Raw genomic sequence first — 52,803 nt, forward strand, 5'->3', positions numbered from 1 at the left:
TGGTACTCTCTATTTGACAGCTGGAGCGTGTTATTCGATTGCAGTTGCAACAGAGAATGAAAATTCCAAGTTATGGCACCAAAGACTTGGTCACATGAGTGAGAAAGGAATGAAGATCATGCATTCAATTGGAAAACTCCCTAGTCTAAAATCTGTGAATTTAGACATGTGTGAAGAATGCATACTTGGAAAGCAGAAGAGGGTAAGCTTTCAGACATATGGAAGAACTCCAATGAAAGAAAAATTGGAGCTTGTTCATTCTGATGTGTGGGGACCAACAACCACCCAGTCTATAGGTGGAAAACAGTACTTTGTGACTTTTATTGATGATCACTCTAGGAAAGTATGGGTTTACTTTCTAAAATACAAGTCCGAAGTGTTTGAAGTTTTCAGGATATGGAAAGCTAGGGTTGAAAATGAAACAGGTCTGAAGATCAAAAGATTCAGGTCCGACAATGGCGGAGAATATGAGGACACCAAATTCAAGAAGTTTTGCTACGAGCATGGTATTAAGATGGAAAGAACTGTGCCAGGTACGCCTTAGCATAATGGCATAGCTGAGCGGATGAACCGAACATTGACAGAAAGAGCCAGAAGCATTCGTATACAGTCAGGTCTACCAAAACAATTCTGGGCAGAAGCAGTCAATACAGCAGCTTACTTGATCAATCGAGGACCATCAACCCAGTGGCGGATCCAGGATTTTCAAGATAGTGTGTCACCATCAATTATTGATCATTTGTGAAAGTACAATTTGTCACATCCCATCATCGTCCACCGACCGCATAAAATATCAAAATATAGTCAAAGCTTGAATAATGAACAAAAAAATACATAAAAAGTTCATTTCATAAAGTAATTCAAATTCATATTACAACTAAAAAAGTACTAATTTTATTACAATTGCTCTCGACGAGTTTTCATATTTTGATAACGATGTACAATATCATCCATGCTAACATTGTAAAACAAATCTCTTTCTAGATAAGTAATCAAACAATCATTCAACATTTGATCTCCCATGCTATTACGCAATTTATCTTTTACTTGCGTCATTCCAGAAAATACTCTTTCTACACTTGCCGTTGCAACGGGAAGAATCAACACTAACTTCAAAAGTAAGTAGACTCGATCATGAGTTTCAAACTTTCCCGTCTCAACAAGTTTCGTAGAAAGTTCACTTAGACTTTTCAAATTCCAAAATCTCTCATCATTTCGAACATCAACAATGAAATTTTCAAGTGAATGTTCAAAAAATAATAACTCAGAGCTTGAAAATTCATCGGGATAAAATTTGGCAAGTTGAACTAACTTTCTTTTGTCAAAAGAATGAAACCGATTTGCAGGATTAAAGCAAGACATACACACAAGTAATTCATTACTTACCTCGGGAAATCGATTTTCAAGTTCTTGTAATTGAAGATCAATGACACTTAGGAAGACTTCAACTCTAAAATGATGAAGATTAGTCACTTGTGGACCTTTACCTCTATACATTCTTCTCCCAGGAACAATATACTGCCCCTCCATGTTTGGAACCTCAATGTCATATTTAGCCATAAAAGAAGTGACTTTTTCCATATGTGAATCCCATCCTTCATCTCTTAACTTTTGCAAATTAGTCTTGGTTACATCAACCATGACCATTGCATTGACAATATCTTGATCATGTTTTTGCAATGCCACATTCAACGCATTTGTAATTCCAAATATATCAACCATCAAGTGTGCCACAAACACAAAATCAAATGACATCAACAAGTGTGTAATAGATTGTGCTTTATTCGAATCAAGTGTATCAGATACTTCTGCAATGGAATCAAGTGACAAAAGTATTGAAGGATATAAATCAAGCACATTCAAAATGGTTTTAAAATGAGATCCCCAACGAGTATCACAAGGTCTACATAAGCCACATTCTTGATTTAAACCAGTTCCCAATTCAATTTCACCCAAGGACAATGCTTCTACAACCCCTTGACGTTGTTTTTCTCGAAGAAATTGTCTCCTCTTAGGTGAACCTCCCACAAAGTTCAAGAGAGGTGCAAGTACATCAATAAAAAGCCAACCACAATCTGAGTTTTTCTTAGCAAGAGCAACTTGTGTCAATTGAAGTTGGTGAGCAAAGCAATGAACAAAGTATGCTTGAGAACATTCATTCAAAATTAGAGTTTTAAGGCCATTGATTGAACCTTGCATATTACTTGCCCCATCATAACCCTGACCTCGAACTTGAGAGAAAGTTAAAGAGTGTTCCATGAGTAATGACTCAATAGCAGCTTTTAGAGTCAAAGAACTAGTATTAGGAACATGCACAATACCAAGAAAACGCTCACACACTTCCCCCTTTTTATTAACAAATCTCAAGCAAAGTGCCATTTGTTCCTTATCGGAAACATCGGCAGATTCATCAGCAAGAATAGCAAAAAATCCACCATCAAGTTCTTCCAATATTGCTTTAGTTGTTTCTTTTGCACAAGCATTGATTATATCTTTTTGGATACTTGGAGAAGTAAGTTGACAATTACCGGGGGCCATTTTAAAAACAACTTTGGAATACTCAAAATCATGGTTTGAAAGAAGAGTTAATAATGAAAGAAAGTTACCTCTAGACAATGAACTTTCCTTTTCATCATGACCACGAAAAGGAAACCCTTGGAACAATAGCCATCTGATGGTTTCAATTGAAGCTTCCAATCTCTTACGATAGGCACTCATGGTTTCCGCCGTTTGTTTTGATAAAGCGGTGGCAATGCTACTCATTTGATTCACGAATAAATTCATAGCAATCACAGCATTATTGTGAGCACTCTTGTGTCCACCAACATGCTTTACAATTGTGTTTCTTCTATTCCAATATCTGAAACCTCCATTAACAAAAGCATCGACTCCTGCTGTGTTACTATCCTTAAATAGATAGCAAATGAAACAAAAGGCAGCATCTTTCTCAACACTATACTCAAGCCATGTTGGCCAAGTATCAAACCATTTAACACAAAATCGACGTTTTTTCGGCCCAAAATTTGTTTGAGGAAACGCATGATCTTTAGGTTGACATGGCTTTCTTTGAATGTATGTTCTCCGCACTAAATCCCTATCATCGGGATGAAAATCACACATCCTTCTTCTTTTTCCGGGGTCTTGTGGAAGATTAATAATATCAAGTGCACTTAATCTTCCTTCACCAATTTGAGCACTAGGATCCGAACCACCTTGGTAAGAATATTGTCCATCTTCATTTTGAGGGAAATTGTGAGAGGGGGAAGAATTTTGTTCACTTGCATGATGTGAAGAAGTATTTGGTTCACTTTCTTGGGAATTTTGTTCATTTTCTTGTAGTGGAGGATTTGGTTCACGTTCTTGAGAAGGTAAATCATTTTGTGGAGGAGGAGGATTTAGATTAGGCACTTTTTTAGTAAAAAAACTTGAAATGTCTCGAGTTGTTTTTCTTTTCATTCTGAAATTGAAGTTAAAGGGTGAATGAGATAAATCAATCTAAATGTTTGACTTATCCAAATTTCCCACAATGATAACCAACAAGAAAACTACTTTACACCACGATAAAGATGTATAAGCATAACATTTCTATTAATCCAACTATCACAAAAATATCATATAATCAAAAACAGAATCAATGAACATTGTAAGAAATTTCATACAAACAACTACCACCCATTTTCGTTAACCTTTCTTTTATAAAGTCAAATTATTATTAATCCATCATACTCTCTAATTACTTTTTTTCTACCAACAAATCAACATCAACAAGTTATAAAACATGACTAAATCAACTAGTGTAAAGGGTTTGTCACAGGTAAAGTTGGCCTCTTTGAGTCTTTGATAACCAATTTTGCCCAATTTCACAGCCACCCCCTCCCCTTGACCCCTTCCCTGCACCACCACCGAAACCAGTAAGGCAGACAGTGAGACAGGAAGTAAGCCAGTAAACCACCCTAATTCCCTAAAATAGCACAATTTACACAAATACACAATAGTTATAGGCTTATAGAACTACAATTAAATACACGGTTAACAAAAATAAATATACAAATACAAGTACGATTAACCCCCATTTCAATTTCTACTTCCATTAACAAAAAATTCGTACACCATTTGTCAAATTGTCAAGAGTAAAGAGTTCAAGATCTAACCTGGCTGTAGGCAGTAGGCTGCTTCAATGAAGGAGCGAAGCTCAGCGTGAGGCGTGACTCAGAGCCTCTGAAAGAGTGAAAGTACGAAGCCCCTTCAATGGAGAATTTCGACCCTGCAATTATCAACTCATTTATCAACCCACAATTATCAAAATTCGAATGATTGACTCAATTATCAACCCACAATTACCAAAATTTGAAGAACCCTAAATAATTACAGAAAAAGAACTTAAACAAGATCTAACCTTTGACTCCTTTGAGATTGCTTCGGTGGAGAAGAAAAAGCTCAAACGCCCCTTCAATGGAGTTTTTGCGAGTAGCCGACTAGCCGAGTATGCTTGAATGCTTGAAGCTTCAATTCTTCAATGGAGCCATGGAGGAGAGAGTAGAGAGAGAGAGAGAGGGGATTAGGGGAAGCGTGGCTGTGTTGTAAGGGAATTAGGGGTTCTGGGTCTTTGGCCTTTGGGAGTGGAAAGATGCGTGAGTGAGTGTAATTGTTTTTTTTTTTTTTTTCAAAATTAATAGTGTGTCACGGGACCCACTATGACACTAAGTGGGTCCGCCCCTGCATCAACCCCATTGGAGTACCAATTACCAGAGGAGGTATGGAGCGGCAAAGAGATCAAATTGTCGCACTTAAAGGTATTTGGTTGTGTAGCTTATGTGCACATTAGTGATTAAGGCAGAAATAAGCTTGATCCTAAATCAAAAGTTTGCACTTTTATCAGTTATGGCGAAGATGAGTTCGGATATCGCATTTGGGATGATGAAAGCAAAAAGATTATTCGTTCAAGAGATGTAATTTTCAATGAGAGAGTCATGTACAAAGATAGGCATAAAATTGAGAGTTATGAAACAAATCAAAAAGAATCTACATTCATTGATGAAGATTATGTCCCAGACAGTACGATGCAAGAGTACACTATCATAAGTACTCCGCAACAAGAAGAACAGACTGTACAGGGCAGTACATCGCAATCAAATGACATACAACAACCTTCTTGTCCAACTCCTACCCTAAGAAGGAGTACTCGACCACATGTGCCTAATAGAAAATATATGAATTATTTGTTATTAACTGATGATGGGGAACCAGAAGATTATTATGAAGCATCCCAGACCAGAGATGCTAGCAAGTGGGGGCTTGCAATGAAAGATGAAATGCAATCCCTGATTTCAAACCAGACATGGGAACTAACTGAGTTACCCATAGGTAAGAAGGCCCTTCATAACAAATGGATATATCGAGCAAAAAAGGAGCACGATGATTCCAAGAGGTATAAGGCTCGACTAGTTGTCAAAGGTTTTCAACAGAAAGAAGGAGTTGATTATAATGAGATATTCGCTCCTGTTGTGAAACTCAATACCATTAGAACAGTGTTGAGTATTGTTGCAATTGAAGATCTTTATCTCGAGCAGTTAGATGTGAAGACTGCATTTCTTCATGGAGATCTTGATGAAGAAATATACATGCACCAGCCAGAAGGTTTTATAAAAAGTAGGAAAGAGCAGATGGTATGCAAACTTAAGAAAAGTTTATACGGGCTAAAACAAGCCCCAAGACAATGGTACAAAAAGTTTGATAACTTCATGCACAAGGAAGATTTCCAGAAGTGCAACGCTGACCACTGTTGCTACTTCAAGAGATATCAATCCAGTTATATCATCCTATTACTTTATGTTGATGATATGTTAATAGCAGGTTCTGATATGAATGATATTATAAAGTTGAAGCATCAATTGTCAAAGGAATTTGACATGAAGGACTTGGGTCCAACAAAGAAGATTTTAGGAATGCAAATCACAAGAGATAAGCAGAGAGGCACTTTGCAGTTATCACAATCAGAGTACATCAAACGTGTTCTTCAGAGATTTAATATGGGTGATGCTAAGCCTGTTAGTACACCGTTGGCGAGTCATTTTCGTCTATCAAAGGATCAGTCCCCTCAGACACATGAAGATAAAGAATATATGGCCAAGGTTCCTTATGCCTCGGCTATTGGAAGTTTGATGTATGCAATGGTTTGTACAAGACCAGATATTGGACATGCAGTGGGAGTTGTAAGCAGGTTTATGTCCAATCCAGGAAAAGTCCATTGGGAAGCTGTTAAATGGATTTTGAGGTATTTACGAGGTACAATTAATAAGTGTTTGTACTTTGGTAAAGGTGAATTGAAAATACAAGGTTACGTTGATGCAGACTTTGGCGGTGAAGTCGATAATAGAAAGAGCACAACGGGTTATGTATTTACAGTTGGAAATACAGCCGTAAGTTGGATGTCCCAACTACAAAAGATTGTTGCTTTATCCACTACAGAAGCTGAGTATGTGGCAGTGACCGAAGCTAGTAAAGAGACGATATGGCTTCAAGGTTTGTTAGATGAGCTGAGGTTCAAACAAGTGAATAGTATTTTGTATAGCGATAGTCAGAGTGCTATACATTTAGCAAAGAATTCGGCGTTTCACTCAAGAACAAAGCACATCGGTATTCGTTATCACTTTATCAGGTCTCTTCTAGAAGATGAAGTGTTAACTCTTAAAAAGATTCTTGGCAGTAAGAATCCAGCAGATATGTTAACGAAAACAGTGACGATTGACAAATTGAAATTGTGCTCAACATCAATTGGTCTTAAAATGACAGAAGACTAGTTGAGGTTCTACTCCTTGGTGTGAAGACAGATTGAAATCAGTCTTCAAGTGGGAGATTGTTGGCAGATAATTAAGAAACATAAAGAAAAAAAATAAATGGTTATTAAATAACCATGCATTACCATTGAAAATTAAAGGTGTTTCCAAATATAGGGAAAAATAACTAATGGTAATAAATATTGCAGGCTAAATTTTAAATGGCTTAGGTTGTTTTAGGAAAACTATAAATTGAGCATTTCCTTCATTTGTATGTAATATTTTCAAGAGAAAATCTGAGAGAAGAAAAAAATAACTCAGAGAAAAGAGGGGTTGTGTTTTTTGCACTTTGGTATAAATAGACATTTTGTTTATGTAATTTATTTCTCCCTCAAATTTGATTAAATAGAAAATTTGCATTATTTTCTTAACAAGATAATCAAAACATTCCCTTAGTCCTTTTATGTATAGGAAATAATAAAAATCATACTATATAGATGCTTCGGATAGGTGGACATATATATAATTGACTCGTATTTTATGTCTAGGAAATAATCGTACATATATAATTGTGTATCCATCTTTTAATTAATTTATATACACGACTCAAATGTGAAAAGGCTCATTTGCACCTCCTAATAGCTGGTCATGACATTTCCGCATGTATGTACGGTTAAAACCAAGTGGGCAAACTTAAGTAATGTGAAGTCTCTCTCTATACAACTATACATAGTATTCTTATTGCTTCGACCAGAAATAGTATTCAAAATTGTGACCTAACATACAAATATACTCTTGTCAAAGCATATAATATAATTTTTCAAAAATATAAATCATAAACTTATAAGAAAAACGACGACCCTAACAAATTGTGATGAACTTATGCATGCATGCAGCTAAGAAATGGATTATGCTAAATGGTCCCATTAATAACAGGCAATTAAATGATTGTATAATACTTCCTCCGTTTTTATTTAGTTGTAACACACCACCCCTTTGACATGTATGTTAAGGAAGATATTAGACTGGGTAAACGGATAAATTAATTTACAAAATTTTAACACCTATAAAAAGAAAGGGTAATTGCTACGGTTTAAATTTCATAGCTTAATTCATTCGTTTACCTAGTTTAATCACCTCATCGATAAACATGATAAAAAGTGTGTTGAAGTATAGAAGTATGAAGCTAAGGTTGGAATTTTGGAGCACAAGAATTGAAAAAATTATAGTTCAATGTGAAGTCTCTCTCTTTCTCCTAAAATTACCAATTTAGATCACAATTTTGATATGCATAATTAATAACACCTGCTATTTGTAAAATTATATATTGCTGTTCATTAGAGATTTGGACCTACCTCCTATATTCTTATACAAGCATATAAGTATTTAAGGTACTTTAATTAATAATGAACAAAAATAATAGACCTTTCTTAGCATATATCTGATCTGGTGGTCCTATTTGTAGGCTATATCAAATAATTGTTGAGTAAATTAAATCATGTATGTGTTGGGAGACATAAAGTTTATCATATTATTGCATATATTACTGGTAAATATAATATAATATAAGTACGTACAATTTTAAGAGCCACACCCCATTGATATCCTATATCAACCAAGTTATGTTGATATAGTGACAGTCTCGTAATAAGATCAAACTTTTTGTGAAATCTACAAGTTTGGTAGTGGATTGCTGACGGGGACTCCGTTGAAACTATTTTTTAATTAAAATCTTTTAACGGTACATATGTTGACGGTAAAAGTTACGGTTCTTCTCTACTTTATGGATTTTCCAGATTGATGAGGAGAGAGAATTTCAATTTGGTGGTGGTCATAAGAGGAAATTATGGTTGTCGGCGGTCTCTACCATCGTCTTTCAAACATTCAAATCAAACCAATACTTGTATTTCCGTCTCAAATCGCAACAGTATATCGCTTTACCCTTGGAGTTCAGGATAGAGATTATGGCAAATTTCGACATGGAAGACTAAGTGTAGATCCTTGGAACCGGAATATCAAGGTAAGAAATTGATGCTGAAGTTTGTTGTCCTTAATTAGCAAGTTTAGTTAAATGTTAAGAGATATACTTAGGAACCAAACACAATTACACATATAGTATTTTCCCCTGCTTCAAATTGAAAAAATTAAAAACACAAATACATTGTCTCCGCAATGCATATAATCCACCAATTGCAGAATGGAATAACACCTTAAATATAATTCACCAACACATGAAACGAAGAATACCTTAATTTGCCAAAACGGTATAACACGTGAATTCATTTCTATTCCAAATTTGTCCTTACTTTAACACGTGAATAGACGAAAATGGCCCTATATCAACGCGCTTCATTGATATCGGATATCAATTTGGATTTGCTCCAATTTTAACTACGGTCTAACAGTTTTTGCAGTGGTATTATTTCTAATTACGTATTTAAAAATTTGATAACTATTGAATTAACCTAAGAATTATTATATTTTGTTAATCCTATATATTATGGTGTATTTCATTTGCTGTATAATACATAGTACCTCGTAAGTACGATAACTCATAAATAATACTAATTTCTTATTGTTTGCACCATTTAGAGTATGTTCTCTTCAACTTAATTAAAGCTCAGTTCAATTCCAATAAGTTCATTTCAATTCTGCTCCAATCATTTCAGTTCAGTTTAGTGAATCAAAAGTTCAGAACAAACCCTTAATTTAAAAAATTCTCATAAAAAATGAGTCCACGATTCTAACAAAAAGAAATTAACGGAGTTGTACATACATACATCGTACCCCGAAATTCTTACAAGTAAAGAAATTTTGAGAGTGGCAAAAATGTGGTATAGAAATGTAGAAGAAGGAAAAGAAAAATCCAAGGAAAGATAGATATGGCATGCAAGCATCAGCGTTATGATGAGTACAAATGCATGCCATGTCATGCCAATGTATACTTACTTACAATTTGCATGGCATATATAGTGAATTAGTAGTGATAGTACTAAGCATATCATTGGACTATTGAGTATTTTTTTCTTGTCATTCTCCAACTGACACCCTTTTCGGTCCCACGCGCCTTACTATATACCCAATTTAACCACTCATTCAAACACCTAATACCTCCGCTTTTTTAATTGACATAGTTTGACTTTTACACTAACACATTATATTTTGATTCGATTTTGTGATTTGTGGATACAATAAAATATAATCACGTGAGATCTTGTTTGAATTGTATCTGTGTATCTCAGTGTATATTTTATTAATATCCGTTTTATTTTTATTTTTTTTATAATTTTACAATGTTGATAAATAGAGATAAAAGCTTTAAAAGCATGTGTTGACAAGCATGATAATAAAAAGGTGTCAACTAAATAAAAACGGAGGTGGTATAATAAATTCTCCTTTCTAAATTATTTTCAAGATATTTATACTCGTATATATTATTATACATACATCTCGGTATATTATGTTTGAAGCAAATAAGTTAAATATACTAATCAAGGAGTATTATTTGATCGAGTGGAAGTGATTTGTCATCTCACAGCTTGCCTGTGTACTCTAATCGGATATGCCCTGTGAGGGGCTCCAATTCGATAGAACGCCTTCTTTTTACCTAAAAAATAAATAAAGTAAAAAAATAAATAAATAATACAACCTCTGTTAATTTTAATGCGCAACTTTAAAGTATTATTTGTAGCATATAAAAATATTCTAAAATTGATAAAAAAATTAACGAAGGCAGTATTATATTTGATTGATATACTTCTTGTCAATACCCAAATTTACCATTAGTAAGTGCAGTACTTTAGGTACACAGCAGTACAGCACATTATTATTGTATACTACGTATACAACAAGTATGCAAGAAGTTGAAAGCTTTTCAAGCTAGCTTCAACTATCCGTCTATCCCATATTTTAAATTGTTATTACTAATACCATTATAAAGTACGGAGTTGATTTGAGTATTTGCATGTTTTGTTGACATTAAAAAAATTAAAAAAATGTAAAATTAAAAATAATTCTTAATAATTAAAGTGATAGTAAGCGAATAAAATCAGAATTAATTTTCTGCTAAACTTTTCATTGTATTGACTTCTAATCTGCCCTCCAACTTAATCCATCTTTAGAATGATCATATTAATTCTATTTTTAAATTTATGATTAGCTCTATTTTTATTATACTATTTTTAAGATAAGGAGAATTCTTTTGCAAGTAGGGAGAAAATTAGGAATTTCACTTAGGTTATATTCTCTTCATCTTAATTTCAGTTCAGTTAAGTTCCTAATTTTCTTATTACATAAAATATTCATTTCATCTCTATTCAATTTAGTTCAGTTCATTTCAGTAAATCAGAACAAACGCTTAGTTAGGGTGAGAATCGAACCCCTCTTCCAGGGATAGGAGGGCCTCTTTTAAGGGCTTGTTCTAATTTACCGAATTGAGCTAAGATGAATAATTGAACTGAACAGTTTATAAACGAAGGAAATTAGAAATTAAACTGAACTTAAATTAAGCCGAAGAAACCTGGCTCTAACCCCTAAGCCAACCTTGTTTTATTTTATACAAAGTACTTATATATGTATGCTTTTTTAAAAAAAATATTATTTCTAATATAATACAGTAATTTCCCAATTGAAAATATGAGAAATTAATTATAAGGTGGTTAGAGGTCAGAATTAAAGGGAGTGGGATTTGACATAGAAATGAACATGCAAAATTAGAGAAACAATGAATCCAAGAGTTGTGACATCATGAATTAATAAGGCATGCAGAGAAATCTGAATAAATGGAGAGACTGAGAGAGTTTTTAAGAAATAATTCAACGAATAAGCCATACATGCACATATTAATATTAATATTTTAATAGAAATTCAACTAGTGTGTACAGAGTTCTGAGGTAAGACTGAGCTCATTCACTGTAACTGTATATATAACAACAAAATAAGTTTGTCAGATTTTTTAAGTTGTGAAGATTTGGAGATAAAGACGATTTTTAGATGACGTCAATCTTCTTTTTTACCGTATACTGTGCTTTCAATTTTTTCGATAATTTGGAAGCCGTGTCTTCTTTGCATTACATTCTAATTTTTTTTATTTCCTTATATAATTTATTTATTGAAAAATTTGTACAGTAAAAAAGATTTTTTATATCTACTATTTTTGTGAGAAACCACCTTTTCGAAAAAAAACTGATAAAAAAAAATTAAAAATAGAATTTTATTTGTGAGAAGGGACCTTTATCCGAAAAGTGAATGTTAATCAAAGAAACTGGTGTTGACCACCACGAAATGGCAGCCACAACTCAGCTCACTCTTCCACAAAACCCCCTTCCCCCGACCCTTTCACGACAGCTTTGAAGTAGCATACATGTTTAATTGTTTATTAAATGATTGTACTAGTAATATAACTAAGGCTATGTTCTCATCAGATTATTTTTAATTCAGTTCATTTCAGTTCAACTCTAATAAATTCAATTCAGCTCAATTTAATTAATGAGAACAAACCCTTGTATTATACATTAATTTATGATTTACATACCATACCATTACAAAGACTTAAATTTTAGTTAAACATGCATGATATCATATGAAAGTTAAGACTCCAATTTTTAATTACGCTTTCATATGAAATCACACATAATCCAAGCAAATCTCTTTTAAATTTGGGGTCAAAATAAAGTAAATTACAAATTTACGTAATAGTACTTCATATGCATGCTGATCTTTAAAGGTCCAAGGATCAACGTTATGTTTTGTCAATGTCACAACAAAGAGGACAAATAATTTTGCATAGATTTGAAAAGGTTGGACCTCAATTTCTATAACATTCTTTTTTTCCAATTTGGGAAGATACAATCTAAGTTGCATTGGACCGGATCTAAACTAACCGAATCTAACACTCTTCCGTGCTAAACCTAGTAGAATCAAATACGTAAGAATTAATAGATGGGCTATTAAACACATAATTTATAATTAGCCATAAATTTATTAGCAACTAGCTAGATTAGTAGAATAATAATGTTAGTTTTTCTTTCACATAGTTATAACAATTTTGTTTTATGTTTATTCATGCATGCTAGCAACTCTAATCCCTTCCGCCATACCTAAAGGTCTAACTACCCTATGATTGCTATGCTATGCTATTATACTATTATATACTCCGGTGTAAAGAATCGAGTACTTATTACTTATTAGAGGATCAACTTAAAGTTATCATATTTAATTTTATGACGATTCTCAGGGCTTATTCTGTAGTGCTTAATTTTAATTCACTTCACTCTAGTTTCTAATTTTCTTCTCCCATAAACAATTTATTTCAACTCCATTAAGTTCATTTTAGTTCAATTCAGCTCAATTCAGTAAATCGAAACATACCCACAATCCAGATGTTTTAGTTAAACTAATATGTAATAAGTGTTTCAGTTAACTATGACATTAATTTTAAAAACAAAACAGGAATACATGTAAGATAATATTGGATCGTTCTTGTAAGTGGTTCGCTACACATAAACAACTTAGGGTCTATTTTGTCCAGCTAAATTTCAGTTCAATTTAGTTCAATTCAGCTTCAATTAATTTAGTTCGGTTCAGTTCATTTCAGATCCTAATTTCCTCATTTCATAAACAATTGATTTCAGCTCTATTCAGTTCAGTTCCAATCAGTTCAGTTCAACTGTTATCAATAAATCAGGCCCTTAGTGCATGACCCACCAATTAATCCCATGCATATCATTAGGATTAATATATAATAACCTAATTTAAGGTAGATTATATTGTTGATGGTATGAATGTATGCATGATTGGTTGGCGGCAGTGAGTATAAGATGAGTAGTGTAGTGAGAGTGGGGGTGAGTAATGGCATCATGAAAACGTCATTGATGGAGAAAGAAGAGTGTTAGTACGAAAAACAAAAGGGACGAAATGAAGAAAGGATGATAAATAAGTCAGAGGCCCATCATTGTCTCAATAATATAATCAGATTGCATGTGAGAATGACACTATTACATACATACATACATATACTTCTGTTCTGTGAATACATACAATAATAATACTGTATATATATGTGAAGAGAGATGCTCTACTTACACTGACTCATTCGATGGAGTTGCTCAGTGACTCAGTCAGTCAGTCAGTCCTACATACATACTGATTACCTTGTGAAGTTGTGAGTCCTCCCTTCACTTCATTCCATCCCTTAATTAGGGCCTTAAGTTGCTTAGCTTGCTTCATTTTAATCTTTGTTTTTCTCTTTTATATTCCTAGCTCTCTATGTACTTGGACCATGTTTTGGCCATGGTGCTACTGTATCTGTTTGTGAACATGGGACCATATATTGGGCTCCGGGCTAGTTAGATTTTCTAAGAAGTTTGTTGACTTACCACATCAGTATCAAAGAAATTTATGATCGTACCAGTCCTGCACCATGTTCCTTCAGATACTTAAGGGGAAGGGGATAGGGTAACTAATTAAGGGCATGTTCTGATTTACTAAACTGAACCGAACTGAACTGATTGGAGCTGAACTGAACTTAAATGAATTTTTTATGAGAGAAGAAAATTAGAAGTTGAGCTGAGCTGAACCGAACTGAACTAAATACAGCTGAAATGAATTTTCATGAGAGAAGGAAATTAGGAGCTAAATTGAATTAAACTGATTGAAATTAAACTGAATTGAATTAAAATTAAGGTGAAAAAAACAAACTCTAGGGATTTTTGTTTCCAAACTCTGCGTTCTTATAACCTCAAGATTACAAGATAATTACTCACCAATTACATCAAACCTTAGCTTGTTTGACATAGTGAAGTCCTATAGATCCAATTCAACTACAAGTAAATGGTTAACCGAATTAACCGCCAATAAAAAGTAGCCATACATATAAACTGCATGCAAACGTAAGCTCCTCGTGGTAGTACCAAATTTAGGATCTTTATCTCATATTTTGCAGCTTTTACTAGTGGTAAAACTACACCAAGAATAGCCAACAAATATGTTTATTTTTCAACTTTTTTATTTTTTATTTTAACAAAAGGAAGAGAGAATTTCCCAAGCTTTGAGGCAAACTTTAAAAACTGGCACTAACTGCAGGAAGCAATGCCTTAAAAAGGAGATATTTGCGTCATAAAAAAATCTTACTCTGAAAAGCTTCACTTTTGTTACTTGCAATAATTTCATACACATATTTACGAAGTATTGCTTTCTCAAAATTATTGGAAACTTATTATAGTATTATTAATATATCGTCCCTTGACCATTATGTATGTAGTTGCGGCCCATCTTTAGGACCTTGGTATACTTCATTTACTCATATATACAATCAATTGGAGTTAGTTTTATTATAGCTCAATGCATGATAAATTTGTTATTTATTCTATGATTTTGGTTGGATAGTAGACACATATATTTGGATGAGTGTTAAAATAAAATTTGTAATTAAAAACTGGTTTCATTTATTGAACTAAACTGATTGGAGCTAAATTGAACTGAACTGAACTAAATATCTTATGAGAGAAGGAAATTGAGAACTGAACTAAACTGAAATTAAGCTGAAGAGAACAGGGCCTTAGTTGTTGGAAGTGAGATTTCTACACTTCATTTATATATGGATAACAAAGTAGATTCATATTTGTTAAGAGGCTTACGGATTTGAGAATTATGTATGCTATGGTTAGACCATAGAAATTCTATGAATTCTTAATAATAAGCTAAAGTGTTAACGTTTGACTAGCTTTAATCTCCGAAATTTTCTTTCAACATTTACTTTAATTTGTCTACATGGTATGCTAGTTTAATTTTGATATACATAAAATAGTATCCATCTAATTTAAAGGCTACAAATAAGCCAAATATAGGTTAGTTAAGGGCCGCCACAAGGATGCTACGTACTTGTAGTTTTTATTCATTTTTAACACCTCTACCGTTGAGAATTATTGTAGAACGTCTGCTACATACATTATTTAATTTGTATATCATGATGATGATTAGATAGTCATAAAGTAATACCCACATAAAATTCTCCATCCTAGTACAAAGACATTGATATATAGCTCATCAATTAGCTAGCTAATGTAATAGTCATCTAGCTCTAGCACCTGACAAACACATTAATAGTCTAATTAACTATAGGAATTTGTTTACAAATCAAAGTTAAACACAACATAGTCTTGTGGATCTTCAAAGTCCAAGTGCACTAGCTAGCTTAGTAATCATCAATCAAATGAAAAGGTAGCAAAAATAAGACTGATTTCTTAGGAAAATCAAACCTAGGATAGTAGCTAGAAATGACATTGAAAACGTTAGTTAGTTGCATTTAGATCCACAACATACAATAGATAGATATGTAGGTGTTTGTTGCAATAATAATAGTACAATTAATAGAGTACAAGTTAAGTCCAAATTTAAAGAGTTATAGGTAGAACCGTAGAAGCATGCAGTACATTTTTTAGGCATCTGCCAGTTCATTCAATGATCTTTAATTTAAAGCCTTGACTTTGATACAGACATCCGTAGACCACGCACGCATGATGCAATTCAACATTGTACTTTATCCAAGATATTCAATGCCAAAAAAAAAAAAAAAAAATAAATAAATAAATAAAGGGTAATGTTATATGTAGCCCTAAGGGCTATATATAAGTATTAAATATACTCTTGGAAATGATATAAAATTAAGAATTCATGACAAAAACACGCGTAAATCAGTGTAATTAGTGTTCATATTTTTATGATTTCTTAACTTTTTACGATTTTCAAGTGAAAATTTAATACTTATATGTAGCCCTAAGGGCTATGTATAACATTTTCCATAAATAAATAAATAAATAAGTGGGTAATACTTTGTGTGAATTGTGTCTAATGAAATATAAATTCTCCATGCTTATTTAACTTGACAATGGTCAAATTATTTAGTAGTGTATGCATTGATTAGTGTGTTAATTTTGACCATTTCAGTAGTTATTGTGCGGATACTGGGAAATAATTTAGTACTTGAACAAGATATACCAATATGTTTAAGGGTATGTTCTCATTGATTGAACTGAGTTGAGCTTAATTGAACTGAACTGAACTTATTAAAGCTGAACTGAACTGAACTTATTAGATATGAACTGAACTGAACTTATTAGAGTTGAACTGAACTGAACTTAAAGAACTGTTCTCTTACATTGAAATTCAGTTCAGCTCAGTTCAGTTCAGCTCCTAATTTCCTTCTCTTTTATAATATTCAGTTCAGTTCAGTTCAACTCAGCTCAATTCAGTTCAGCTCAGCTCAGTTCAGTCAATGAGAACAGACCCTAAGTACAGTAAATTTTTTATGATTAGAGCTTTTTTCTAACAAGATATGAAGTATATTATTATTATTATTATTATTATATAAATGACGTTTTACATGTGGAAGTAATTTTTTGGTATTAGAGCTACTTTTTAACAGGATATATGGATATAAATGACATTTTACATGTGGAAGCAAAACTTTTAAGATTAGAATTATTTTCTAAAATTGATCCTAACATAATTGATTTATATAGATTGAACTCATAAATGGATATTTACCACAATAATAGAAATTCTACTAATAGTAATTCCTAGTAAGCAAGATTAGGTCAAGACTTCTAACTTTGGGGATAGAAGATTATGTGCAATAAAGGATGTGGACTAGAAAAACGCGAGAAATATTCTCGAATCTAGGTAGTGGAGTAGAAACATGAAACACAAAAATCATTTTCGAATATTGACACAAAGCATGCAATTGAAAGGATCTAAAAATGCATTAACGTGTTCATTTAACATAAGATTCTACTAAAACAAGTTGAGAAATATGTCACAAAAATTGTAACTTTTCCCTTTTTAAACACAAGTGAAGACTGAAGAGAGGCAAATGTGGAAGCAAATCAATAATGTACAAAGGAAGGTTAGGAATTAGAAAGATTTGGTTCATAATTGGATTATTGCTTAATGCAAGTTGAGAAATATGTGTTACCAAAAATGTCGTTTTTTCACATTTTAACATCACCATAGAGGAGTAGATTAATACACAAAGGAAGCAGTAGCAATAAGGTACATACTTAGACTATTGCTTAATGTAAGTAGAGAAATTACAAAAAAACGTCGCTTTTCACATTGTATCATTCATACGATCATTTTCAATTCAGTTCAGCTCTAATTAGTTCAGTTCAACTCTAATAAGTACAGTTCAATTCAGCTCAATTTAGGGTTTGTTCTCTTACGTTGAAATTCAGTTCAGTTCAGTTCCAAAAAGGCACGTTTTAATTAACATTGCTATAGAGGCAGATCGATGCATAAGGAAAGGGGCATGTAATTAGATTGCTTAGTGCAAGGGTTTGTTGATCATCTTCATTTAATTATACTTTGTACTTCTTTATAATGCTTTTACAAAGCTTAATTATTTGAATTATTTAAGGTCCAATAAATGTGCAAGAAGTAATTAAAAGAAAAATATGCAATTTCTGTGAAAATCTTATATTACATTGCTAAGCAAAACAAACTAAAAACCTACACTAATCCAAAGATGTACATCAGCCTTTGCAAAATTGGATGAATTTACAAGACACCAATTAAAATTGACTAACTCCCAAAAAAAAATAAAAAAATAAAAAGCCAAATTATACCACTCAAAATTTAAACACTTTATTTCCTCAAATTATTTTTTCTTTTTTTTTTTGTTATACTTTTCTCAAAACCCTCGCTCATTTCCTACAACTAGTACTAGCCTTGTTGAAAATTTATTTACTGAACAATAAATCATGACCGTTGATTCCATTGATGAGCAATATCTTGAGCAACTTTAACAGCGTCCGATGCAGTCCCCAACAAACCCCTTCTCGTGAATCCAACCGTATACAATCCTTTCCCTCCTTTCCATCCATTTGGAAATGCCACTTTTGGCATCCCATCATCACTAAAAAACTCACAATCCTGCATTTCATAACATAACACACACACAATTAATATCTCACTTAATTAACATCGTTAAACTGATGATTGAAATTCAAGATTGATTTAATATTTTATCAGTCACGACTCACGAATATTATAGTAATTTACGACACCTTGCTAGGGTGTACGTAACTGCAATTTTAATTTACGTGTAACATGTACAAAAAATGTTACAATTAACAATTTTAACCCTAAAATCGGACAATTACAAAAATAGGCAAGTAGCAAAAGGGCAAAAAGAACAGTCTCAAATTTCCCCTTTTTTTTATCTAAAAAATAATAATTTCACCTTAGGGATGGGAGAATTAAGAGATCCCAAGATGAAAGGTACACATCATAGGAGAATTTAACCAGATTTTCATTTTTATTGTTTTTTTGTATGAAAAAAATTCCCCTAGTAGAGGAAAATTTTGTCTTAATTAAAGAGTATATGGTATAATACAAATATGCAGTGTCTGAATTTCCCCCGTTGTTCTAAGATAGAGAGGAAAATAACGTTTTGTAGGGTACTGTCACAAGAAAGAAAGCGATAGATGAGGATGAGAATAAGGATAAAAATGCACAAAACAATAAAAAAAATTAACACATTTAATTTCCCCGATTCTATTTACATACGAATACTTATAACGAAATAGGACAAGTAAATTGAGACACGCTAAGTAGAAAAATATGAGCCGGGTATATGGCGAGACAGAGGGAGTACACTGTACAAGTAATAAGAGAATTTTACCTTGAGCCAAAAGGGCACATTGCTCTTATATCCAGTTGCCAAGATTATGGAATCAAATTCTCTCTCTTGACCATCTATAAATTTGGCCCCATTCTTTGTAATCTCTTTCACTCCTTCCATCACCTATAAAATAAAATATTTTTATTAATAAAACAAAAAATTATTAGCATGAAAATAACACGTCATAACTACTTTAAAACTAATTTTTCATCCTTTTGTACGAGTAGTATTTAAGCCCGTGCGATACACATATTAAAACATACTAGTACTTGGTATGGAGTAATGAAAATAATTAGTGTGTAGTACCTCAATATTTCCTGATTTGATTAACGAAAGTGCACCCACGTCAAGCACCGGGGTCTTCCCGGTGGCATTCTTAAGCTCAATCGGACCGGTTTTTGGCCGTCGTAGGCCTAACCGGTCCGTGTTACCTAAGGTAAGATTCGCCACTAATAATAGAAACTTGTCTACTAATCTCAAAGGTAGCCACTTTAGTAAAGCCATTGCAACACCAAATGTTGAGAAGCCAAACATTTCCCTTGGCAAAACATGCACCTACAAATTTACACCAACAAACAACAATTAGTATGCCAAACTACAACTTTATTATAGCATATAAAACATTATAATATCAAATGGGTTACAATTTTATTTTTTTTAATTAAGATATGTACACAATTTTTAAATAAGGAGCATCAAAATTCAAAATGTAATACTTGTATATATGCAATTTCAAAGCAAAAAAAGATGGTTGCTTTAATTTCATGGACCATATAATCAAGATAAGGTTTTTTTCTTCTTTTTGGCCAAAATACACTCTATAACATTTGAAGCATAACAATATTATTATGATTTAATAGTACAATTTATACAATAATCTCAAAGACATAATAATTTAACACAACCAAAGGAAAATAATCACATTTAAAAAACACATTCAATGCAAACTCAAATAAGTCAACCAGTCAAACCCCATAAAATATTTTTCAAAATATTAAAAAAAAATTCATTTTACAGACTAAAAATTTAATTTTAATTTTTCTAGAGAGAGAAAGTTGATATTTTTTAGAGAGAGAAAGGGCTTACAGAGTTTCTAACCACCATGAAAGGCATAGCATTGTATCTACAAAGGTCCATACTAACTTCCATACCAGAATTTCCACACCCAATTACCAAAACCCTTTGATTTTTAAACTCAATTCCAGATTTATACAAACTAGTATGCAAAAATTTCCCCTGAAATTTCTCAATTCCTTGAATTTCAGGTATCAAAGGCTCTGCATTTTCACCAGTTGCAATAATCACCCATTTCGAAATGTACTCGATATCTTTAATCTTCAATCGCCATACCCTAGTATCTGTATCGAAACCGGCACTCTCAACTTCTTGATTGAAAACAGGGGAGATTTTGAAGAATGCAGCATATGCTTCCATGTATGAAATAAACTGTTTTTTTGAAGGGTATTTTGGGTAATCTTTGGGAAACCCCATTAATGGAAGCTCACAAAATTTTCTTGGTAAATGAAGTTTGAGACGATCATATGTTTTTTGCTGCCATAATGAAGCAATGCAATCTGATCTTTCAAGGATTAATGAAGGAATCCCCTGTTTTCGTAAACACGCCGCGACAGCTAAGCCTGAAGGCCCTGCTCCGACTATTATAGGACCATGAAATTCCACCATTTTTGTTGCTAATTTTGTAGTTTCATCTTCTTCACTTTTACAATTCATTTTTGTGTGAATTGGGTTGCTCTGTTTTTTAATCACCCTTAATTTTCAATTAAAATGCTCTGTTTTTGGGGGAAATAACAGAGTAAGGCGTGAAGATTAAGGTGAAAGATTTGGGCTTTTTGTGTGTTTTTGTTTGTGATTTTCTCTCACTAGATTTTTAGAGTGAGAGTGAGAGGGAAATTGAAGTTTTTTTCTTGGGAAGATTTGAGGAGAGAGTGAAGAGGTATAAATACATATTTATACTATGTATTTATAATTTTTTTTATTATGCCTTGGATTTTCAAATAAACATTTTTTTTTCTTTCTTTTGCCTTGTTATAAGTATATTCCACTTTCATTTTAAGAATGTGTGACTCAAGCTCCATTTTTTGTTATTGGGAAGCTAAAGAGGTAAAGAGATCTTCAAACCAAATCTTATGTTAGCCTTAAGTAGTTAAATCACTTAAGTGTGGTCACATCCCTCATAGGTTAGTACAAATGTGTGTGAGTGTGTTACACTATTTGAGCTCTAACTTACCTACTTGTTGTGCTTACGGGCATAAATCTTGGTTATATACGACTTTAAGTTATGAAACTATGTTTATTTAGACACGGTTCATCAGTTATAAAATTTGTGCTTCTATATGTATCAAGAAGGGATTATACTACTTTATAGAGTGTATGTAATTTTTTTTTCTTCATAAATTATGAAATTATCATAAGTTATCTTTGTCATTTTACGATTGTAATTAATAGATGTGTAGTTGTGTAGTATTCTTATGTATAAACAACTAATATAAACTTCTTTAATTGGCTAAAGCTTTAAACCATGTTATCCAAGAGATTAAGTTTCGTGTACATTATTGTGTCGCTGTAACAATCCATTCTTGCTACATAGGCTTCAAGGACTCTATGTGATGCCAATCTACCATGCATGCAACATGCTGCATAGCTTCGGGAATAAACTAAAATTGTTGCATGTGCGTGTGAAAAAGCCCAAATATAGGCCCATTTTTGAAAATGAAACTTATCAAACCCTCAAAGAGAATAATTTGATAACAAGATAGCAAAATTACCGATGTACATTGTAAAAGTCCTCTTTTGTGTTAAAAATTACATTGTACTCCGTAAAAGTTAAGTAAATACGAAGATCATTAGCAAATTGAAAACAGTTTCTTTTGAAGTTTTGAGGTAGTAGAAAGAAAGCTATGCGAGATTAAGAAGTATTATTTGTACAAAATTTGCTTGACAAAATTTGATCTAAAACTATTGTAACTATAAACTATTTGGTAAGGATTATATGCTGATCACTATTTTAAAATTGTTGTCAAACACGCCCCATAATACGTTGTTTAGAGCTTGATTGAATCGGTCTATCCTTGAGTCAAACGACTAAAATATACTTTGTATATGAGTATTTGGCACTAATATTCATCAATTTACGTATGCATGTCATGTAAATTGACACAAGAGAAAGAGAGATGAAATAGATGCGATGAATGATGGCAAATTAATTGACAAAGCACAGTTCTAAAATACCATGCCACCATGCCGTCAAAACAAGGAAAAAAATATTAATTTGGACATTCTTCGTTGATTAAGCTCTAGTAGAAATTCACTCATAAAATTATATGTGTCTTAATCGTTACAGAAAAATATAAAAATTTAATTAGCTTAATTAGGTGTATTTTGATGATTCATGACGTTCTTTTTATCATGCATGACATATTGATATGCATGTAAAAAAGTGATTGATAGCTTATTTAATCTACTATATACGTTGTTTTAAGAGTTGATTTTTTGTTTAAATTACGATATACGTTGTTGTTATGAGTTGATTTTTTTTTAGGGATGACCAAGCTAATGTGTCAATAGTTGATCTGACTTGATAACTTATCTTAAAAAAAATTCGGGTTAGGGAGTTATTTAAAACGTTGATATTTTCAACTAACTAGGAAATATATAATAAGCTAAGTGAGCTTAATTATAACCTTTAAGCTAATTTATATGTAAACATTGAATATATTATTGGCAAATGTGAAAGTGTGAAAAATTACAAGATATTTTTTTTGGTAAAATTTGTTTAATTAATTAGTTCTTAATATAAGAATGAACTAATATGTTACTATACTATTTTGTCAAAACGATCTAAAAAACAATACGGAATAATATTTGTGCTTTTTATATTTGATGAAATTGTCAAGAGAGATTAATCATCGAAAAAAATTTCATTCATTCTTCAATGAGTTTTACACACGGAATTACGGCAAAATTGATACAAATTAAACTTTTCATTGTCAATTTTATTGTGTATAATTTAATTTAATTTTTTATTTTTTATTTTTTTTTAAATTGCAACGTTAGGTTATCAAATTTTTCATGCCAATGCATACTTAAATTTTATTTTAGTAATATTTATTTTTGAAAAATTGATATTTTGAAAGGATATCAAAATGGATTTAATTAGCAAGATCCAATGTGACTAAATATTTCTACCCAACAAATAAATTAAATCAAAAGATAGTCTATGAAATGTGAGATAAATAGGAGTACATAATTTCAAATGGAGGAAGTATTTTTACCATCTTCAATGAAACACATCGTTGTAATACATCCTCCTTCAATTCATTTGCCACTATTTAATTTTTGAAAGAGCCACTATGTAATTTAATTAAGAGAAATACATAGTTTAAACCATAAAAAAATCTATAACTTGTACTAGGTGACGTTCACGGCCAACATGCTTGAACTCAATTTAATAATAGAGTTATCACATTGTTAATTATAAAAATATAAAGTATTAAGATGTAGTTAGGACCCTTCATGCAGTATTTGATCTATAAAAACAGGAATAATATGATAATGACTTGAATAACATTTCACTTGAGCTGACTAATTTAGAACTTTTTGATAATTAATTAAATTGATTGCAATTACGCAGAACTACGTGAGCAACTAGGAATAACCACATTATTCAAAAATTGACCGATTACAGTGTTGCAATTCTTGCAAATATCCTTACACACATACTTCGTATTAAGGTGTTGGAATAGTGGTGTTTATCGCGGTCATTAAGGGTCTGTTCACATTTACTTAATTTCAGTTCAGTTCAGCTCCAATCAGTTCAGTTCAGTTCAATTCAGCTCCAATCAGTTCATAAGTTCAGTTCAGTTCAGTTCAACTTCTAATTTCATTCTCTTATAAAATATTCATTTCAGCTCAGTTTAATTCAGTTCACTTCAGTTCAACTCCAATCGATTTAGTTCAGTAAATATGAACATGCCTTAACTATAGAATAGTGTTGCAAGTCTTTGTATTACAAGAGTAAAATTAAAATACAGATAATTCGTTCAAAAAAATTTCTTATCTCTGCACTTTACTCTTTTTATTTTATTATTTTTTTTTTACTGATAACTAGTTATTATACATACTCCGTATACCATACAAATTGGAGACTATTGATATAATAAACGCTTTGAGACTTTATCCATACGACCATACGGGTAGGAAATTAGTAGGTTTAATATTTGTACATTGATCATAGCCTCCTAATTATTCAAACATAATACGGAGTATAATTAATAATTTTGTTGATTGTTCTTATTTTCATATAAGGGCGACCTTCGCTAAAAGGCTTGAACTCAATAATTAATTGGTATAATTGTTGGCCAAAGTCAATATAAAATTGAGATCTAGATAAAACTAATAAAAAAAAAATTAGACATTCTTTTCTTCTTCTTCTTATTTTATTTATGAGTATTAAATTAATGACTACAATACATGGCTAATATTGACTTTTTTTTACTAGCATAATACTCCGCTCCCTACGTCCCTTAAATATTGAAATGTACACACACACACAAAAAAAAAAAAGGTTATACTACATATATGTTTACATTTTTAAAAAAAATTCTTGTAAAAATTATTTAAAGTTACAATCAAATGAATACTAGATGAAACCCGTGCGATGCACGATTTATTTGAATATTTTAAAAAATATTTTTTTTTGTATTTATGTGCTAATTTGTTACATATTTAGATAATATTTCTAATATCAAAAGGTAATATTTTATATTTAATTGATTTAAACTTAAAAATATCATTCGCCAGTTTTTCTTACGTGACATTTGAATTAATTAATTTTAAAAGAAATTTATAATCTCTTATTTAATTGGCTACCACTAAAATTTATAATCCTACATGGCAAACTCAAAAAATTAAATCCTACGTGGCTCTCTAAAATCTCGGGAAAAAACTCACTTTTATATATATATATATAGTTTTGTGCCCCGTGCGATGCCCGAGTTGTTAAATGAAGATAAATGTTTAATATAAATGTCAAATTTTTAAATATATCATTGATACAAAATTAGTTAGGAACTGATGTGCTTTTATGAACGATTTGCTATATCGAAATTTTATTAACAAAATTATAATTCAATTTGTAGCAAAATTCTTGTTTTTAATTGAGTTTACATACTTGTATAATGGTTTATTGTAAATAAAATTAAATAATATTGGAATTGACTTATTATTAGTATTAGTTTTAATCTCAATATTAAATCATTATATAAGTAACATGTAGAACTCCATGCATAAGTATATTCTAATGGTTGACATTCCAATGAATAAAATTGCAGCATGATGATGCACAATAACAGAGACAATTATAGACGGCTACATGTGAATAGTTTGATCGATTTTATATGAAGTACTACGTACAAAGTTGGAATTATTTTTTAGTCATTGATCAAAGTACAATTTTTATTTGTTCCATTTCATTTCATGCATTTTGCTTGCCTCCTTATTTCCAGCTAGCTTGAGGAATCTCTAACAAGCTATATTGTACGTATTACGTATACCACTCCTCTCCAAACTCACGTGGAACCAAAAGTTGTAAATCGCATATAGGTCATGTGTGGCATTTTGGCAAGTGGCATCTTTAGTTATCGTGGCCACGTCTAGGACGTATAAAGAAAAATGACGTAGATTGATGAAGTGATTAGCAGACTTAAAATTTTTCCAACTAAAATTAAACCTTACTTTATTGAATAGGTTTTGACTATATACTTTTGTACCAATAAATTTAGATTCGTTATAAGTCTATTGTTTAGAGCCAAATTAAGCTGTGAGATATTCATGAGATTAGCAAATATTAGCTCCGTATAAGATAGCACAAGTTCGTTCTAGTGATGACATATACAATTAATGACAAAATAAGTTAGATAGAGCAAAGCTAAGCATAAGTTTTTTTGATGATCTAGATAAGGCTATGCTATCTTCACTTTAGTTAATTAAGATGTTGAATTATTTAAAGTATAGTTTGAATTTTCAAGTTTACTACCGTGTGAAATTATCATTCGATTTATAATGCATGAATATATAGTCTGAGCTAATTTGATTTTGATCTGATTCCATTTTTGCAAGAATAAGTAGTAAGAAATGAGAATACAATAAATAAAAAAATTGATACACTCTTGCCAACTAGCCATGTTCTTTTCTTAGCATGAGTACAAGTTATTTAGAGGACAAGGAAGTTAATTATGAGATTCTAAACATCTAACCAATTTCATCCATAAATTAAGCATGATCTAATAAACAAGAAAAAGACAAAGGATATATCTTAAATGGAGTCCACTTTATGTGCTAGTATTAATTGAAACTAGATTGAGTCTAGCTTAGCTAGGTAGAAATTAAAATAGTAGTCAGAAATTAAATGTGTTGAACTTTTGGTGTGTTTATTTAGCTTAGGGTTAGCTATGAGTAGCTAGCTAGGGTTTGGCATATTTATATAACGGTGCTAATACTTTGACTTCTTATCCTCATGAAATTGATCTTGGTTCAACTCAATTATATTGGACCTTGTAAGGTAAAAAAAAAAAAAAAAAAAAAACTTAGGAAATCCTCTTTTCATTGTAAAAATATTTAGTGCTTCGTATTAATTACAAGGCATCATATTACTTCATTAATTGTATCTTTGGGTATTGGTTGGAAGAATTATAACCTTTGGATATTAATAGGTTTGTAATTAATTAATAAAATCGTGTTCGATTCCCGTCAAAAAAAAAAAACATTAATTGTAGAAGTTTGATAACACCATATAATACGGAGTACATACGAGTATATATTACTCACATAGTCATATATACGGAGTGCATGTTTAAAGATATAAAATACATTTTTATTAGAACAAATGGATTTTATTATAACATGCACCTTTAATTTTATCATTTCACTCCAATTTTTTGTTTTTTTAGCAGCTTTTTTTGTAGTTCTAAATTTTTTGAACTTTAATTTTTTGAACTTAAATCATAAACTATATATTTATTTTCAAGTGAGTAAAATAAAATTAAATAAGTGAACCATTTCTTGAAACATATAATTATATATGTATCCACTAATAATATTCCTAAATTGGGATCACTGTCATCCTAAACATTCGCATCACATTGTGATAAAACTATAAGTCTTCACAACAATTGACCAAAATACTATCTTGCTTCAAGTCAAATTAAACTTTTATACCTTAATGGCTTGTTCTGATTGACTAAATTGAGCTGAATTGAACTTATTGGAGTTGAACTGAACTAAATATTTTATGAGAAAAGAAAATAAAAAACTAGATTGAACTGAACCAAACTGAACTTATTAGAGCTGAGGCTGAACTGAACTGAAAATAAACTGAAGAGAGCAGGCCCTTAATGACTTAATGTATATCAAAATCAAAGAGCCTTTAATAATTTTTTATTTTTATGGAATATAATTATATAGTATTATACTACTACGTAATATTTATCTAGGAACTTGTTATTCAATTCTTTCGCGAAGTTTAATAATTGGGCAATGATGGATAATAAGCATGTTTCATGACGATGGATAAGAAAAGCTACTATCCTACAACGTTACGCTAAATTGAAAGGTTTTTTCAAGATGTTAAAAGTGTACTGATTAGCAACCTTAGCATCCCCAAGCAAGTTAGCTGAGAAGGAGAACTAGATACATACCAAAGGTAGTACACTATTTGATGCTAAAACGCGTAAAAATTCAAAATGACTACTCTGTAGTACTCCCTCCGTCCCTAAATTACATTCATGTTTGACATATGCTGTGCAACCTCGCCAGTAGCTCCGTGCTTCTGTTCGACGTGCTGGGCAGGAGACTCCGCAGCTCCCCTGTGGCCAGCATCATGGTGCCGCAAGGGGGATGCCTCAGTGCCTTCAAATGCTTCGACACCCTCAAAAATGTCCAAAAAATCACCATGAACATCATCTGACACATCATGCATACTCACATCAATATTAATGTCATCCGGACTACCAAACGGAAAGATTTCTTCCACAAATTTGACATCCCGAGACACAAAAAAATTCTTTAGTTTCAAGATCATACAACCTCCAACCCTTCTTCCCAAATGGATACCCCAAAAATACACACTTTCGACTCCGACTAGCAAATTTATCCCCTTTAGTCTTTTGATTATGAGCAAAACACAAGCAACCGAAGGTACGAATGGCATCAAAGGAAGGGGGTTTATTAAAAAGAATTTCGAATGGGGTTTTGTTTTGAAGAAGAGGAGTTGGAGTACGGTTTATTAAGTGAGCGGCAGCCAAAACACATTCACCCCAAAACAAAATAGGCAATTTGGCTTGAAATCTCAAGGCTCTCCCAACATTAAGAATGTGTTTATGTTTTTGTTCAACTCTCCCATTTTGTTGAGGGGTTCCCACACAAGAAGTTTGAAAAATAATTCCAAAAGCAGTAAAGAAATCAATCAAACAATTAAATTCGGTACCATTATCACTTTGAATAGTTTTAATGGTTTGATTAAATTGTCTACCAACCATAGCAACAAAAGCCATAAACATCTGAAAAACCTCGGTTTTATCGATCAACAAATAAATCCAAACAGCCCTTGAATAATCATCAACAATGGTTAAAAAATAACGAGCCCCACAAGACGAAACATGACGATATGGACCCCATAAATCACAATGTATTTTCTCAAAAATTCTAGAAGATTTATTGTCACTCAAGGGAAATTTGTCTCTAGAATGTTTAGCACGAAAACATACTTCACAACTTTTATTTAAACTACTTGCATTGTTACTAACATGCGGAATTAACTTAACTACTTTCTCCGAAGGATGCCCCATTCTTCTATGCCAAAGCTCCAAATCTGTCGTTGCCTCAACAGCAGAAATCCGTTGCACCACTGTCGGTTTGCCAAAGAAATAATATAGTCCGTCTCGCCTAATTCCCGTTCCAATCAGCTGCTTCAGTCGGTCCTGTATAGCACACATATATGAGTTAAATTGAACAACAACTTCTAATTGATCACTGAGTTGAGTAACAGAAAGCAAATTGCAATTAAGATTAGGCACGTAAAGAACTCCAGTGATAGTTATTCGATCGGATAATGTGACCGATCCTTCCAAAGTAGCAAGCACACTGTCACCGTTTGGCAATCCGACGGGGCATTCAACATTACGTGTGTCAAATAACCAAGATTGATTATCGGTAACGTGATGAGTCGCACCTGTATCAATAATCCAACAAGAATCATCAAACTCACCATGTAGGCGATTGTTAGGAATTTTAGCATTACCAATAAAACCCGACAGTGCCTTCCATTGCTCGGCGGTGAAAGCTTGAGACGAAGAAGATGTGGGAGACTGAGAATCGGCTGCTGTCAGATTAGCCCGAGGCCCCCCCTTGCTCTGACTAGGCGTTCCGGTCTTCGGGCCTGCTGTCCAACCCGCAGGAAACCCAACAACTTCAAAACATCGAGATGGATCGTGCCCCTTTCTCTTGCAATGTGGACAAGGAGCCTTGAACCAACAATTTGAGAAATCGTGTCCCTGCTTTTTGCAATGAGAGCAAATAGAACCACGACCACTTGTATGAGCCCGTAAAGCAAAACCAACAGCATCGGATGTCGACGCTTCAGCTTCCTTTCGAGCATTGCGAACCCGCTCCTCTTGAACGGCTAGCTGATAAGCCCTATCAAGAGTAGGTAAGGGATCTTGAGAAAGAATATAAGACCGGAGAGAAGAATAGTAATCTGGGTACAAACCCATGAGAAAATCATGTAAGCGTGACTGATCTCGGCGTTGCTCGTGGAGACGACCTGCCGTACAAGCCGAGCAACACGAGCAGGAGATTAAAGGCTTGTGGTGATCTAATTCGAGCCAAAGAGCGTGCAATTTACCATAGTATACAGAGACTGCCATGGACTTGCTCTGTTCACACCGCGCAAGAGATGATCGGAGTTGTTGAATTCGAGGGCCATTGGTCTGAGCAAAACGTTGCTGTAGATGGTCCCAAAACGGCTTGATTTCTCTAGATTTTGACAGGGAAGACTTAATCTCAGGGGCAATAGTATTGGAAAGCCAAGAAATTAACATAGCATTCAAGGTTGTCCAATCGGACTTTGAGCAGGGGGGCTGTGGTACCGTAATAGTACCATCAAGAAACTCGAATTTGCGTCTGGCTTCCAAGGCAGTCCGAATATCGGCCGCCCATTCATCAAAGTTGTCGCCTTTGAGACGAGTAGGAGTAATGTAATCTCCAGGTCTGTCTTGAGGACCTAGATAATAAGGTGAATTTGATTCAATTTTGGTCGATGGTGGTGGCGGCGACACATCATCACCAGCCATGGTGGTTTAGAAAAAAAAAATCAAGAAAAATATCCTGCTCTTGATACCATGAAGAATTAGAAAGATAATTGCTTGATTTCTCATTAATCAACTTGGGAAATATATAGAGATACAATTCCAAGTCCTAGTATCATAAGATATCTTAGGATCTTTGGAAAAATAGGAAAGATAAATATATGGAAAATATTCTACTAAATCACAAAGATATGATATTATCTCAATAAACAAGTACTCAAACACGAAAAAGATGATGATGAGGATTGTTATGTCAACGATTATGATGACGACGGAAAACAATCGCTTGATGTTTATCGGGATCATAGCGACCCTTATCTTCCTCAACTAAAATTAGAGAAACAAGATGTTGATATACTCACGCCGTTATATATCGATGTATTTCGAGATGGTAACTTAGAATTTCCCAGAAAGCATTTACAGTTTATGCTACCAATAATTTTCGAAAAGATCTGTCCTACAATAGTCATGGAAGCGGGTGATAATGATTCATGCTCGATTTGCCTCGATACGATGTCGGAAGGGCTGGATGTCGTAAGGTTGGTTCGTTGCAACCATGTATTTCATTGCCATTGCATCTTCAAGTGGCTATCAACCAACCAGTCATGCCCCTATTGTCGAGCCTCTACTTCAACAGTAGCTATTCTTTAGTAATCTTGCAACAATATGTGTTTTTTTAATTTTAATTTTATTCTTATTCATGTATTTAATTATGTAATGGAAGCTTATTTGATTTTATCTTAACAAATAATTGAGAACCCCGTTTTTAATGGCTGCTCATTCATCATATTCATTTTTTTTTTTAAAAAAAATACTATAATAGTGGTAACAATGACCATTATAAGTGTATAGTCGTAGAATATTCATCATATTCTACAATCTACACTGACTTTTTATGGAAGATGTAATAGCGGAGTGTGCCACATAGTGATTTTATTGCAGTGACCAGGGAAGAAAACAACTCCAACCTGATTGAGAATTGTGTCCCTGTGAAATAGTATCTTCAAGTAAGCTGTAATACATTTTGCACATAAGATTTACAGTAAACATGAATTTCCAATTATTTGTTAGAAGTGGACTTCTCTGTTTTATAACATTTGAATCTTGTTTTAGGTTCTTATTGATATCATTACCCATTAATTTCTCTCCATAATCATAGAGCATATACAAGCAGGTTTCGATCATTTCTTCAACATAAGTATTGATCTAGAACCATAAAACCCACAGTAATTTGAGCAAAAAACACTGATCAATCTCTTCTCACTAGCATCAAACTAATCATCATGATTAAGTTTCACATTACGGTCATGCTCCTCGAGTGAGTGACTATATCAACTAACATAAAAAAAGACTTAAACAACTAATTAACTTAACAGAATTGACATTTTAACCCAAAAGCTTCCCTAATACGAGTAATAATAACATCAACCTAAGATTAAACTCAGCATAATTGTGAGAAAAAGATTGAAAAAAAGATCATAAAGGCATACCGGTCAGTCTTAGTCTGAAGAGACCAGGCTCTATCATCTTATCCTCGGGAAAGAGCATCATGAAGTTTAATCCTTAGAAACTCAATTTTTCCATGATTTCATTAAGAACTAAACGAAAGTAGCTGGATCCTTTAAGAGCTTGAGTGACTGTTAGACACTCACTCTCCACAATGACTTGCTAAAGGCCGAGATTGGAAGCCACTCGAAGACCCCAAAAAGTCACCTTTGCTTCTGCTATACTAATCTCCCAAGTTGCCAGTGGCTGCATCAAAGCTGCAGGCCTGCAGCTAGTACCTCACCAACTGCATTACGTTAGATGATGCCCAAACCTACAGCGGTTGAGCTTTGTTTTTGGGCTGCATCTTTTGTTTCTTTGCGTACCTTCACTGTATAAATGTAATTTTTATCAGGCTCTAACAGCTCTTGCTTAATGAACCTACAACAAGCTCCCCAAGTTGCCCAGCAGGTTGTCAAGAAGACCTCCAATTCCTATATTCCCAGCCGCCACTTGAACGCTGAACTACATCAAATTGACACAAAGCTCGCAAAATCGCTAGTACTCCACACTTTTTGGAGTAAAGTGCAGTCTATTATTGTGAGGATAGCCATTTTTGTTAGAATATAATATTAATTATATTCTATTTTATTGTATATATCTATTTATGCCATGTATTTATCTAGTGCATGTAAATAGGAAGATTAGCTGTAGAATAGCTCAGTCATCTCCCTAATCTAAGCCTCAATTATAGGCCTAACTATCCTCGTAAAAGCAATTACATTCTATCTTTCTTCATGGTATCAGATTAAGGTTACGACCTTGGCTTCAGTATCCCTAACAATTGCCCATTCTCCACCACCTTCTCTGTCTTCCGCTGCAAACAATGTCTCCTAACTCCTCCAAATTCCACCCCGCCCTCACCATCACCAATGTCAAGTCTCTCATTCCCATAACATTGGATGATCAAGGCATGTATCATTCTTGGGCTACCTTGTTCAAGGTACTTGTTAGGGTCCATGATTTATATCATCATATAGTTCCTCCAACGGAGGCAACTGAAATTGCCGCCTATCAAGCCACCAAGGCTGCTGACCCAGCTCTTTGGAGGCGTCTCGATGCCGCGGTTTTGAACTGGATTTATGGAAACATATCTCCCGACCTTCTTCATGCTATTCTTCTTAAAGATGACACCGCCCAAGGGGCGTGGGCTCGTCTCGAATCAATGTTTCAAGACAATAAAGCCTCTCGTGCTACCCACCTTGAGGAAGAACTTGCCGACCTCGTTTTTGAGAATTTCTCATCCATTGATGCCTACTGCAACCATATTAAATCTCTTGCTGACCGTCTTGCTGATGTAGATGCTCCTCTCTCCGACAGCCGTCTAGTCCTTAAGCTCACCGCCGGTCTCCCTGAAGCCTATGCCGGCACGGTGGACATAATTCAAAATCAAGAACCACTGCCTTCATTCGAAAGCTGTCGTTCTCGCCTCAAACTTGCTGAACGGACTATTAAAAACCGCCTAGCCAAGGAGGGTGGTTCAAGCAACCGCAATCAAGCTCTCGTCACGTCCACAGTTGCAAGCAACTCTGTCTCTTCTTCCTCAAATCACTCTGCTTCAAAAGGGGGAAAGCAAAAGAAAATTTTTGCTAAAGGTTCTGGCAAGGGCCGAAACCCCAACTCTTCTCTTTGGGCCCAACAACAAACCCACTTAAATGGCCCACATGTTCCATATAATTGGCCTCAATCTCCTTGGGCCTATGCTCCATGGGCTCCTCCTTGCCCATATCCAGCCTCTTCGTGGGCTCCTAAACCGCCAGTAGCACAACCGTCTGGGCCTCGTCCTGCTGGGCCTGGGCTGCTGGGCCCACTTCCCCAAGCCTACAATGCTATGGCTCCTCCTCCCAGTTACTCACCCACGGATATTGAAGCAGCCATGAGTGCACTCTCAAGTGGCTACTCTCAACCCGACAACAACTACTATATGGATACCGGTGCCACGGCTCATATGACTTCGGATCAAGGTATTTTTTCTTCTTATTTTAATTCGAGCAATATAAATGATAACATTGTTGTGGGAAGTGGACATTTAATTCCAATTGTTGGTCACGGTAGTACTACTTTACCATCACCTCACCCACCCTTTCAATTGAAAAATGTGTTACATGCTCCTAAATTAATTAAGAACTTAATATTTGTTCGCAAATTCACCACTGATAACTCAGTTTCCATAGAATTTGACCCTTATGGCTTTTCTGTGAATGATTTACAGACGGGAGTCAAAATAATAAGATGTGACAGTGCCGGTGACCTATATCCTATCTTCTCGAACACTCAAGCCAATCCTCCAGTCAGTAATTTAGCTTTTACAACTATCTCTTCCGATTTATGGCATAACCGCTTAGGACATCCCGTTGATGTTGTGCTTAAGTCTCTAAGTAAAAGTAAATTCATTGATTGTAATAAGGCTTGTAAGAGTTTTTGTTCATCTTGTCCTCTTGGGAAACTTGCAAAATTACCTTTTCATGATTCTATGTCAAACACTGTTCTTCCATTTGATATTATCCATAGTGATCTTTGGACTTCGCCTATTGTGAGTTCTTCTGGCCATTGTTTTCTTGATGATTACAGTAAATTTTTGTGGACCTTTCCTATTGCAAAAAAATCTCAAGTCAAACATTTATTTAAATCTTTTCATACCATCATAAGCACACAATTTAATCGAAAAATTAAAACTTTTCAATGTGACCATGGTACAGAATATATCAATGGCACTTTTAATGAGTTCTTTGATCAACATGGCATGCTATTTCGTCTCTCTTGCCCTCATACCTCTCCTCAAAATGGAAAAGCCGAGCGACACATTAAATCCATAAACAATATCATACAGACCTTACTTGCACATGCTTCTTTACCTCTCTCATTTTGGCATCATGCTCTAGCCATGGCCACTTACCTTCTAAACATACTTCCAACCAAAATTCTAGGATTTAAGTCTCCAACTCAAATTCTATATCAATGTGACCCTCTCTACTCCGAGTTACGTGTTTTTGGTTGCCTATGTTTTCCCCTCTTTCCATCCACCTCCATTCACAAGTTGCAACAAAGGTCAACCCCTTGTGTCTATCTTGGTCCCGCCCCAAATCATAGAGGTTCTAAGTGTTATGATATGTCATTGGCAAGATAATAATATGTCGTCATGTGAAATTTTGAGCATGAATTTCTTTTGCTAAACTTCACACGCCCCATATTGATGATTACAACTTTCTAGATGTCAATCCTCTTGCAACACTCACCAACTGATTTGGCTCAGCCCACTAATCATGCGCACCAAGCAGACCCACCAAATTCACCTCCTCACTCTCCTGGGCCGCACTCCAGCCCACCCCTCACTTGTCCTCCCTCTTCTGGACCACACGCAAGCCCAACTCCCTCCCATCCTCTATCGTCTGGGCCGCAAGTAAGCCCAGCCCCTTACCCCCCTTCTTCTGGGCCACACTCATCACACTCATCTCACTCTCCTGGCACTGTCCATCTCCAAAGACTCCAACAACAGCCCAATTCGCCTCCTACCCCTACCCACCGAACTGGTCAGCCCAACTATTCCACATAGATCAGCCTACTCCTACTCTCACACCCATTATCTTACAGCCCTCCCATTCTATGACTACTAAAGCAAAAAATGGAATTTACAAACCCAACACCAAATATGTTGCCAACCTCGCTACCACGACTACCCCTACCATTTCTCCTTTGCCCAAAGACCCGGTTAGTGCTATTCGTGACCCTAATTGGAAAGCAGCAATGTTAGATGAATTTAATGCTCTAATTGAAAATAGAACATGGAAGTTAGTACCTAGGCCACCGGGTGTGAATGTTATTAGATCAATGTGGATTTTTCGTCACAAAAAGAATTCTGACGGTTCTTTTGAGAGGCATAAAGCCCGTCTTATAGGTGATGGAAAAACTCAACAGCAGGGTGTTGATTGTGATGAGACTTTTAGTCCGGTTGTCAAACCGGCTACTATTCGTATTGTTCTTACCATTGCTATCTCAAAATTTTGGCCCATTCATCAACTAGATGTCAAGAATGCTTTCTTACACGGTAATCTCAATGAGACCGTCTATATGCATAAACCTATGGGGTTCCGTGATAAAAGTCGCCCTGATCATGTCTGTTTATTGGAAAGATCTCTTTATGGTCTTAAACAGGCTCCGCGGACCTGGTATCAGCGCTTTGCGGATTTTGTAGCCACTATTGGTTTTTCACACAGTACATCAGATAACTCATTGTTCATCTACAGACAGGGCTCGGATATGGCTTACCTCTTATTATATGTTAATGATATTATTCTTACCGCCTCTTCTGACAGGTTAAGGAAGCATTTCATGTCTCTTTTGAGTGGCGAGTTTGCTATGAAGGACTTAGGTCCTCTCAGTTTTTTTTTGGGTGTTGCGGTTACCCGAAATGACAATGGTTTGTTCTCATCTCAGACACAGTACACCACAGAAATTATAGACCGCGCTGGCATGGCTAATTGTAGTCCTTGTGCTACTCCGGTTGACACCAAACCAAAACTCAGTGCTTCAGCAGGTGATCCTTGTGATGACCCATCTAAGTACCGCAGCTTGGCCGGTGCTTTGCAGTACCTTACTTTCACCAGACCCGACATCTCTTATGCCGTGCAGCAAATTTGTCTTCACATGCACGATCCCAGACACGGGCATATGAATGCTCTCAAGCGTATTCTGCGCTATTTACAGGGTACATTATCTTTTGGTCTCCACCTCTATAAATCCTCTCTGAATAAATTAATTTCTTTTACTGATGCTGATTGGGGAGGATGTCCGGATACTAGACGATCCACTTCCGGCTACTGTGTTTATCTAGGTGATAATTTTATTAGTTGGTCATCCAAACGACAACCAACTCTATCAAAATCTAGCGCTGAGACCGAGTACAGAGGAGTTGCTAATGTTGTTTCTGATTCTTGTTGGATTCGAAACTTATTACTTGAACTTCATTGTCCCATTCATAAAGCTACTCTGGTTTATTGTGACAATGTGAGTGCCATTTATTTATCAGGAAATCCGGTACAACATCAACGTACCAAACATATCGAGATGGACATTCATTTTGTCAGGGAAAAAGTTGCTAAAGGCGAGGTACGTGTTCTACATATTCCCTCTCGATATCAGATTGCAGATATTTTCACCAAGGGGTTACCTCGTATTTTATTTGAAGATTTTCAAGCCAGTCTCAGCATTCGTGATGCTCCCGTTTCGACTGCGGGGGCGTGTTACTCACCCACGGATATTGAAGCAGCCATGAGTGCACTCTCAAGTGGCTACTCTCAACCCGACAACAACTACTATATGGATACCGGTGCCACGGCTCATATGACTTCGGATCAAGGTATTTTTTCTTCTTATTTTAATTCGAGCAATATAAATGATAACATTGTTGTGGGAAGTGGACATTTAATTCCAATTGTTGGTCACGGTAGTACTACTTTACCATCACCTCACCCACCCTTTCAATTGAAAAATGTGTTACATGCTCCTAAATTAATTAAGAACTTAATATTTGTTCGCAAATTCACCACTGATAACTCAGTTTCCATAGAATTTGACCCTTATGGCTTTTCTGTGAATGATTTACAGACGGGAGTCAAAATAATAAGATGTGACAGTGCCGGTGACCTATATCCTATCTTCTCGAACACTCAAGCCAATCCTCCAGTCAGTAATTTAGCTTTTACAACTATCTCTTCCGATTTATGGCATAACCGCTTAGGACATCCCGTTGATGTTGTGCTTAAGTCTCTAAGTAAAAGTAAATTCATTGATTGTAATAAGGCTTGTAAGAGTTTTTGTTCATCTTGTCCTCTTGGGAAACTTGCAAAATTACCTTTTCATGATTCTATGTCAAACACTGTTCTTCCATTTGATATTATCCATAGTGATCTTTGGACTTCGCCTATTGTGAGTTCTTCTGGCCATTGTTTTCTTGATGATTACAGTAAATTTTTGTGGACCTTTCCTATTGCAAAAAAATCTCAAGTCAAACATTTATTTAAATCTTTTCATACCATCATAAGCACACAATTTAATCGAAAAATTAAAACTTTTCAATGTGACCATGGTACAGAATATATCAATGGCACTTTTAATGAGTTCTTTGATCAACATGGCATGCTATTTCGTCTCTCTTGCCCTCATACCTCTCCTCAAAATGGAAAAGCCGAGCGACACATTAAATCCATAAACAATATCATACAGACCTTACTTGCACATGCTTCTTTACCTCTCTCATTTTGGCATCATGCTCTAGCCATGGCCACTTACCTTCTAAACATACTTCCAACCAAAATTCTAGGATTTAAGTCTCCAACTCAAATTCTATATCAATGTGACCCTCTCTACTCCGAGTTACGTGTTTTTGGTTGCCTATGTTTTCCCCTCTTTCCATCCACCTCCATTCACAAGTTGCAACAAAGGTCAACCCCTTGTGTCTATCTTGGTCCCGCCCCAAATCATAGAGGTTCTAAGTGTTATGATATGTCATTGGCAAGATAATAATATGTCGTCATGTGAAATTTTGAGCATGAATTTCTTTTGCTAAACTTCACACGCCCCATATTGATGATTACAACTTTCTAGATGTCAATCCTCTTGCAACACTCACCAACTGATTTGGCTCAGCCCACTAATCATGCGCACCAAGCAGACCCACCAAATTCACCTCCTCACTCTCCTGGGCCGCACTCCAGCCCACCCCTCACTTGTCCTCCCTCTTCTGGACCACACGCAAGCCCAACTCCCTCCCATCCTCTATCGTCTGGGCCGCAAGTAAGCCCAGCCCCTTACCCCCCTTCTTCTGGGCCACACTCATCACACTCATCTCACTCTCCTGGCACTGTCCATCTCCAAAGACTCCAACAACAGCCCAATTCGCCTCCTACCCCTACCCACCGAACTGGTCAGCCCAACTATTCCACATAGATCAGCCTACTCCTACTCTCACACCCATTATCTTACAGCCCTCCCATTCTATGACTACTAAAGCAAAAAATGGAATTTACAAACCCAACACCAAATATGTTGCCAACCTCGCTACCACGACTACCCCTACCATTTCTCCTTTGCCCAAAGACCCGGTTAGTGCTATTCGTGACCCTAATTGGAAAGCAGTAATGTTAGATGAATTTAATGCTCTAATTGAAAATAGAACATGGAAGTTAGTACCTAGGCCACCGGGTGTGAATGTTATTAGATCAATGTGGATTTTTCGTCACAAAAAGAATTCTGACGGTTCTTTTGAGAGGCATAAAGCCCGTCTTATAGGTGATGGAAAAACTCAACAGCAGGGTGTTGATTGTGATGAGACTTTTAGTCCGGTTGTCAAACCGGCTACTATTCGTATTGTTCTTACCATTGCTATCTCAAAATTTTGGCCCATTCATCAACTAGATGTCAAGAATGCTTTCTTACACGGTAATCTCAATGAGACCGTCTATATGCATAAACCTATGGGGTTCCGTGATAAAAGTCGCCCTGATCATGTCTGTTTATTGGAAAGATCTCTTTATGGTCTTAAACAGGCTCCGCGGACCTGGTATCAGCGCTTTGCGGATTTTGTAGCCACTATTGGTTTTTCACACAGTACATCAGATAACTCATTGTTCATCTACAGACAGGGCTCGGATATGGCTTACCTCTTATTATATGTTAATGATATTATTCTTACCGCCTCTTCTGACAGGTTAAGGAAGCATTTCATGTCTCTTTTGAGTGGCGAGTTTGCTATGAAGGACTTAGGTCCTCTCAGTTTTTTTTTGGGTGTTGCGGTTACCCGAAATGACAATGGTTTGTTCTCATCTCAGACACAGTACACCACAGAAATTATAGACCGCGCTGGCATGGCTAATTGTAGTCCTTGTGCTACTCCGGTTGACACCAAACCAAAACTCAGTGCTTCAGCAGGTGATCCTTGTGATGACCCATCTAAGTACCGCAGCTTGGCCGGTGCTTTGCAGTACCTTACTTTCACCAGACCCGACATCTCTTATGCCGTGCAGCAAATTTGTCTTCACATGCACGATCCCAGACACGGGCATATGAATGCTCTCAAGCGTATTCTGCGCTATTTACAGGGTACATTATCTTTTGGTCTCCACCTCTATAAATCCTCTCTGAATAAATTAATTTCTTTTACTGATGCTGATTGGGGAGGATGTCCGGATACTAGACGATCCACTTCCGGCTACTGTGTTTATCTAGGTGATAATTTTATTAGTTGGTCATCCAAACGACAACCAACTCTATCAAAATCTAGCGCTGAGGCCGAGTACAGAGGAGTTGCTAATGTTGTTTCTGATTCTTGTTGGATTCGAAACTTATTACTTGAACTTCATTGTCCCATTCATAAAGCTACTCTGGTTTATTGTGACAATGTGAGTGCCATTTATTTATCAGGAAATCCGGTACAACATCAACGTACCAAACATATCGAGATGGACATTCTTTTTGTCAGGGAAAAAGTTGCTAAAGGCGAGGTACGTGTTCTACATATTCCCTCTCGATATCAGATTGCAGATATTTTCACCAAGGGGTTACCTCGTATTTTATTTGAGGATTTTCAAGCCAGTCTCAGCATTCGTGATGCTCCCGTTTCGACTGCGGGGGCGTGTTAGAATATAATATTAATTATATTCTATTTTATTGTATATATCTATTTATGCCATGTATTTATCTAGTGCATGTAAATAGGAAGATTAGCTGTAGAATAGCTCAGTCATCTCCCTAATCTAAGCCTCAATTATAGGCCTAACTATCCTCGTAAAAGCAATTACATTCTATCTTTCTTCAATTTTCCTCATCAGCATTACAAATACAACATCAAGCTTTGGAGTTAGGAAGTGTGTGACTAAGTCCTTTCCTAGTTGGGATTGCTTCTAGACACTCTCCACACAAAAAGAAGGACTCTAGGAAGTACCTTAGCTTTCCACATCAAATTCCACAGGTCAAATGCATATGAAGGACTACACCAAGGAGTTGTTAAATGACGCACTATCAAAGGCAGGTAACGACAAATAGATACTCTAATTTAGCTGGATTCAAATGGCCTTACAAATATATATATATATATATATATATATATATATATATATATATATATATATATATATATATATATATATATATATATATATATATATATATATATACCGGGTATAAGAAAACCAAGATGCTTATCCAACTTAAGTTAAATGAGGGTAAACTCTTAAATTTGACCACATAGAAAAAACTATATTGTTGCTAGAACTGTTGCAACAATATATAACTAAAACCAATTTACCTCCATTTAGACTTATAGCTAAATAAACTAAGAATGCAATATAAGAAGACGATTAAGTTGAGAGTGAAGATCAAATATATCCTAAAGAAGTGGAATGCTGCTAGCTTACCTAGCTACATAGTACATAATACATGAGAACATCTAAGTATGTAACTGCTATGTCACAAAAACTCATTAAACCAATATCTCCATAGTCAATCAATCAAATCCTTAAACCCATAAGTGGGGTCGGCCAACATGAACCAAATTTGATTATTCCGTGTAGAATATTGAAATAAATTAGGTTGGTGCAATGGCCTCTTCCTTATGTTGTTCCCAATCTTGTTCACACCCAAGTAAACACTCATTAGGCCAATTTTTCAACACATTCAAACCATCCATCCACAAACTTTTAACCAAATTCAGCCATAACAATATGAACCTCAAACTAATTTTTTCACCACTATTCACACATATATAAATCCCCTAAAATTGAGTTCTAATCCCAATAATTCCAAGCATATACTGATATACATATAGCCAATTAAAAATCAAAATTTACAAATTAATAATGCTCAATTTTATATTCTAATTAATTAATAATGTTGCATTATTTTTTTTGGTGTTTAGAGAGCCACAAGGGCAGGGGTGAGAATCGATCCCATGATCTCCTAGAATCGGAAAGGGAGCTCTAACCACTTGAGCTATCCTTCACTTTCAATAATGTTGCATTATAGCTAATGTTAATTAACATATAGAGTAGCAATTAAAAGGTATACTTGTATATGGTTAATTAACCTATTTAGCAATTGGAATTTCAGTTTATTTTGCTGTTAAAAATTCCATTTGATATTTATGTAGTCCGTAAAGTTGTAACAACTTCTTATATAATTACGGAGTATATTGTTATAAAATTAGTAGTAATAAAATTAGGAAAATTTGCCAACAATAATAAGACCTTTCAGCGGTCTTCTAAGAATGGAATGACCTTTGAATTATTTCAAAATGGAACGACCTTTGATATACATTTGCCGAAAATAGACCAAAAAACATGTAACTTGTTTTACAGGTTACTTTGGACACGTGTCACATTTGTGATTGATTAAAACTTTATTTATTTTATTTTAAAATTTTTCTTTTAATAATATGATATAAAAAATAAAACTTAAATTAAATTCCAATTTTTTTTTTTTAAATAATAAAAAAAAAAAAATGGAAAAAAAAACATATCCCTCCCCCTTCCCGGCAGCCACCCACCACCACCTGCTATCCCCATCCCAAAACTCGCCGGTGGCCAGAGCCTATACCTAGTGTCGGCGGTGCCCTCCTGACCCAGACCCCGACTCCGACCACCTACCCGTCCACTCCCCTTGAACCACCACCCGAAAATCCAATGAGCCTAAAACCACCACTCGATTTTAAGGTTTTCGAGTGGTGGTTCAGGGGAGGAATGGATTGGAGATGGGCGCCGGAGGGGCGTGATGGATTCGCCACCAAAGGGGAAAGGGTTGGGGCGTCGGTCGGCCGCACGGTGAGGAGAGGTGGGTTTTCAAGAGGAGGGAGGGGGTTATAAGGTGGAGGGAAGGTTGTTTATTAAGGGAAGGGGAGGGCGTGTAGGCTCGAGATTTGGGTTAGGAGGGATGCGCCGTCGCCGGGTAGAGGGATTAGACCGCCGACCGGGGGTGGAGAGGGGGAGAGCAGATGGTGGTCGAGTGGCTGCTGCGTGGCTGCAAGGGGGAGGTTTTTTTTTTTAAAAAAAAAAAATTCAGTTTTAGTTTTTAAGTATTTTTTTATTTTAAATTTTAAAAAAATTGTTAAATAAATTGACTAACAACATTGTGACACGTGTCACTGATAACCTTCTAAACAGGTTACTAACAGGTCACGTTCTATTTATGGCAAATGTGTATCAAAGGTCGTTTCATTTTAAAATAATCCAAAGGTCGTTCTATTTATGGAAGACCGCTGAAAGGTCATATTATTCTTGACAAATTTTCCATAAAATTATCGCAAGTCCCTAATGTTTGGTCTACTCAACAAGAAATTGCCAAAAAAAAAAGGAAAAAAATCCCTATTGTTTGGTGCAATCTACATCAAAGGTCCCTAATGTTTGGTTCAGTCATCAAAGTAACCACCAAAAGTGGTGCTAGGCCACTGGTAGCGGGACCAAAACCAAACTTTTTTTAACGTTAAGGACTAAAATAAAACTTTTGCCAAACGTTAGGGACCTATTTATACTTTACTCGGAATTTCTAAGTTCTTTAATCCCCATGAAAAATGAGAAATAAGCATGTAGATAAGGGACATAGGTAGTGTTCCAATTAGTATTATATACTCCTGGATCACGGTACTCCATTACTCCATACCTAATATACTTGAGTTATTTTGCCTAAGTCTTATGTTATTTTGCTTAAAACCTTATGTTATTTTGCTAAAATAATATGTTATTCACTTATTTACTTTAACATCATGTATAAAAAAAAACATGCATTTATTAAAATAACATGTACTTATTTAAAAAATAACATATATATAAATTGAAATAATAAGAGGTTTACATCAAAATAACATAAATTTTATAAATCTGGAGTACAGTGAAAGGATCAATGTTGAAAAAAAAAACAACATGCAAATATAGGAAAACATATACTTATTTAAAAATAACACAAATATAAATTGAAATAACAAGAAGTTCATATTAAAACATCACAAGATATAAGACACACGCAAATTGCGTGTGCAACATAAGAAATTAATATGCATGACTCGATTCTCTTTCTTTTTCCTAAAATATTATCTACCTTATTCTAATAAAAAAAATATCAGTAGGTTTATAAATTGATGAAATCATAGAGGTTAAAATGTAAGATATGAGTACATTATAATGTTCATGCAAAATATGATTTCCCTCAAAAAAAAATTTAAAGTAAAATAAATTAAAGGGTGGTAGTTTTTTTGTTTTTTGTTTTTTTTTTAAAATGGTAGTTATATTTTTTAAATTATGGTAGTCTTTTGAAAATTATAAAAGATGAAAGGGGTATTTTGGGAAAGTGAAATTTATCACCCAAAACCCCCTTTCACTTTACATATTACTATAGATAAAAAAAAACATATACTTATTTTATAAACTTGGAGTACCATGCACACGGTACTCCAGGAGTAGCATAGAATCTGCGGTAGTTTTCACGATTGAACATAAGCATAATTTCCTTTCTAACTCGTCATCAGTCGGTCTGCATTTGTTTACATGAATTTAGATAAAGAAAGAGAAGATTTGAGGAGAGAAAGTATTAGATGAAGAGAGAAAGTCTTGAATTGAAACAATAATATATACAATATGAATTTTGAATGCTACCTAAAATATTTTATTACAGGTTACTACTTGTTTGAGATTTTTTTTAATTATCTACTGCGTGCATAGTGTCACCCAATCCTTAATCTATAGTGTCACCCTAGTAGAAATCCTTAACCTATCACTGAATTGAGGTCAAAATTATATTAGAATTTAAATCATCAAAATTATATAGGATATAATTAGAATTTATTTAATCAAAATTTGTTAAGATTGAAACTCAAAGCTTGATCATATTATTCCAAGATCACAAATATTTATACAAGTCATCTCCTTGAGCTACAAGGAATAGAATTAGCAAATATAATCCTATTAGGAAACAAACTATCCTATCCTAAGATAAGATAGAATATATAGCAAATAAATATATCTTGCCTAACCATATGATATTGTAAATATACTATGTTATCTTTCCTAATACCCCCCCTCAAGTTGGAGCACTTGGATCAAAGATGCCAAACTTGCTAAGGAGATAATCAAATTGTTGTTTACCCAAGGCCTTCGTAAAAATATCCGCAAGTTGTTCATTTGTACTCACATGCCTTGGAGTAATTAAGCCTTCTTGAATTACATCCCGAACAAAATGACAATCAACTTCAATATGTTTTGTTCGTTCATGAAACACCGGGTTTTGAGCTATGTGAATTGCCGCTTGACTATCACAAAATATTGGAATAGCTTGAGGATGTTGAACTCCAAGACTCAAAAGAAGACCCTTTAACCATTTCATCTCCATCGTCATAGTACACATTGCCCGATACTCGGACTCACCAGAAGATGTGGCAACCGTAGGTTGCTTTTTGCACTTCCACACAATCGGGGAGTGGCCAAGAAAGACCAACCACCCCGACACAGACCGACGAGTCAATGGGCAGGCAGCCCGGTCGGCGTCACACCAACCCTCAAGCGTGAGGTCACTATCCGTGCGCAAGAGAATGCCATGCCCCGGGGTATTCTTCAAGTACCGTACCACCCTTAATGCTGCTTCCCAGTGAGCTTGTTTAGGGGCTTGCATAAATTGAGAAAGGACATGCACACAATACGTTAAATCTGGCCGAGTGACTGCCAAATACACAAGGCGACCAACTAGCCTACGATAGGGCTCCGGGTCTGCAAGAATCGGTCCTTGAGCACGACCCAAGTGGTGATTTTGTTCCATAGGAGTCATAGCCGGTTTTGACCCTAAAAGACCTGTTTCCGAAATAATATCAAGAGCATATTTGCGTTGACATAAGAATAATCCAATACTACTTCTTGCAACCTCAATGCCAAGAAAATATTTAAGAACTCCCAAATCCTTCATATGAAAACATGTGTTCAAATAATTTTTGAACAATTTCAAAGCTGTAGAATTGTTCCCTGCAACAATTAAATCATCCACATACACAAGAACATTGAGTTGAACCGATCCCTTTGTGTAAGTGAACAAGGAATAATCCGAATATGATTGTACAAAACCATACTTCTTCAAGGTCGTAGTCAACTTGGCAAACCAACATCTAGGAGCTTGCTTGAGGCCATATAAAGATTTCCGAAGCCGACAAACAAGACCCGACTCATCAGTGGTAAAACCCGGAGGAAGCTTCATGTACACTTCCTCTTCCAAATCACCATGAAGGAACGCATTGTGAACGTCCATTTGATGCAACTCCCAATTTTTTGCGGCGGCAATAGCTAGAAATGCACGAACCGTGGTCATCTTAACAACAGGGGCAAAAGTCTCATCATAATCAATGCCTTCAGTTTGATGATTACCAAAGACAACTAATCTCGCCCTCAATCGTTCAATGCTACCATCAGAGTTGTATTTTATTTTATACAACCATTGACTCCCAAGAGCCTTTTTTCCGGGAGGGAGCTTCTCCAAAGTCCATGTGTCATTGGTTTCTAAGGCACACATCTCTTCTTTCATGGCCATCTTCCAACCATGATCTTGCATTGCTTCTTTGAAGGATCGTGGCTCCTTCCCACCTGTAATAGCTGCAACAAAATTTCGGTGTTTTGCAGAAAACTTATCACAACTAACATAATGTGCTATAGGATACGACATACCTGAGGGAGGAGTAGCAATTGGGTTGGGTGATGCTTCGGATGGACTATTTCTTGCAACTTGAGTATGAGTGACAAAATCCCGGTATTTGGGATTCGGGAATTTTGGTCGATGCCCACGCCCCATTAAGTCGGGTGCCGTGGGGTCTTCATCAGGAGCTGCTGTCAGGACAGGGGCGGCGGGACTGCCGGAGTGGGCAGCAGCCGTGGCCGTGGTGCTGGGCGCTGCTGCCTGCGTGGCAGGGCTAGGGGCAGCCACGGGCTGATGTGGTGGCAGTCCGTCGTCACTGTCAAACCAAGGAGGGTCATCCTCCATATTATTTGTGGCATTAATTCCATCCGTGGCTATGTGTATATTAGTACTCTCGGCATCCAAGTAGGGGTACACATCCTCAAAAAAACGAACATCACGAGACACAAAAAATTCCTTTTTATCAAGATCAAATAAATACCATCCCTTCTTCCCAAAAGGGTATCCAACAAATATGCATTTACGACTACGACTTGCAAATTTATCACCTTTAGCCCGTTGATTATGAGCAAAACATAAAGACCCAAAAACACGTAGCTCACTAAAAAGAGGAGGGGAGCCAAATAACATCTCATAAGGTGTTTTATTTCCTAAGAGGATAGAAGGTGTTCTATTAATAATATGAGCCGCAACAAGAGCACATTCCCCCCAAAAATAAATTGGTAACCCCCCCTGAAAACGAAGGGCACGAGCAACATTAAGAATGTGTTGATGTTTTCTCTCTACCCTCCCATTCTGTTGAGGAGTTCCTACACAAGAGGTTTGAAACAATATACCTTGGGCAAGGAAATAATTTTTCAAGCAAAAAAATTCGGTACCATTATCACTCCTCACAATTTTTATTTTCTGGGAAAATTGCCTATCAATCATAGCAATAAAAGACATAAAGATCTTGAAGACTTCAGTTTTATCAACTAATAAATATATCCATACGGCACGAGAATAATTATCAACTAAAGTCAAAAAATAATGCGCACCACAAGATGAAGGTTCGGCATAAGGACCCTAAAGATCACAATGTACTATTTCAAAAATACGGGAAGCTTTATTATCACTTAAAGGAAATTTGTCTCTAGTGTGTTTAGAACGATGACACACTTCACAATTTTTATTTAAATGACCACTAAAATTACTAAGAAAAGGTAGTAGCTTTACAACTTTTTCGGATGGATGTCCCAACCGTTTATGCCAAAGTTTCAATGTATCTTCAACTGAAATAGCCGCAATAGATGCATCTTCCCGTAGATAATATAGTCCATCCTTGAGATCACCCATTCCAATCACCTCCCTCGTGCGTTGGTCCTGTATAGTACACAATTGAGAGTTAGTTATGACTTCACAATTATTAGTAGAACATAATTGTGAAACCGAAATCAAGTTACAATTTAATTTAGGAACATAAAGCACATTGGGAAGAATAATTTTGTCTGTTATTTTTACAACGCCTTCTTTCATAGCAATCACATTGTTGCCATCCGGAAGTTCAACATTGCAAGACGGGACGTCATGAACGTCCATAAGACAAGAAAAATCACCGGTCACATGATGAGAACATCCGGTGTCAATAATCCACTTACCATTCACACGGTGAGATGGATGTGGAGAGTTACCCATAACGGCCATCACGGCTTGCCATTTCTCGGGGGTTAGATGCGGCATTGTAGTAGCCGAGGCCGAATTGTTTTGGGGTGGAGGTGCAGCCGTAGGTGTTGCATTGGCCTTGACAGGCGCACCTCTCCCACGTCCTGCTCCACGAGAATCATCCTTCGACCCATATTTTTCCACATACCACGAGGGAACTCCATGTTTGTCAAAACAAGTTGTGGCATCATGCCCTTTTTTATGGCAATGCTGGCAGACAAGAGCAGCCCTCTCTGCTCGGGAAAGGCGCGGTTTGGAATTATTTTCCATACGAACCGCAAAACCAGCCACCTCTGGGGTTTCTTCTTTGATGTGAGCAATGCCGCGAACACGTTCTTCCTGTGCAATTGTTTGAAAAGCACGGTTCAAAGAGGGCAAAGGGTCTTGGGATAGTAGAGTGGATCGAAGAGCAGCATAATAATCAGAGTATAAGCCGAGCAGAAACTGTTGAAGTCGATCACCTTCATGACGATTTGCGTGTTGCTTACCAACATCACAAGTACACTTACCGCACTTGCAATTAATTAGAGGCTCGTGCTTGTCCAATTCATCCCATAAAACAGAGAGTTTGCTAAAGTAAACAGCAACTGGCATTAATTTGGTTTGTTCACACCGATTAATTTCGGATTTTATTTGCTGAATTCGAGGGCCATTAACGAGACCAAATCGTTCGTGTAAATCATCCCAAAGCTTCTTAGCATTGTCATAATTAGAAAGCATGGACCGAACCTCCGGATCAATCGTGTTCATAAGCCAAGACACAAGCATACAATGTATCGTCACCCAATCATCCTTTGTACAAGGGGGTGTGTAGCTTGTGATCGTACCATCGAGGAATCCGAATTTCCTCCTTGAAGACAAAGCAATAAAAATCGCATGGGACCAGTCATTGAAATTGTTTAGTTTTAAACGTTGAGATGTTATAAAATCGTCGGGACGATCTTGGGGCCAAGGTAAAAAGGAGAGTTAGACTCAATTTTTGTTGGAGGTGGTGGCGGTGGACTGTCATTGGCAGCCATGGTGGCCGGATTTTAAAAAAAAATTTAAAGATTTGTTATTTGAAGCAACCTTAGCTCCGATACCATGTTAAGATTGAAACTCAAAGCTTGATCATATTATTCCAAGATCACAAATATTTATACAAGTCATCTCCTTGAGCTACAAGGAATAGAATTAGCAAATATAATCCTATTAGGAAACAAACTATCCTTTCCTAAGATAAGATAGAATATATAGCAAATAAATATATCTTGCCTAACCGTATGATTTTGTAAAGATACTATGTTATCTTTCCTAATAAAATTATATTCATAGGAGGTTGTGAGCAACTAGCCGACCCCAACAACGAACCACTTGTTTTGTTTCATTGAGAATTTGCCGTCATGTCCAAATCTGTCCAACAAGTTTCCAAACTGGCAAACTTGTACTACTTTGTAGTACACCCTTTTCTTAGATCAGCTAATTTCTGTACTAACTACTACAAAATGTTCTACTTGATCTACTTCAATGTATACTCCATAAGTGTATGTTGTATTATTCTATGAGTACTTCATGCACGAGTGTTGTGTTAGTGTCGTGATTAAGTGGACCACGCCTAAAATGGATTACGTTAAAATAAAAAAAAAATATTCCAGCCAAAGCAACAACATCCAAACACAACGTATGTACTTTGGTGCACTTGTGTCGTGTTAGTGTATCTCGTGCTTAAATGGACAATGCCTAAAATGAGTTTTTAAAAATACTAATCATGTTGTGTTGGGCTCGTGTTGATATTTCGTAAATAGAGAGCACATCCCAGTAATACGACACATAAAATATAAGCGGGTAAAACTGCATATTGGGTCAACGTGCTCGTGTTGAGTTCATGCCAGTTTATTTTAAACACGCACAGCCCATGGCCCACTAGTTAAGCCGGACTTATAACAGGCTTGTGTCAAGTCGGGCCATTTTCATTGAGTGCTTAACCAATCGTTTCCATCTCTAGGTGCACACAACAGACTAAAAGTTACACATGCTAGCAATGTGTCAACACTGAAATCCGACGTGAATTGAGATAGTTACATCCATGAATTCATCCAAAAGAATATATATATATATATATATATATATATATATATATATATATATATATATATATATATATATATATATATATATATATATATATACGAGTACATGTAAACACGTTATAAGCCAAACTAGCATAAATTTTGTTGCATATATATGTACAAGAGAGAATGTATAGTACATGTTCTATTTTCACAATGAAAAACAATTTTTCCTTGGCTTAATAATAAAAAGTTTAACTGAAGGAGCAGATTTAGGAGATAAAGAAACTCCCTCCCATTTTCTATGGAAAGATGGCCTAGGTAAATTTTCAGGTACAATAGTTTCCAATGAATTAATGTTCCATGGTGGGCACATTCTTTTGTCACTCCATTTTGTAACACCTCTTTTCTTATCGGTATTTGATACAAGTAAACGAGATTCGATTTCAAGTTGACTAGCCATTGAATAATTTCCGTTGTTGTTGCTTAAAATATCTCCTACTTCTAGACCAATTACTATGGTTGTTGCAATTGCCATCAACTTTTGGCTCCTCCATGATGACTTATTCTCATTACCTTTCCTAATCAAAAAATCAATCAATACAATAAATCTTAGTCATGGTTTAAAAAATAATTCGCTTTCAATAAGGGTATTTTAGTAAAATCATTTATTAAATACTACGTACTAAAAAAGTGTTATTTGCAATTTAAAATAATGAGAGTGACCCAACGGTCCACCCTTGCTAATCAATATTATTTCTTGGGGTTTAACAATAAACAAAGCCCAAAACCCGAGTTTCAAATCCTATATCGGCTATATGTCTAGGCGAAACTCGGGTTTTAGGCTAAACTTAGCAATAAAACGATTCAAAATTGATATAGTTACCTTGAAGCATATGAGAAATATTTCTTTGAAGGCGAAGATGATGAAGAAGTACGATCAAGGGGTGATTTTGGAGGCAATGGATTGTGGCAGCAATACGTTGATAAATTCATCTTACTTTTCTCTCAATTTTGTAAGCCTTTGAAGTTTTGATCAACTATGTACGAACTTTGTTGTATTTATAGGAAAGTGAAAGGTACTGCAAGGAATGTGGTTGTACTTCTATTTGGAAGTATAGTACTTACAAGCAAGAGGATGTTTATGAGTGACCCAATAATTTTGGGCTTCATTAAATATTAAATAAAAATACTACAAAAAGAGAGAAGACCCAATGGTCCAAACTAAATATGAAAACGGGTCAAGTCCTGCCTCAACACTTCTTAATATGAAAAAAATACGGCATGATACATTATTATTACTTAATTTAATTTACCCTCTTAAAATTTAACAGCTATCAAAATGACAGTTTTAAAAAAAACAAAGGAAGTAATTACAACCTTTAAAGTACAGTGGTTATAATGCAAGCTTTTAGATGTGTTAGACATGAGAATTTAAGCTTTAAAGACTCCGCTCGAATTTAAATGAAGTGTTATGAGAGTCCAAGCTACCTCAACCTTAGTCAATTAGTCTAATTGTCTCGGCTCATTAACATCCCTTAGCTAGTTATGGTCGTTTGGATTCATTGTACTATAAATTAGGGATGTACACAGTTTGGTCTGGACCGTAACCAAACCAGACCAAACCGTATTTTAGCGGTTTGGTTTAGTTTACGGTTTATAAAATTACGGTTTGGTCTCAATTTTTTTTGTAAATATGGTTTATGGTTTGGTTTGGTTTTGCAAAAATTATAAACCAAACCAAACCGTAAACCAATAAGTATAATTTTTCAATAATATTTTTTTTATATTATAGAAAAAAATTTAAAGAATAAATAAAAAAAACCATGAAAAATAGATAAAAACTATAAAGTCAATACTCTATAATTAATGACTATAATGTAGTACTCATATGAATATCTTTTATTGTTATGTATTATTTTTATTATGTGTTAGCACTTGATATTTTTTATTGTAACTTTGTAGTACAATTTAATCCGTTTGGGTTACTTATTTAAACATTATTATAAATTAGTGAAGTA

The 52,803-nt window shown here is 34.9% G+C and overlaps 3 protein-coding genes across 3 annotated transcripts; all 3 read right to left on the reverse strand.

Annotated features, from left to right (window-relative positions):
• Positions 1 to 540: 540 nt before the first annotated feature.
• LOC110722966 (zinc finger MYM-type protein 1-like) lies at positions 541 to 3,456 on the reverse strand. The gene is made up of 2 exons (XM_021902237.1): positions 943 to 3,456; positions 541 to 630 (listed from the first exon to the last, which is right to left on the reverse strand). The coding sequence occupies exons 1-2, from the start codon at positions 3,454 to 3,456 to the stop codon at positions 541 to 543; spliced, it is 2,604 nt and encodes an 867-aa protein (XP_021757929.1).
• Positions 3,457 to 18,092: 14,636 nt separating this feature from the next.
• On the reverse strand, positions 18,093 to 21,930 carry LOC110722933 (probable indole-3-pyruvate monooxygenase YUCCA4). The gene is made up of 4 exons (XM_021902210.1): positions 20,542 to 21,930; positions 19,762 to 20,010; positions 19,456 to 19,578; positions 18,093 to 18,704 (listed from the first exon to the last, which is right to left on the reverse strand). Exons 1-4 carry the CDS (start codon positions 21,184 to 21,186, stop codon positions 18,531 to 18,533), a joined length of 1,191 nt encoding a protein of 396 aa, XP_021757902.1. The 5' UTR covers positions 21,187 to 21,930; the 3' UTR covers positions 18,093 to 18,530.
• A 26,168-nt stretch (positions 21,931 to 48,098) lies between these two features.
• On the reverse strand, positions 48,099 to 49,484 carry LOC110722967. Its single transcript, XM_021902239.1, has 2 exons — positions 48,501 to 49,484; positions 48,099 to 48,395 (listed from the first exon to the last, which is right to left on the reverse strand). Exons 1-2 carry the CDS (start codon positions 49,482 to 49,484, stop codon positions 48,099 to 48,101), a joined length of 1,281 nt encoding a protein of 426 aa, XP_021757931.1.
• Between the last annotated feature and the right edge of the window lie 3,319 nt (positions 49,485 to 52,803).

This window comes from Chenopodium quinoa, unplaced genomic scaffold (assembly GCF_001683475.1).
Source record: "Chenopodium quinoa cultivar QQ74 unplaced genomic scaffold, ASM168347v1, whole genome shotgun sequence".
NCBI classification, from domain to species: Eukaryota; Viridiplantae; Streptophyta; class Magnoliopsida; order Caryophyllales; family Amaranthaceae; genus Chenopodium; species Chenopodium quinoa.

What these genes read in the sequence shown, in the direction of transcription:
- LOC110722933 (XM_021902210.1), bottom strand. Translation starts at nt 21,186, where the DNA reads ATGAATTGTAAAAGTGAAGAAGATGAAACTACAAAATTAGCAACAAAA. An exon ending in TCAAATCAGGAAATATTGAG is followed by an intron (nt 19,579 to 19,761) that starts GTACTACACACT and finishes TTTATTTTATAG; the next exon opens with GTGATGGAAGGAGTGAAAGA. An exon ending in ATGTGCCCTTTTGGCTCAAG is followed by an intron (nt 18,705 to 19,455) that starts GTAAAATTCTCT and finishes TATGAAATGCAG; the next exon opens with GATTGTGAGTTTTTTAGTGA.
- LOC110722967 (XM_021902239.1), bottom strand. Translation starts at nt 49,484, where the DNA reads ATGAACACGATTGATCCGGAGGTTCGGTCCATGCTTTCTAATTATGAC. An exon ending in ACAAAATTATTCTTCCCAAT is followed by an intron (nt 48,396 to 48,500) that starts GTGCTTTATGTT and finishes TGTACTATACAG; the next exon opens with GACCAACGCACGAGGGAGGT.
- LOC110722966 (XM_021902237.1), bottom strand. Translation starts at nt 3,456, where the DNA reads ATGAAAAGAAAAACAACTCGAGACATTTCAAGTTTTTTTACTAAAAAA. An exon ending in ATGTTAGCATGGATGATATT is followed by an intron (nt 631 to 942) that starts GTACATCGTTAT and finishes GCTTCTGCCCAG; the next exon opens with AATTGTTTTGGTAGACCTGA.